Source organism: Ictidomys tridecemlineatus, chromosome 1 (assembly GCF_052094955.1).
Source record: "Ictidomys tridecemlineatus isolate mIctTri1 chromosome 1, mIctTri1.hap1, whole genome shotgun sequence".
Taxonomy (NCBI): Eukaryota; Metazoa; Chordata; class Mammalia; order Rodentia; family Sciuridae; genus Ictidomys; species Ictidomys tridecemlineatus.
In genome coordinates this window covers 193,511,067-193,583,155 of record NC_135477.1, presented here as the reverse complement: position 1 = coordinate 193,583,155, position 72,089 = coordinate 193,511,067, and the positions used below count along the sequence as shown (strand labels likewise).

The following is a 72,089-nucleotide window of genomic DNA, read 5'->3' as shown; positions in this document are numbered from 1 at the left end:
TAAGACAATGAGGAGAAAAAAATATGATGCAGAAATATACTTTTGAATTGTTAAGTTAAAATTTTCAACTTTCATATTTTGAATTGATTCTATTATTCTTTAAATTATCGGATGATCTGAGTGCTAATGTGAGAATGATTCATTACTTTGAGCACAGATCAATGGTAGATAGCCTAGCCTGTGCAATGCCCTGGGTTCCATTTGCAGTAGAAAAGAGGAGGAGGAGGGCAGGGAATGAGGGGGGAAAGGGGGAGAGGAAGAACTCAATTATTATTGGTTCAGATTTAATGTAATTGATACTGATGACAGAAGTTTACAGTCTAATATTTTTTTCTTCACTTTTAAAATTGCTGTCTGAATTTTTGACTCAGAAGTAAATAAAATAACTACATAATAATTATTTGGGTTCTAATTATTTTTAAAATATATTCTTTTTATGTTCTTTAGACACAAGAAGCAGCTCCGGAAATTACAGAGCAGTTCAGAAAGACTAATTTTACTTCAATAAGAAGTCATATGGAACTCAGAATTAGCCATCTGGAATCTGAACTGAAAATTCTAAGAAATGCAACTGAGAGAATATAGGCACTTCCATATAGAACAATCCAGATTCCACAAGTATGTCAAAACCTAGATTGAAAGAGAGCAACTTAGTCTCCTTAATTTGTGTCTACTGCATAACTTTGAGACAGGTTGATGAGATCGGTAGCATGCAAAAGCAAACTAGACCCTATAATTTGTGGAAGTAATGTTAGGAAATGAATGTACTCTTGAAATATTAGTCTAGGAAGTTTATCTTTCACTCACCTTTGCATTTTACATCTGAAGGTAAACTATTAAGCTTTCTTCCCTTAGTGTTCTCCTATATGTAATCTGGTCTATTAGACTTTTAGTTAAGTATTTTTGAAGTTTTGTGATTCACATAGTTATATTGTGACAAAACTGCTTCTACATGGAAACATGAACCAAGTTTCACAATTTTTGAAAGATTATAACTGAAACCTTAAGTGTCCAGTGTTGCTATAACTACACTCTGAGCACATTCTGACACCTGACAGATTAACTGATTTTTATTTTAATTTTTAAATATTATCCTTACATGGTATCTAGAGACAAAATGTTCTATATAGTTTTTCCCCTCTACATTGTCATACTTGTGATGATGGGAAGTATAACCTGCAAAGTGGTTAAAATATTCTGATGATAAGTGTTGGGGCCTGTGAATGACAGAATGAATGGGCAGTCTCCTGAAGCCCTGGTAACAAATTCATGGGCCAACTTTCTAGGCAGCAGCTTTAATCTATCTAGATCACCCACTCACCTGTCTTGTTCTGAACCAGTGGCTGTTGCTCTGAATTGTCTCATTGTCAAATGCTTAATTTATCTAGGTAATAGGTAGAATATACATATGATGGTAATAAATGCTTGACAATATCTTCAAGGAACATTCTTTAAGTCCTTGAACTGGTTCACTAAATATGAATCTTTCTAGCTTTACTAAAATTTTCCAGTTGCATGTGTTTAAGGAAACCATGATGATTTAATATACTTCAACATAGTAAAATGGCTTTGGTAGTCAAATAACTAAGGTATACATCATCTGCTATATTTATCTTTAAAATATCCATATTGCTAATGGCATCCTCAAGAATCTTCCAAGGAGAGTCTTTCAAGAAGGCAGCATTGTTACCTGCAAAGTCATACATCGCTGATTTCTGTCTCTCTTCCACCAACATTGCTTTAATTGGAAGTTTGAAGCCCCCTAGAAATATGTACACTTCTTTAGAGAAATTACAAACCCATAATTGCATACACTGTCTCTGTTCTGATTCTTTTAGTGTTGTGCCCACATATGGAGAATTTCTACCTACTCTCTTTTTAAAATATTTTTTTAGTTATATATTTTCTTTATTTTATGTGGTGCTGAGGATTGAACCCAGTGCCTCACATGTGTAGGCAATTACTCTACCACTGAGCAAGGATCCCTCCACTTACTCTTATGGAAAATTTAAATTATTCTTTTATTTGATGAAAATTTTGAAAGTGCATTTAGACATAAATAATATTGAGGTTAATTTTGAAATAATTAAACAAGCATGAAATATAATGTGCTCTAATTCAGTGACCAGTACTTCCACTTTATCTCCCCTTCTTCCTCCCTGTGTTCTCTTTCTTCTGCTCTACTGATCTTATACTTATTTGTAGTTTTTAAGTTTCTTTTTGAATTATGCATTATGAATATACATGAAGGTGTAATCCACTGTGATATCTTCATATGGATTCACAAAAAAATTTGATCAGATTCATTTCACTTTTCCACACTGAGTGCTGTCCCCAACTCCCTGGCGTGGGTTGGGTGAGGGTTAGGGTTAGGTTAGGGTTAGAGTTGCATTGTAGAACAGGAGCCCTTCAGTATAACCCAGTGATTTCCTTCATACTAAGACTTCATTTGAGCGAGTCAAATATTAGTCCAAAAATGATGAGCTATATTTTTAAGAGCTAATAAGAAAAACAATGTCGAGCTATTTTGAACCCATTTGAAGATATTTCTATAATATTTGACAATTTTTTTTATCAGGGGTATTATTACAATAATGAAATATCTGCTTGAAAATGAACAAATAAAAGATACCATCTTGCTTTCATTGCACCTTGGTTTAGAGCTTCCATGGTTTTATTTATTTATTTATTTTTGGTTGTTTGTTTCTTTGCACCAGGGATTGTACTCAGGGACACTTGACCACTGAGCCACATCCCCAAACCTATTCATGTTTTATTTAGAGACAGGGTCTCAGTGAGTTGCTTAGGCCTCACGGTTGCTGAAACTAGCTTTGAATTCAAGACTGTCCTGTCTCATCCTCTTAAGCCACTGTGATTACAGGCATGTGCCATCACACCCTGCTTCAATGGTGTTTTGATGAACTTCTTAACACATAGTAAAGCCATGCATATCTATATTAAATGTGGCCTCAACTTTATTCTTTTATTTGGCATTTTGACCTAAAAAATCACAGGAGAACAAATCTAAGCTTTATAAAACAATGCTGAAGTTAAATAGTTATGACAGAAAGAAATAATTTTAACATATAAATTACAATTTAATTTAATAGCTGATATATTTTTTTCAGTTTCTTAGCTTACATGAATATCTTTCTGAAAAAAAATGAGAGAATGGGGTTTGAAGTGCTTCAGAGTCATGAAATTGGATGACTGTTTACAAAAAGAGAATGAAAGTTAGTTGTTATGCAGGATGCAAGTATAAGTTGTTCTTATTAGTTCTTACCAGAAAAAAAATGAGATAATTTACCATTTACAAAACAATGATAAATTGTGTATGAATGTAGACACAATGCAAAGGGGATTTGGGAGGCAACTCTTTTTCCAATGTATTTCTGGGAGAAAGTGGTGTTTCTTTTTTACTTATGCCTAAGCTAGTTTATTTAAAACTTAATGTAATAGTTCTACATTTCCTTGTGGAACATTAGTTTGCCATATCATGCTAGCCTGAATAGAAGAGTGTTTTTTAAACTCTTTCATCACGTTTCAAAGATATGTCTCCGTAATCACTGCAGAATGCCTTCAAAGGTGAAGGGAGAAGGAGAGGGAAAAAACTACTAGAGAGGAAGAGTGATCAAATTATTTTATGTGCATCTGTGAATATGTCATAATCAATTCCTCTATTATATATAGTCAAATCCACCAGTAAAAATTTTTGTTTAAAATAATTTTCTTTAAAAATAGAACATGAAGACAGGAATGGGAATTCTGTCAGTCAAAATCATTTGTTTTCACATCAAATGTGTAAAGGCATTAGACACCACCTTATTGTTTTCACTACAACATACTTACTATGTTCAATAATATATTTTAGACCCTATTTGGGGAATTAGTAAGAGAAGAGTTTTATACAAAGAACACTCTACATGGTGATATTTATATAAGAGTTGGAAGTATTTACCACATAACTCATCAAGTGCACATCTATAATGAGCCAAATGTTTAAAAACTGCTGGTCATAACTTCTGAAATCAATTACAATTAAAGAGCTATGTATTTTTTCCAATTCTGAATATCAACAAATTAAAGACCTTAAGTGTGAAACTGCTTTTTTCCCACTTCTGCCCCACCATGAAACTGTCAGCCTATACACTGACATTCTTTTGTGGGAAAAAATGGCATCACCCATTTTCTGTGGTTTATGGCCAAAATCCCAGACTGACTAAGTAACAGTCACACATTTAAAATACCCTTTCATGACTCTGTCATTAGTTTACATTTGCCTCAATAAAAGTATGAAATTTCTTAGCCAAAAATTAAAATATCCAAACAACTGGATTTTTGTCAGGTTACTCAGGCTATCTCATCTCACTTGCTTTATGGCACTTTGCTCTAGATTCTAGTGACACTGGACCACTGTGATTCCACAAGTGTTCTTTCTCATCTCGGTGTCTGCAGTGTCTGCATGCACCTCTTCCCTTTCTCTCACAATTTCTCCTTTTACTTCAGGTGTTAACTCATGTATCACTTCCATTGAAGGACCTCAAACACTGACACAAATTTGGGACAGAAGTCCCTTCTAAGTGTTCCAGTGGTAACCTGTTTTATCCTTGTCCTAATGCCAATGACTCTGTATGGAAATTGCCCGATTGTCTGCTTTTGAAGCTATTGTATATGACTGTTGAGAGGTGTCCATTATCATCTCCATGTTGTCATCCCAGTTCTTGCCAGAATACCCTAGCATATGGTTGTCAAATTTATGCATAAGGGATGGAAAACCCAAAGCTCTGATACTCAGTCATAATGACAATTGTGTATGAAAATATGGGCGTACTGCATTCCATAGTGATTTTGTATTGTGGACATATCTTTTTTTCTTCTTATAAACAATGAAAAGTTCTAAACTTCTTCACTGACTTATACTTATAAAATGTTTGAGAAAAAATATAATTCTTTTTCTCTTGCTGCAGGATTTGAATCCTGACCATGGGAGCTTCTGCCTTAAGAATTACTAATAAGACAAGATTTACTTTTGGAAACATCATAAAGATATACAGAGATTTTAAGAAAAAAAAATATGAAAGCTAATATTGTGTTTTTCAGACTGTTAATATAATATTTACATATTTATGAAATGTATGATGTAAATACTTTATTGAAATGGATGTGTGTAACATATAATGAAATTATCAAAATATGAAAATTGTTTATATCTGTAAGAAAATGTGAAGTGCAAGTGCAAACCAGTTTTTATTAGATGTGTTTTCAGACTATCTAAATGTTAACATTTAAGCTCAATTCAGCAACCAAGTCAACACTAATTTGGAAGATCTAAATATCACATTAATGATGGATTATTTATATTATATCAGTGAATATGGGTCCAGAGAATTAGGCAACATTATTTTTACATGCTGGTTACTATATTCATAATGGATTAATGTATTGCAATTATTATACTGCCATCTTTAAATTTATATTTCAGGCACTGACTTATTAATTTTTCTAATAAGAATATTTGCTTAGTGTTTTATCTTCTTTTTTTTCCTTTTCTCTTTGTTTATACAATCTTGGGAAATAATAGTAAATTTACAGGTTCTAATATAAAGTACTTTTGTCTGCTGAAGCATTTTAAATTGAATTGCTTACATAATGCTATCATTTATGATATTTTTAGTATTTTGTACAAGTCAGAACATGCTAGATAACTACAATTCAACATTCATTTATTATGAGTATATTTTTCAAATATTAACAGGTAACAGCATAGTTGTTAATTGTATCAGTTTCATTATAAAGGTTATATTGTTATCTAGCATGTTCTGACTTGTAGGAAATACTAAACCTATCATGAAAGATGGCATAGTTAACAATTCATTTTAAAATGCTTCAGTGGGAAAAAGTACTTTGCATTAGAACCTGCAACTTCACTAATATTTTCCAAGATTGTATAAAGAAAAAAAGCAAAAAAAAAAAAAAACACCACACATTAAGCAAATGCTGTTTCTCAAATCAACACTTATACATTCTATCATAATGCCTTGGACCACTTAATCCTCAGATTATTTTCATGTTTTTCTAGTAGCCTAATATTGTTCTTTATAAAAAAATATTTCCTTCAGAGACATGAAATGAACTTAATTGTTTTATTTTATAGATGCCTTCTGAATTAAATATTCCTTAGTCTTTTCTTAACCTTCATGACCTTAAATTTTTCAGAGGGAAAGCTTGTAGAATGTGCTTAAAATCGATTGGAGCTAGATTACATATTTTTGGCAAGAGTACCACAGAAATCAATTCTATGATTTTTCACTTTGAATCACATCTTGTGACCTATAATATCCTCATTACTGCTGATGTTAATATTGGTCATTAATGTGGTATTTGCAGGATTTTACTTTGTAATTATTATTTGTGTGAAGATAGTTTGAGACTATACATATTAATATAAATATAAATGTGTATCATTCACCACTAAATTTGTTCATTTATTATATCTATACAGATTCATGGTTTATTTTATTGTGTTTGCTGTTACTTGTTAATATTTTAAAAATTTATTTTTCTTTCAGAAATGTTCTATTTTGATAATCTCAGATTTATAGAAGATTTAAGACAGCAGTGAAAGGAATTCATAAGAAACATTCCCTAAATGTTATTCTTTATTTCTAGATAAGTCTACGTACATAACAGTTTTTATCTCTGAAACATTTGCAAGATGCACACAATGTCTTTTTATTTGTAAATAAAAAAACTCACATTATCTAAAAATGAGAAATTATCTCTGTAACTATGGTGCAATGATCAAAATAAGTAAACTATATTGTGAATATCTACTCTACAAATCTTATTCAAAATTTGACAATTATTTTAACAATTGTCTTTGAACCAAAATAAATCCAATTTGGGGAAATTTTAATATCAATTATTCACTGTGTCCAGTGGTCTTGTTTCTTCTGGTTTTTTTTTTTTTTTTTTTTTTTAATCTGGGATGGTTCCTTTAGCATTTCTGGGCTATTCATGATATCTTTGATTTTGATTTTTGAATGATGTATTTCAGTAGTAGTTCTATAGATTTTTCTTCAGTTTATAATTAGATTTTAATTTTCATAACCAGTGGATAAATGCTCAAATATTTGACTCTCAAGTTAACCTGAATGCTGCTGGTAGATTGCACATAGGGATCCCTGTTCTATCAATATGTCAATATATTTGGTGATATTAAAATTAATACCAATGGAATTTGCAAATATTTCTTTAGAGGAGCACATCATGAAGACTTTAGGCTTTGTGGACCAGAAGTTCTCTGTGGTCACAGCCTAAAATCTGCAAATATAATAATCATTCTTCTACAGATTTCCTGTACAATTCAGTTTATGAAATAAGAATATTTTCTGAATTTGCCCTCAGGTTTTGTTATTGATTTCACCATTTCAATATTAATAAGCACTTTGCATATCTGCCCTTGAAACTTATCTTTTAAAAGTATTAATTGTTGATAGACCTTTATTTTATTTATTTATTTATATGTAGTGCTGAGTATCAAAAACAATGCCTCATCCATGCTAGAAAAATTCTCTTACACTGAAAAACAACCCCAGCCCTGTGTTATCATTAAGAATGAGAAAATTAATACTCAGTTTATTTAATAAATCAGGAAGAAATTTTCATGGTGACTGTAGATTAAATTTTTATGAATTTATTTTTTAGCATTTTTGGTGTTACATATGTAATTTTTAAAATGTTCAAAGTTTTACATATGATCATTATGTAAAGATTGAAAAATACAGTTAAAGAAGAACAAAGATTATTCTCCATTATTCCACTTAGATACAATGTCTTTCAAAAGGAGGGTCTGCAAACACTAAATTAAAATCCGTTTTTTTTTATTTTATTGATTGATTGATTGATTGATGATATTCCAATCTAATCCAGAATATGCTCTACCCTAAGCCATATCCCAAGTCTTCCATTCATTTGTGAATCTCGCTCTTGTGTTTTTCTCTTCCTGCATAACTCCAAGAATTACTTTTTCCAAAGTTACCATTGAATTTAACTTTTAACACATCTACACTTAATTTCATGCACTTAATTTTACAATTACTCATTCATCAATGGAACATTTCCACTTCTAATAACAAGAACTCCCAAGTGGATGAAGGGAGTTTAGACTCCACCAAAACAACTATACAAATGATTTCTCTTTCCCACAACCACACATAAATGTATATAAACAGCCTCAATACCCAGCCAAATAGTTGTAGTAAAACTAATAAGAACTGGAGATAGAGGGCAAAACCAAGAATAGCCTCACTAAATGGTAAAGGAAAACTTTTGCCTTTCTCACAGATCAGCTTTTCCCCCAAGTTGACACACCAGTATGATCAGGAGAAACTGCCCAATTCTCAGTTTTCCCCTTTTGGTGTCAGAGAAAGGAGAACATAGCTCCAATATTCTGGATTTTTAGGGAACTGTTTTCTGTCTACTGTGACACAGATCTGGTGGCATATTTTGATAATTAGTCACATTGAGAAAGGAAACACCGTTGAACATCAAAGAACCTACAGTGCAGAAACCAGGTGGAAAAAAAGTTTATGTACTTTTGATAGAATTCCACAGCTTTCTTCCTAGAAAGCTAAGTGTTTGGAGAGAGTGTATCCACAGCAAGGGTGACAAAGCCCTGAAATACTTAACTGGGCTTGCTGGTGAAGATCTTCCCCTGTGTGCAGCCACCAGGAGAGAGAAGTTTGAAACTAAAATTCTCAACCAAAGGCAAACTAGTTCAAGGAGCACATCAAGAAAAGCCATAACACAGAGCCATGCTATCCTGTAAAATCTATGGGGCCTAGAAAATTAAGTTTCTTAGTGTTTCTGTTAAGAAACAAGAATGTCAAAAACTACAGTTTTAAAAGTATTAAGAAATACTAAAAAATAAAAAATAAATGACAATAAATTAAATATTAGGAAAAAATCTATCAAATATATAATTGAAAATACAAATGATCATTAAATTTGTGGTTCTCAATCTCCCTGACCCCCAGCACTGGGGATGGAACCCAGGGGTACTCCACCACTGAGCTGTACACACCATCCTTTTTAAATGACCACTTTTAATTTTGAGACACTAAGTGCCCAGGCTGGCTTCCAATTTAGGATGCTCTGCTTCCTTCCACCTCTACCATGCTGGGATTAAGGGCATGAGGCACTGTACCAAGCTTCTCAACCTTAAATAAAGGGAAAAAATAAGGCAAGCGAAACTTTAATACTAGTATTGAAAAAGAATAATAACCACAGTCCAGTAAAGAGAATTTAACAAACAAAAAGTTCAGGAGATCGAAGTGTACATTTTTCCAAATGATTTTACTTGGGAGGCTAAATCAGAGCACAAATTCAGGGCCAGTTGCAACAATTTAGCAAGGCCCTAAGCAACAATGAGACTCTGTCAGATTAGTATATGAAAAAGTTTGGAATGGAGCTTGGTGAAAGACTACCACTGAGTTCAATCTCCTATACCAATGAATAAATTAATCAAAATCACAAAAGAATATGTCAGGTAATTAATAGCAATTCACTTGAGAATCAAGAAGGAGGATTATTTTTAAAATAAATTTCAAACAAATAAAAATAACTCAGTAAGTAACAAATATGAATGGATAAGTTATATCAGAAAGCGGACTATAAGCTACCATTAGGTGGGCATGCAGACAGTATAGGTTAATAACTGAGTTCTAGGTAAATTTAAGGATCAGATCATTAGATTCTAAGGTGCTTCAATATGTTCTGGACTGCAGAATTTTATCATGGAAATCTTGGTGTTTTATTAATATCAAAAAACATGAATATAAACTCAATGGCATAAAAGTTCTACAAATGAATGGAAGTGGAAAAATCTAATTAGAACATCTGTAAAGAGAATCTATAAAACAAGAAAAATACATTCTAGATATAGTAATCCATAAGTTAAAGAGATTATTCTCATGTCTGATCAACACTTTGAGGAGTACAGATAAAGATGCATCTTGGTGAGTACTTCTAATTAAAACAGCACTGAAAGTGATTTTGCAAATCAGGAGATAGTGCCATTTTTAGATGGCAAAACACTTAATTTTTTCAATTAAAATCTTGAACCTGAGGCATGCCAGCTAATGCTGTTTATATACTTAAATAGAAAATAGAAACATTTAAGCAAAGAAAGGAGATAAATGACATATACACAAGAAAGATTAAAAGTTCTTTATTATTAATCTTATAATTTTTCACTTAGAAAACCTGATATATTGTAAAAAAATCCTCAATATCTTAAAATCACAATGAGATATGAATAAGAGATAAATTTGGAAAATAATAATTTTATTTATGTTAGGAATTGGGACTCAATAAATTTCTGTTGCTATTGTCTGAAATCTGTAATAGACAATAAATGAATGGGAGTGGACTCATTCCAAATCTGTTTATTACTAGAATAGTGGCAGGGTGATTGCCTACTATGAGTGTGCATGAAAGTTCCTGAGGTTGATGCCTAGCAGCTATAAAATAAAACAAAAGAGTCAAAAAGGTGCCTTTATTTACACATATGAACATGCTGTGGATTGGTCTACAGGCATTAATTTGATGGTCTTCATGCAATATCCAATTTTCTGCTAATGTAGCAAATCACTTTAAAGGTACTTTATGTACCTCTCTTGCTCCTTTGTAAGCATATCTCAATATGCTTACACAATATTTTTCAAGTGACTATGTAAAATTTTCAAAAATTCAGATTTCTAAATGACATTACTTAAAAATTTTCTCCACTTTATTTCTGTTTTTGAATTCAATTAATCCATATGACCAGTTTGTATATTTGAATATCCTGGAATAAGCTAATTTGTGTTTACAAAGAAATATTGTCTTTGAAATATTTATTCTTCATGGAGCTTTTATGTGCACATATGAACAAAATTTTAAAGTTAGCTTTTATAATATATTACTAAGAAATATTCAAGGGCTGGGGATGTGGCTCAAGCAGTAGCCTGCGGCCCGGGTTCGATCCTCAGCACCACATACAAATAAAGATATTGTGTCCGCCGAAAATTAAAAAATAAATATTAAAATTCTCTCTCTCTCTCCATCTCTCTCTCTCTCACTCTCTCTTTAAAAAAATATTCAAGGGGTCTTTTATATCTTTTTCAATTTATTACTAACTATCTTGGTCTAATGTGGTTTCTGGGCCACATGCATATAATGTTTAAAAAAAAATAGTGACTGGCTATAATGGTGCAGGCCTGAAATCCTAGTAATAGGAAAATAAATCAGGAGGATTACAAAATCAAAGCCAGCCTCAGCAACTCATGAAGATAAGAACATCAGAAACTTAGACCCTGTTTCAAAATAAGAATAAATAAATAGGCTGCAGGGTACAGCTCAGAAGTAATGCAATCTTGGGTTCAGTCCCTAGTAGCACCCAGAAAAGAAATGCTATATATACACTACACTATCATCCTGTTATAAACAAATATAATATGACTCATCAGTATTTTATATATATATATAATTTATATATAAAGTATTTTAAATATTTCATATATAAATTATATATATATAAAATATTGATGAGCCATAGTGTATATATATATATATATATGTTTTTAATGCTAAATATATTATATATATATATATATATATATATATATATATATATATTATTCATTGCAAATAATGTAGAGGTAAGTATGGCCAAAACAATGCTGAAGAGACTATAAAAATGGGTACATTATCTTTAATGGATTCTAAAATAATGTATATTTTATGAGCTAGTTAATATAGGGGTGTCTTAAGCAAGCAGGAAATCACTCAATAAAAGAAAAAAAACACAAATGAATATTTCTGAGTATTTCCTGAGTATTAAAACATAAAAGAATGAATGTGACATGGTATTATTTTATTTATATATTTATCTACTTATTTATTTCTTACATACATGACAATAGTGGAATTCATGACATTCATATTTATCCATTCACAGAACAATTTTTCATAATTCTGTATATAAATCATGTTCATGCCAAATTATGCCATTATACATGAGCTCTCTTTTTTTGCATTACAATTTTTAATACATCTTTATAACACAAATTGTCATATCTCTGTTTATATATAAGATATGTTGACACCAAATTCACATCTTCATACATGTATTTTGTATAATGATGTCTGTCTCCTTCCACCATCCATGTTATTACCCTTCTTGGCAGCTGAAATAAGAACCTTCATACTAATATCTGACAATACAGAGGTTTCTTAGACCTGGAAAGGAAAAGAAGGCAAGGTGAGGCTTTCTTCTGACAGCCCAGTGAAGTGAAAGCAAAGCAGCATGGGGCAAGGGGAGCTCAGCTTCCCCTCTACAGTCAAGTCTTTAAAAGACAAAACAGCAAGGAAAGTAAAGGCTTGGCTTCCTCTTCATAGCAAAGCTAAGGGCAAGGACAGGAACAATGAGACAAATTTAGCTTCCCAATGACAGCCATCTCAAGACAATGCATGGAAAAATGCAGAAAGGCCAGGCTTGTTTTCCCCTCAGTAGCCAAGCCATAGCAATACAAGAGAAGAAAGGTAAGGTGAGGAAGAAAAGCAAACAAGGGTTGGCTTTCCTGATACAGAAGGCAAGGTCAGGCCAGGCAAAGCCTGGCTTTCCTCATGACCAAGCCATGAAAGTTTGGGCCAGACCAGGGAAGATTTGGCTTTTCTTAGATAGCTCAATCACAGCAAGGTATATCAAAGAAAAAAGAAATAATAATGCAAGGCAAGACTGGTTTTCCCCTTCATAGCTAAACCATGGTCGGCCAATGAAGAGAGCCACCAATTCAAATTCAAGTTAGGGCAAGCTTTGGCTTCTCCTGATGCACAAGCCATGACAAAGCTGGAAGGACAAGTCAAGGTCATGCTAGGCAAGGCCAAGTAAGTCTTCTCAGCAGCCATGCCACGAAGAGGCAAGGCAAGGCCAGATAAAGCAAGACCAGGCAAGAGTTAGTTTTTCTCCAATAATCAAATCTTGGCAAGAAAGTCAAGGGAAGACCAGACAATAGAAGTATCAGTTAAAAACAACAACAACAACAAAAAAAAAACCATCAGACTGTGTCTCACAACTGATTCCTCAGCTGGGTCTGTCAGTGAGATCACCTAATATGGCTCATCAATATGGTCTCAGCTACCTTCAGCATGTGGTATTTGGGTAGCCAGACTTTTTTATGATGGCTTGGGGTATCTCAGGATATAAGGCAGAGGCTTGTCTATTGTGTCATTTGATTTATTCTTGGAAGTCACAAAGCTTCTTTAACACTGATGCAATTGGTCATGGTCCTGCCCATATTCAATACAGAAAACACACTACCTAATTCTTAGTGGGCAGGTAAGAAGTGGTCAAACAGACTGCTCACTCTGCCTAAAGTTGTTAAAACATCAAAAAGCCCTGTGACTCCACTCTTCATTACATTTTGATGTCTTAAACTATCACTATAATGTGTAAGTCCCTGTGTATTCTAAAAGAACCAAGTTATGCATGATCCACTAATGGTCTTAAAATATCTTGGAATAAGATGCCAATTTTGAACTTTATGTATCTGCCAGAAATACTTAGTTGCAGGACTTAAACATTTATTAAAGGGCATTAGGTAGCTTACAGATTTTCTAAAGGGGTCTGAGAATCTGGGTTGGAAACTATACGATTGGGAGAAACCATGAAGTTATACTGCATATTGCTTAGGGAAGTTCCTGATGCCACTGATACTGAGCAGACATTTCCTCTCACTCAGCACAATGTTCCAGAACCTCTGGCTATTGCCATCTCTGAGATCTCATATTCCATGCCTTTATTCTGGCCAAGGTGGATCTGTGCAGAACCTACTTCTGAATGTTATTTGCGTCCCAAGAGGTGTCTTATGCATATGTACTCAAATGGCTGATGTTAGCCCTTTTTCTTTGTGTGAGATGCAGCCATGGGAAGAGAAACTGTGTCCCATCGTCCCAGATGTGGAACACGTATGAAAACCTAAATACAGTATATGACATATAATTATGTGATATGTAATGGTTATAAGACTATAAGTACATTAAAATAAATATAATGTTGATTAGCAGCAACATGATAATATATAAGCTCTCAATGATAAGTTCAAACCTATTTTAATGCACCTGTATCAATTTCATTGAAATAGTCATAGAATTGAGTTTCTGGAAATTTAATGGGTTAAGTCTGAAAATCTACTCCAGGTCTGGAAGGGATGCATAAGGTTTTACTAGACAGAACATAGCGGTAGGGCACTCATTTAAAAGTCATTACAGAGGGGTAGAAGGCCAAGAGAGGTCAAGAACAAGTATTCCAGCATATAGTAAAGGACTTTGCACTGAAATTATGCAAATATGTGTATAGTGATGTTCAAGATAGGAGGTTAGTATAGTTTTTCTCATTCACTAGTGTACTTTTCACCCTTTACAAATCATATTTTCTTTTTAACTATTTGAAGGTAGTGTGTGCCATGACCAATATACATGAATTACTGATTTTGTTACAAGAAACGATTCCAGGTACTCAAGAGACACTAGCATAAAGGTTTAGATAAACAGGCCTTAATTCTAAGTAAGACTTTATAGATTTTTAGTTTCAGTTTTTGTTGCAGGACCTGACCTTGGAACTACACGGAGGAATGCTTATCTTGCTCATTGTTCAGCAAGGAAATTCTAACATAGAATATTATGTTTGGGGACAAATTTCTGTCAGAACACTGTCAAGTGCAACTTCCTTGTTCCTTTGACAAGGAGTTATTGCCCTGTTGGTGAAAGGTCAGCCTACATGTCAGTTTCTAGACTCTTGATGTCTGGACATCCATAAGATGGTCTGTTGTGAATCACCTCTGGCATATCATGACTATTATATGTAAATTGGCAAATACTCACTCTTAAAGCTATTTTTGCTGTGAAATAAAGCATATGTTGTTCTATGAAACAATCTCTGGAGGGGTTTCTCCATGCCCTCAAGCTCCCACAGTAGATGTTGGAAGGGTAGGCCCTTCAGCATTCTGATGCTCAAACATTGTATAATCAGGTGATTTTGCCTGAGGGATCCCTGGCCATAAGGAAACGCAAAGCTCAAAACATAAGCGGTCAGGGCATTGGGTAATTTACCTGGTTAACATAAACATGCTCATCTGCTAATTACACAACAGCTTTTAAATGCCCAGGGTATAAAAGTAAACTATGAGGAATTAGAAACTTTTTGGCAAAAATTTTTAGCTACAAATCCATGGTTTCCTTTGGAAGGAATATTCAATACCGACGTCTGGCGACCAACTGGCTCTGAAAAATGCTCCTCAGCAGGAGTAGCAAACACATAAACAAGCCTCAAACTTCTTTTATGTTATCTTGCTAGCTATTAGTGGCTCACTCTGGGTGGAGAAGAGATTGCAGCAGTGGCCCACTGTTGTTTGGGAGAGACAGCTATCGCAAGAGAAGATTAGAAGGAAAATGGGGAAAGCTAACAAGAACAAAAGATAGTAAGCAAGAGGAGGGTAACACAGATGTAGAAGAAAAGGGGTATCTGATATGAGATGTTGAGATTTAAGTAGAAATGGAGAAAGAACAAGAGAAAGAATGTAGAAAGAGCAAGGAGTCTCCTCTTTGGCTATAAGCTCTTATGTTTTTCTTTTTCACAGATGTTGCAACAGTGCCATATAGAGGAGTTGACTCTTTCTGCATATATTAAATCAAGCTGTACCATGTCAGAGATGGCGATGTTAGGCTTAACATAAGGCATGAAAACCAGTTCTATTATTTGTCAATATTATATATTCCAGGCCTTGGTGCCTTTCTTCAAGGTACCAGACCTCATGATTATACATTATATGGATGACATTATTTTAGCCCACCCGTCTGCACAAGACCTAGACTCCATCTTCCAACAAGTCCAATTAACACTTAAAGAAATTGAATTAAATAGAGCTCCAGGAAATGTTCAAAAATTAGCCCATTTTCACTTTTTGTGAATCATTTATTAACTCTTGCAGAGATCTTAGTACAGGCTCTCAACATTTACATAAAATCTCTCATTACATTAAATGATTTACAAAAGATTTTAGGAAACAGAAATTGGCTTACATTTCAACAGGTTCTTTGAAGGGCTCTACCTCCTCTGTTCCAATGTTTGGAGAATGACCTATCTTCTTTGTCTTTAAGAAGATTAACTCCTGAAGCTTACAAAGCCTTATAAGAGGTTAATAATCAGCTTGCTGATTTGCATCTTAGCCAATGGGATCCTGACAAGGACACTATTACTATAGTTTATACACCTCACCTATTCCCACTGGTCTTCTTTTCCAGGAATAAAGTAGCCATTTAGAATCAGTGCATCTTTCTGCTGCTTTTTCTTTCAAAATTACCCCCAAATTAGTATGTTTTGTCTAATGGTATTACAACTACACACTAGGATTCTTCAATTATTTGGTCTAAAACCTGATAAATTTGTCTTGCCATTAATTAAACAGGAAGTAAACCTCCACTTGAAAAATAATATCCTGTTTCAACATTCAATTATGACTTTTTCATTGGTTAATCATTTACTTGTTGCAAACCTATCCAAGATTTATTTGATAAAACAGTTTATGTTTTAAAGATAATTTGTGATAAACAAATTCCTGGAGCTGACCTTATCAGTACTGATGCCAGTTATTCTGGTGGCCTATTAATTCTTATTTATAATCTTACCAGGGATGAATACAAAACCTGAACTTACAAGGAGCTACCTGCCTCACCCCAATTATTAGAGTTACAGGCAACCACTTGGGTCTTTGAAGCTAAGTCACTGATAGTGTTTATTGTGCCTAACTTATAGCCAGGTTTCCCTGTTTCTTTATTAAAGGGAAAGCAAAATCAGCTTTGGATATACTCCTTCTTTCTTCTCAAAGAGTGCTCCAAAAATATACTAACTCACTGTTCATCACTCATATCAGAGCTCTTATGTTGAACCCATAACACAAAGCAAAGCCCACTGATGCTAATTCTAAACCAAATTAAAACAAGCTTATATTGAGTTCACAAGAGAGCTGATCAGTGAATTGCCTCACCCAAGAGTAGGGCCAGAGGACAATGCCTGGTCTAAGAGCGGGGAAGTTTTTTATAACATAAAAAGTTACAAAGATAGATGTCTAGGCAGCTTACAGCTGACAGGATCCTGGGAAGCATATTGCAAAGGCAGATAGCAGGTTAATAATCCACATATCTTAACATCTCAAGGTAGGGAGTAAACTCAGATTCCACCATCAGAATTAATGAGGAGCAGCTGAGATTTTTAGGAAGCATTGTTATCTGGTGAGGGAGAGCCAGGTATAAGTAATTTCAAAGCTTGGGCAGGAGTTCCAAGCAAGTTTAAAACACCAAAGTGTGATCAGGCCAAATAGAAATATTAGTATTTTACATTAAAACAGAAATGAACTTTTCATGACCTTGTGACAGATGGCTCCCAGTCTTAAGATGGAATTAGGCTGGATTCATCACATACTGTTTTACCTGGATTTATCTCAAAGTTTAATAATTTAACAGATCAAGCCATGTGAAGTGAATATGGCACTGATTGGGAATCTGCAAAAGTTACAAGCTTAATTCCATCATTCATTCCACTCCCTTAAACAGTTTTTTTTCTACACTCAGTATCCTACAAACTAAACAGATAGTGAAAACTTGTAAAAGTTATGCTTCTTTTTTTGGGGGGTGGGGTGTCTTATAACCTCAAGGAGTCATTTCATGGGGTTTAAAGGCATTGTCTTTATGGAAGATTGTTGTCATACACATACCCTTGCTTGGTAAATTAAAATATATGTCACAATTGACACATCTTCTGGACTACTTACAGCTACTCCTATGGTTGGGGAAAAAACTAATCATCTCATTCAACATATGCTCAAATGCATTGTGACAAAATGTTTTCCACATAATGTAACAGCACACAATGGTTCAGATTATACTTTCAAAATGTTTGCTGTATTCTGTGCAAAATAGAACATTAAATATTTTCCAAGAATTCCTTTTAACCCCCCAATCACAAGCCATTTTTGAGACAGCCCATCAAAATTTTATGGCTCAAAACACAAAAATTAGAGCTAGAATCTCTTGCTAACTGATGCAATTCCTCATATGTTAACCAATATGGCTTTATTTACCTTATGTTTTTTGAAATTTGATGATGTTAACCATAACCCAATACAGAAATACTAGGAGCCATTAACAAGTCCCTCAAGTTACCATAAGTGGTCTGGAAATATCCTCAAAAACAACAATGGCAACCACGAGCTTCTTTATTAACCCTAGTGAAAGCTTTTGCTTTTTTTTTTTCCAGAATATCTAGACCAATATGGATCCCAGCAAGACTTGTGCAACACTTGATGTCTGATTCCCCAGATGCAGAAACTGACTCTCAAGATGAGAAAGCATCATCAATGACAATAAACCACAATATCCAAAAACCTGTGGTGATGTCAAAGTGTTGGTCAAACAATCTGAACAGATGAGATAAGTTCACATCAAAATGTCTCCCAGCCTTCTATATTCTTAATTTATTCTTTAACTACTTTAATCATCAATAGTACACAGACTTGTTGTTTTGTTTGTTTGTTTAAATTGATTTAAAATAAAAGATGACAGCAGAATGCATAAAAATTTTATTACACATATATACCACAATTTTTCATATCTCTGTTCTTATATAAAGTATGATGAAAACCAATTTGTGTCTCCATACATGTATTTTGGATAATGATGTCTATCACATTCCATCATCCTTGCTAATTCCCTGTCTCCTCCCCTTCCCTCCCACCCCTCTGTCATATTTAGAATTCATTTGTTCCTTCCATGCACCCCCTCCCTATCCCATTATGAGTCGGTCTCCTTATATCAGAGAAAACATTAACCATTTGGTTTTATGGGGGATTGGCTAACTTCACTTAGCATTATCTTCTCCAATGCCATCCATATACCTGCCAATGCCATGATTTTATTGACTTTTATTGCTAAGTAAAATTCCATTGTGTATATATGCCATTTTTTTTATCCATTCATCCACTGAAGGGCATCTTGGCTCCACACTTTAGCTATTGTGAATTGTGCTGCTATAAACATCGATGTAGCTGTGTCCCTGAAGTATGCTCTTTTTGAGTCCTTTGGGTATAGACCAAGGATAGGGAGAGGTGGATTACATGGTGGTTTCATTCCCAACTTCTCAAGAAATCTCCATACTATTTGCCATATGGGCTGCAACAATTTGTAGTCCTACCAGGAAAGGATGAGTACCTTCCCCTCCCACATCCTCTTCAACACTTATTGTTGTTTGTCTTCATAATACTTGCCATCTGACTAACGTGAGATAATATCTTAGAGTAGATTTGATTTGCATTGCTCAAATTGCTAGAGATGATGAGCATTTTTTTTTATATATTTGTTGATTGATTGTGTATCCTCTTCTTATATGTACCTGTTCCAGTTTTTAGTCCATGTGTTGATTGGGTTATTATTATTTTTTTTTGGTGCTTAGCATTTTGATTTCTTTATATGCCCAAGAGATTAGTGCTCTATCTGATGTGTGAGGAGTAAAAAGGTGTAGGCTTTCTGTTCACTTCACAGATTATTTCTTTTGCTGAGAAGAAAGTTTTTAGTTTGATTCCATCTCATTTATTGATTCTTGGTTTAACTTCTTGAGCTATAAGAAAGTTGTGTCCTAATCCCACATGAAGAAGATCAGAACCTACTTTTTCTCTTATTAGACACAGAGTCTCTGGTTTAATTCCTGGGTCCTTGTTCAATTTTGAGTTAAGTTTGGCGCATGATTGTTTTATTTACTTTTTGCTCAAAACAACATAATAAAACAAGTAAGCACTGTTTTTGAGATTAAAAAAAATCAATGAAAAATTACATGCTGCCATCTTGGTTCTCCTGAAACAAAATAAACTTGAAGAAGAACAAATCAACACTGGCCTGGTGGTCCCAGGCTCACAGCAATCCCATTCCACCCTACCCTGGTGGGGCAGACACCCACCAGAGCCTAGCCTCAGGTGCAGGACAACCCCTTCTGACCAGCAGAGTACTGTGGGAGCCAAATTTCAGCCCAGACTACCACCGTCACCTGACTGCCAAGAGAGGTCAAGCCCAGTGGCCCAGATTCACCTGTCATGTTTCTCATGATAAAAACACCAAGGGTAACTCCAGGTCAACTGGGCTGCATGAAATAACCACACAAGAGACAGAAACACCTTTTTTTTGGGGGGGGGTCCTGTGATGCCTCCTCTGACCTTAATTGTCTTCAGAGAGAAAGAGTACGTGCATACTGAACCTTTTTGTTGAGGAGAAGCCATTCAAATGAGGCAAGGGATTTGGTTTCAGGGATTGAGTTTATTTTTCTGAAGCCTGCTGTCAGTAGGTTGGCTAACATATAAGAAGGCCACACCCAAAACCAGAGCAAGAGAAATGGACACACAAAGGCATTTCCATGGAACATTCTATCCCAAACTGAGCTAAGGGGTAATATCACAAAAGAACAAGTGAGCATAGCTCAATCTATGGGGTGACATGCCTACTTCTGAAGATGCATCCTTAACCTCCAGGACTGGGGCAATGTCCAGGTCACTTCATAATGTAGTGATGGTGAGAGCCTCTCTGCTCCAGGGAGGAGAATGTGAAACATTCAGACTGGCTGCCCACATTTACCCATGCCAACTTATGCAGGACCCAGATTCAGTATGCAGAAGCATTCATTGAGGGATACCAGTAGAGTCTGAAAGCCCAACATCGAGTCAAGGTACAGATAATCTGCACAGGTACAACAAGAATATAGGTAAAAATGTAATATCTCATATCCACACTGCAATAAAGGAAGACACAAACACAACTTGAAAAACTAATGGAGGAAAGTGCCCCAAACAAACAAGGACACTATAATAACAGAACCCATGGAAAGTGAAGTTGATGAAATGTCAGAGAAGGAGTTCAAAATGTTATAATTAAAATGATCTGTGAATTTGTAAATTACCTAAAGGAGCAAATACAGGCAGAAATTGATCACTTCAACAATAAGAGAAAAAAATATAGGTAGCACAAAATTACTTTAAGAGAGAGATACTCTAGAAAAAAAAAACAGAAATCCTTGAAATGAAGGATACAATAAATCAAATAAAAATTTCATCAGAGAGCATAACGAATAGACTATATCACTTAGAAGAAAGAATGTCAGATAATGAAGACAAAGTATACAATCTAGAGAATAAATTTGATCATACAGTGAAGATAGTTAGACATCATGAAGAGAACATCCAAGAATAATGGGACAGCATCAAAAGACCAAATTTAAGAGTTATTGGTATACAGGAAGGCACAGAGTTTCAAATCAAAGAAATGCACAATCTTTTCAATGAGATAATATCAGATAATTTTTCAAACATGAAGAATGAATTGGAAAACCAAATACGAGAGGATTCAGGACACCAAATATACAAAATTACAACCGATCTACACCAAGGCACATTATAATAAAAATGCCCAGCATACCAAATAAAAATATAATTTTTAAAGTCACAAAAGAGAGAAATCAGATCACATATAGAGAGAAACCAATTCATATCTCATCAGATTTTTCAACCCAAGACCTCAAAACCAGGAGACTGTGAATCAATATATACCAAGCTCTGAAAGAAAATGAATGCCAATGAAGAATCTTACATCCAGCAAAACTAAGCTTTAGATTTGATGATGAGATAAAAACCTTCCATGATAAACAAAAGTTAAAAGAATTTACAGTTAGAAAGCCTGAACTACGGAACATCCTCAGCAAAATATTCCAAGATAAGAAAATAAAAACAATGATGAAAATCAGAGGATAAAACAAGCCACATTAAATATCATAAATTTAAAAAAATGGCTGGAAACACAAATCATGTCTCAATAATAATCCTGAATGTTAATGGCCTAAACTCACCAATCAAAAGACATAGACTGGCAGATTGGATTAAAAGAAGACTAACAATCTGCTGCCTCCAAGAGACTCATCTCAGAGAAAAAGATATCCACAGACTGAAGGTGAAGAGTGGGGGAAAATTGTACCACTCACATGGACTGTGGAAGCAAGCAGAAGTTTCCATCTTTATATCAAATAAAGTAGACTTCAAACTAAAGTCAATCAAAAAGGATAAAGAAGGGCACTACCTTCTACTCAAGGGAACCATACACCAACAAGACTTAACAATTTTAAATATATATATATATATATATATATATATATATATATATATATATATATATATATATATATACCTAAAACAATGAAGCCTCTACATTCATCAAACAAACTCTTCTCAAGTTCAAGAATCAAGTAGATCACAACACAATAATTTTGGGTGACTTTGACACACCTCTTTCTTCACTAGACAGACCTTCCAAACAGAAGCTGAGCAAAGAAATGATAGAATTTAATAATATAATAAATAATTTGACTTAATTGACACATAAAGAATAATTTGTCTTTCAATGAAAGAATATACTTTCTTCTAAGCAGCACATAAATCCTTCTCTAAAATAGACCATATACTATGCCACAAAAAACCTTTAGCAAATATAAAAAGTAGAAATACTACCCTGCATTTTATCAAATCATAATGGAATGGAATTAGAAATCAATGATAAAATAAAAAATCCATTCCAACACCTGGAGACAAAATAATATTCTATTGAATAGACAATGGGTTGCCAAAGACATCAAAGAGAAAATTAAAAAAAAATTAGAGGTAATTGAGAACACAGACAAAATATATCTAAATTTCTGTGACACTATGAAAGCAATTCTATGAGGAAAGCTCATTGCATGGAGTTTATTCCTTAAAAGAAAAAAGTCAACAATTAAATGAGTTAACATTATATTTCAAAGCCCTAGAAAAACAAGATCAAATCAACACCAGAAGCAGCAGAAGGCAGAAAATAATTAAAATCAAAGCAGAAATCAATAAAATTGAAAAAAAGAAATAATTGAAAAAATTGACAAAACAAAAAGTTGGTTCTTTGAAAAAACTAAATAAAATTGGCAGACCCTTAGTCATGCTAATGAAGAGAAGAAGAGAGAATACCCAAATCACTAACATATGTGATGAAAATAGAAATATCACAACAGACACTACAGAAATACAGAAGATAATTAGAAACTATTTTAAAAACTTGTACTCCAATAAAATAGAAAATATTGAAGGCATCAAAAAATTTCTAGAGTCATATAGTTTTCCCAAACTGAATCAGGATGATATAAATAATTTAAACATATCAGTTTTGAGTGAAAAAATAGCAGATGTCATCAAAAGTCTACCAACAAGAAAAGCCCAGGACTGAATGGATACACAGCCAAGTTCTAAAAGACCTTTAAAGAAGAACTAGTACCAATACTCTTCAATTTATTTCGGGAAATAGAAAAAAAGGCAGAACTTTCAAACTCATTTTATGAGGCCAATATCATCCTTATTTCAAAACTAGGCCAAGATACATTAAAAAAAGAAAAAAAAACTTCAGATCATTATCTCTAATGAACATAGATGCAAAAATTCTCAATAAAATTCTGGCAAATGAAATAAAAAACATATCAAAAAGATTGTGCACCATGATCAAGTGGGATTTATCCCAGATATGCAATGTTGGTTCAACATATACAATCAATAAATGTAATTCATTATATCAATAGACTTAAAGATAAAAATCATATGAACATCTCAATAGATGCAGAAAGAGCATTTGACAAAATACAGTACCCCTTTACATTTAAAACACTAGAGCAACTTGGGGTAACAGAAATATATCTCAAAATCATAAAGACTATCTATGCTAAGCCTCAGGCCAATGTCATTCTAAATGGAAAAATATTGAAGGCATTCCCTCTAAAAACCGGAACAAGACAGAGGTGCCCTTTTTCAGCACTTCTATTTAACACAGTTCTTAAAACACTGGTCAGAGCAATCAGACAAATGAAAGAAATGAAGTAATACAAATAGGAAAAAAAGAAATTCAATTGACACTATTTGCTGATGATATGATTATATACTTAGAAGACCCTAAATGTTGCACCAGAAAATTTCTAGAACTAGCAAATAAATTCAGCAAAGTAGTATGTGTATGTATGTATATATATCAACACCCCTATATCAAAAGCATTTCTCTATGCCAGTGATAAATCCTCAGAAATCTGAAATAAGAAAAACTACCCCATTTACAATAGGCTCATAAAACATAAAATAGTTGAGAATAAACTTAAAAGAATGTGAGAGATCTATGTAATGAAAATTACAGAACCCTACAGAAGGAAGTCAAAGAAGACCTTAGAAAATTGAAAGTTCTATCTTTCTCTTGGATGGGCAGAATTAATATTATCAAAATGACCATACTTCCAAAAGCAATATACATATTTAAATGCAATTCCAGTCAAAATTCCAATGGTATTCCTCATAGAAATATAAAAATCAATCATTAAATACATCTGGAAAAATAAGAGACCTAAAATAACTAAATCAATCCTTAGCAGAAAAAGTGAAGCAGGTGGCATCACTATACCAGACCTTCAACTACACTACAGAGCAATAGTAACAAAAACAACATGGTATTGGCACCAAAACAGACTGGTAGACCAATGGTACAGAATAGAGGACACAGAGTCTAACCCACAAAATTACAACTATCTTATATTAGACAAAGGTGCCAAAAATATGCATTAGGTTAAAGATAGCCTTTTTAACAAATGATGCTGGGAAAACTGGAAATCTATATGCAATAAAATAAAATTAAACCCCTATCTCTCTCCACTCACAAAACTCAACTCAAAATTGATCAAGAACTTGGGAATAAAACCAGAGATCCTGCAACTAATAGAAGAAAAAGTAGGCCCTAATCTTCATATGTGGAATCAGGTCTCAACTTCCTTAATAAGACTCCTGTGGCACAAGAATTAAAATCAAGAATCAATAGATGGAATGATCTTAAATTAAAAAATTTCTTCTCAACAAAAGAAACAGTCTGTGAGGTGAATAGAGAGTCCACATCTTGGGAGCAAGTCTTAACCCTTCTCATATCAGATAGAGCACTCACCTCTAGGGTAAATAAAGAACTCAAAAAGCTAAACACCAAAAACTCAAATAACACAATCAATAAATGGGTGAAGGACCAGGAAAGACACTTCTCAGAAGATTATGTACAATCAATCAATCAATCAATACATAAAAAAATCTTCATCATCACTAGCAATTAGAGAAATGCAAATCAAAACCACTCTAATATTTCATCTCACCCCAGTAAGAATGGAAGCTATTATAAAGACAAACAACACTAAGTGTTGGCATGAATGTGGGGGAAAAGGTACACTTATTTACTGCTAATGAGACTTAAAATTGGTGTAGCCAATCTGGAAGTTAGTATGGAAAGCAGTATGGAGATTTCTTGAAAAATTAGGAAGGGATCTACCATTTGACCCAGCTATATTCTCCTGGATATATACCCAAAGGACTTAAACACAGCATACTACAGGGACACAGCCACATCAATGTTTATAGCAGCACAATTCACAATAGCTAAATTGTGGAACCAACCTAGATGCCCTTCAATAGATGAATGGATTAAAAAATGGCATATATTCACAATGAAATTTTACTCAGCAACAAAAGAGAATAAAATCAGCATTTGCAGGTAAATGGATGGAGTGAAAGAAGATAATGCTAAGTGAAGTTAGTCAATCCAAAATAACCAAATGCCAAAGGTTTTCTTTGATATAAGAAGGCTGATTCATAGTGGTGTAGGGAGAGGGAGCATGAGAGGAATAGTTGGACTCTAGATAAGGTAGAGGTTTTGGAGGATAATGGAGGGGGCATGGGACTATAAATGATGGTGGAATGTGATGATCATTAATATCCAAAGCACATGTGTGAAGACAAAAATTGGTGTGAATATACTTTGTATACAACCAGAGATATGGAAAATTGTGCTATATATGTGTAGTAAGAATTATAATGCTTTCTGCTGTCATATATGAATAAAAAAAAATTAAAGCTCTACATCAAACTTAAAGACTGCTTTGTGATGTGTGTTTTATGCACATTTATTGGACTCAATTTTCCTGAAATGATTCTCTCTAAAATTATACTATTGTGTCAAATTATATTCATGGAACTTGAGACAATCAATTCCATCAAAATCTCTTCAATCTGACAGCTCAAATTGTAAAAACTAATTCTATTCAAATTAAGATGCCTATGGTTTCCACTTTCTTTTAAGGGTAGGATACACACTTGCTTGACCAATGACAAAAGTTAGTTTCATGGTTTAATCCCTACAGTCTGTTAACATATGACATATTAGGTATACTTCTCTTGTTAACCTTGTTTGCTATCAAAAGTCTTATTAACTGTATGCCTGAAGCTGAACAAAAAATTGTCTTAACAACTCAGATTGTTCAAGATTTAGAGTTGGGAACTGTTTCAGGCCCTGATCTTGGACCTACCTGGGGGTCTTGCTCATTGATCAGCAGGGAAATCCTAACATAGAATGCCATGTTTGGGGACACAATGCTGTCACAATATTGGCAAGTCCAATTTTGTTGCCTCTTTGACAAGGAGTATTTCCTCTGTAGGTGCAAGTTCAGCCTACATGTCAATTTCTAGACTCTTGGTCTGGATTCCCATAAGATGATATGTTATGTATCATCTCTGGTCTATCATGACTGTTATATGTAAATTGGCACATATCCACTATAAAAGTTATTTTTTGCTGTATAATAAAGCAGATGTTGTTCTCTGAAACCATCTTTGAAATGGTTTCTCCATGCCCTTAAGCTTCCAGTCAATGCTGGACAATGGCAGGTCCCTCAGCAACTTTTTTTTTTGAATTTTTTGTAATTTTTTATTTTTGTTTTTACTATGTCAGACTCTCTGTATAGGTCTATTTTCAAAGACTGCCTAATCTTTAGGGAGACTACCAAGAGTTTAGCAAGATAGCTTCAAGTAGAAGTAGCTCTTTCTATTTTGATGACAGATCAAGAAACAAGTTTTATCCTAGCCATTTACTAGTATGTGATTTTGAAAATAATGTTTAACTCTCTTTGTTATGTGTGGCCTCATCCAACAAGGAGGTCCACAGAACAGGGTCGAGGAGAGTGTGGCTTCAGAGTCAATAATCAAGATCTCCAGAGACCAAACAGAAAACAGGTCTCATTGTATTGCACAGTTACCATGTATTTATACTCAGGCAGTAGCTAAGCAGATTACAGGCAGCCACCAATGCAATGTCTGCTAACTTTCCTTGCAGCAACCAATCAATAAGTGGGCCATGGAGCAAGCACAGGAACTGCAACGTATGGCCCGGGGCTGTGCCTCTCACAAGCCAAGCCTAGCACGAAGGGAGTGGCCTGTAACTCACATGCCTAGCACAAGGGGTGTGGCTTGCCACTCAGACTCTGTTAACACATGCCATGTATGTAGTAATCCATGCACTTTTCCCCACATCTTCCCACTCTTCCTCTGCTGCAAAGATTTCAGTTAGCATTGCTGTTTTTCGTTGTGTTGTCTTCACATGGTTACATAACAATCTCACAACAAGAGAAAATATCATCACTATTGTGAACAGTAGGGCCAGGGTAATAGCTTTATAAAAATTAGTTAATTCGGCTATCAGGTTTTTCCAATGTTCAGTCAATTCATGGAAGCAAAAAAAGGTTTTCAAGATAGACACCTTTGTCCATTGATTTTGACAATTGTCTTGGTAAGGTTATGCATAGTCATAAAATAGCATCCCAAACATCATTAATATACTAAAAAAAATTGGAGAAGTGTAAGGTTACATTTTCAGATACAGCATATAGGGTGACACAAATACTCTAAAATTTAGAGTCACAAGTGAGCCTTTGCAACATAAACAGAATATCTAGTTTTTCCTGGTAGAGGTCTAGTTCTTGCTGAATGACTAAGATATCGGCTTGAGACAATATATTTAGTCATTTTGAATGGCATAGGCTTCTGCCATGGTAGTAGACAAATTGTTTATAGTCTGAGCAGTCTAGATGTTCTGAGTTTGTGAAGCGGCGGCAGTGGTTGTGGCGGCAGTAGTGGCAATCAGGGCAATAATCCCAGTGATGATAAGTCTAATTGCCTACCTTGTCCAGTGTAGTATCTCATTTAGAAGATTCTTCATCTCCATGTCCCATGGACTCCTCCACTCTCCAGACAGGTTCACTGGAAGCCAGACTGCTGGGGACACTCTGAGAATAAATAGACATTTAGCTTTCATAGCATGGGTTAGACAATTTGTTAGCCAGCAGGATATATTTACTGCATAAGGGATGTATGTCTTAGTGATATTTATGCCATAAGTATCATTGATTATTAGCCTGGCAAAGAGTGGTGTAACACAAACTAGTGCATAGTGGGTACAAGCATAGTTTGGCACAAAGACAAATCCATGTATATATAATATATATTATATTAAGGGTGCTTGGGATGCTAATTATTTTATGACTATGCATAACCTTACCAAGGCAATTGTCAAAATCCATGGTCAGGGTATGGACTCAATATAGACCCATTTATCCAGCCAGCTGCTGTCCATTTGATGGGTTTAGCAGCTAGCAATATTGGTGTGATATTCATCATGCCATACTGATTTTCTGCATACCCATTGGTAATGGCTTGTTCTGCATAGCAGTTATTGAAGTAGCCCATATGGTTTTGGGGCACGTTAGTTACATTCCAGGGGACTGCACTTGCCCAGGCACATAGATGTTGTTCTTCCCCAGAGAAGGTATGGCAGTAACACATTAATTCTATGGGGTGTTATCATTATCAGAGGGGAACGTTCCAAAAAGCATTGTTGGGTATGTTGGTAGCAAGGATTTTTTGCAGTCTCTGGTTATAGGTAGAATTAACTATAACTCTAAGGTCAGTGAGAGATAATCCAGCATATGACTTATTATAGTTATCTACAAGAGTTTCATTTCCAAGAGCAAAACAGAGAGGACTGCCTGGATTGTTGTAGGAATAGATGAAGCGAGGCCCTGAAGATATCAGGAAGCAGTTTTATTTGGCTGCAGCCAGGTTCAGAGGGCAGAGCTTTTCTGTAATCAATCAATTCCCTAAACCCTGAGTTCAGGTAGTTTCAAAGTTTTATACCCAGCATGTAAAGGGAGAGGCTTAGAAGTTCGCAGTCTACAGAACTTCAGATCAAAGCAGCTTTTTCTCTCAGTGTTTTGGGCAAGTTAACCCTTCAAGAACAACACCTTAAAAGTGGAGAGATTCTTCTTCTCCCCTTTCTTTCCTCCCCCTGCCAGCTGTTACTATAGAGCTCAATTAGTAATTTCTCTTATCTTAAAAATGTAGACATCTCTGTGAAGCCCAGCTCAAGGCCAGAGGCTTTGTTTGAACATTTCTACAAACTACTATATTGGATATGTTTGTAAAAAACTTGTAAATGGGTGTCCAGAACTTGAAGTGCTGTTATCTTCTTGGCCAGTGGCCAAGTAAACAGGTGACACAAAAATAGTTTATCTACATTGAACTCTTTTGCTGGAGATCCTAAAATCAGCCATGGTAAAGATTCTGGAGAAGACCAGTTAAGGCTTTTCTGTGGAGAAAGGGGGTGCAACTTCATAATCAAGGTCATACACTTTTGCTTGTGGGGATGCACCAACTTGTTGGCAATGTGCCTTCTTTGTTTGGCCTTTATATTGAAAAGATATATGAAAATGCCCTGGGGGTTTGTTAGAGGCTATTGCCACCTCTGAATAATGGATGACCAATATTCCCAGTGACTTGCATCTTCTTTCAATTGATGGATTCCTAAATTTTGCTTTTTGGGCCTGACCTCTGCCCTCAGTCTGACACTGCAGAAAGGCCCAGTGCTGACTACACATGAGGCACCTTGGAACATGCAAAGATTAGACTTAATCTTGTACTCAGGGAACTTCTAAGTCCTTAAAAGGAAAGTCTGTAAAATGGTATCCTTCTGTTAAATGGAGCAGGTAACAGTGATCTTGGAATTGAAGTGCTCAAACCTAGTAGACACTAAGCCATATTCTTACCAACTGATCAACAAAGGATGGCAAGTGCAACCTGTGATGTTGGGAAGAAAGATGTACCTGAGCTTTGCTCATCCTTCACTCACATTCATTTCTTTTTAGTGTTCTTTGTGTGGCACAACTTCATCTTTCCTTAGGTGTAGGCCCTCTTGTCAAGTCTGTCTTTGAGTTTCATAATTTCCTCTTTCTTTAGAGTCAAGAGGTTGTTCTGGCATTACCTGTAGCATCTGTGCTAATTGCAGGTTCCCTCACCTGGATCAGCTCATGTCTCCTCTTGCCTACAGATTACATCAAGGTGGAATTAATGGACTCATGAGATCCCAACCACAGCTCATTTCCTGTAGATTCCCCACCTCCTCTACTGCTCAAGCTTCCAGAAATGCCAAGTAGGAGTTCCCCAAAACTGAAGAGTGGAAGCAATGTAAGCATCCATTGATGGAGGAATGGATAAACATGTTGTCCATCCACACAATGGAATATAATTCATCCCACATTATGTTAAGTGTAGTCACACAATCACAAAAGGACACTTACTATGCAATACTGCTTAGAAGATGTATATAGAGACATCAAACCCACAGAAACAGAAAGCAGGGGACTGGATGATGGGCAATGGGGTGGCAATATTTCATGGGTACAGAGTTTCTGTTATGAAGATGAAGTCTAGCAATAGATGGTGGTGATAGTGAATGTACTGAACACTTCTGAATTCTATTTGCACTTAAAAATTATTAATGTGAGCTGGGATTATGGCTTAGTAATGCTGCCAATGTTTATAGCAGCTCAATTTACAATGACTAAGCTGTGGAAGCATCATAGATGCCCTTCAATAGATGAAATGATAATGAAACTGTGGTATGTATACACAATGGAATATTACTCATCTTTAAAAGAGAATAAAATTATGGCATTTGTAGGTAAATGGATGGAGCTGGAGAATATTATGCTAAGTGAAGTAAGCCAATTCCAAACAACAACAAAAACCAAAGGCTAAGTGTTCTCTCTGATAACTGAATGCTGATCCATAATGGGGGGGGGATAATGGAGGAACTATGATGAGGAAAAGGAGAGGGAGGGATGAAAGGGAGCATGTGGAGAGTAAAGATGGTGGAATAAGATGCAAATCATTAACCTAGGTACATATATTAATGCACATATAGTGCATTGTTACATCGGGTACAACCAGAGAAATAAAAACTTGTGCTGAAATTGTATAGAAGGAACCAATATGCTTTCTTCTCTCTAGCCCAAGACTACAGGCACCTGGGTCTATCCCTAGCCATAATTGACAGCTGATTTAAAGGAATTCCTGACTGCATCCCTTACAACCCCACTGTCAAGATGGTCTAGAAGAAAACATGCAGGTGATTCCTATCACTACAGCCTCTAAGAACAGAGGTGTCTCTTTGCAGAATGCAGAATGGCTTCACCCCTCCTACAGAACTAGCCTCTAAAGCCTCCTGGGTCATTGGGGCCTTGGGCAATGGGCTGTGTGAGAGAAAGCTGATTCTGATACCAGTTGGCAAAGGAGGTGAGAAAAGTGAGTTGTGGGCACCTAGATAGCCTTCATCCTCCATCAAATAGTAAGTACTACCTCAGTGAGGGAGATCCTGGGAACAAGGGAGATATGCCTTTCTGGCAACAATTGCTAACACTCAACCCCAAAAGTAATAGCCCAAATGTGATCTACTGGGTAGCCCTAAAGGGACTGCCTTATGTAGGTCCAAGGTCAAGAGAGCCTGCTAGAAAGGCTGAATCTCCTGCCTGGAGAAACTCCTTCCCAATTTCAGGTATACAATTGTATAGAATTTCAGTGAACGGGAGGCCATAGAGGTGGAAGGAAGTGAAATCCTCCAAAACCCGGGTATTGAGGTGCTTCAGAAAACAACCAAGGAATGTGGAGTGAGGTGAGGGCCAGGATCAATTCTCAAAGATCCAGATTTGGAGGCTATTCAACCTCTCTGCATGTTAGATACTGGAGGTACTGACATAAAGTTGATTAGAATAGCCAAATAAGAAGGGAATCACCCAAGAATTCAAGTTTTCTCCCCTTCAGACTTTTCTCCCCACTAGGAAATGGCCTACAAAGTGTTCAGCTGACATGCAGGAACTTAGGAACACTTGTGATTGCAGGCAAAGAGTTGCTCATGGCTAACTTCACTTGAAGTTGTTTCTTTGTTTCAGAATCTGCTCTTTAGAAAAGGCCTTAAACCAGTCAAAGATACACAGCTGCTCTTGTAAGTGACCTAGAGTAAACTTTGCTCATATAACTCATTATATTGCTAAACTCTCTGCCCTAAATTAAGTGCATATGCATTTATTTGGTTTGCTTTGGTTTGGTACTGGGAATAGACACTAGGAATGCTTTACCACTGATCTACATTTTATAGTAAAGATATCTCAGAAGAAAAGAAAAATAACATGATGCCATGTGTATCATTGTGAGCCCTCCGGAAATCAATCTTGAACATTCTTGCTACTTTGTAGTATTGAAATAGAATGTCCAATCAGGAATGTCTATTACCTCATATGAAGACAAAGACTAGTATGTAAAAGGAAACTAACTAGAATATATAAGAGATCACTTTCTACACTAAATGTTCAGCCTTCAGATAAGAATCTACTGAGGCTAGATGCACACAAATAAACACTGCTTCCTGTTGAATACGCTGGTGTCTCCTGTCTGTGTGAGAATCCCACACAACATTTTATTTTGTTTTGTTTGAGTCAGGGTCTCACTTATCTTATCCTTCTCTTTGATATATATTTATAATAAACAGCTTTCTTAGAAGTGTTTATATCCTGTGAGAAGTGAAAAGAACATCTGAAAAAAGATTTCAAAGACTCTTAAATAAATAGTTGTCTACAAAAAATGAAATGAAAACCAACTCAATTTATTTTTAGAAACATTTCATATCATATATTATTTTAAAACAACTTATCAAAAACTGATTTATTCCCATGTTTGCAACTCTTCTCAAGTTATTTTTCAAATGTCTAACACAAGAGTTTTTCTATGGAATAATTCAGATGACTTCTGTAGAAATTGTCAACAAGGCTAAACATGTAGCTCAGTGGTAGAGAGCTTGTCCAGCATGTACATGGCCCTGAAGTTTAACCCCCAACACTGAAAGGAAATGAAAGGGAAAAAGAAGAAAGGAAGGAAGGATAAAGAGAGGGGACAGGAGGGGAGGAAAAAGAATGAGTAATTAAAACAAAAGGGGAAGTGGTATAAATATAAATATATGGTGTACTAAGTCTTTAAAAAATTTACAGAGCTGTAGAATTTTAGTTACATCAAACTGGGTGATATTATGACTATATAGAATGACACATAATAAGTTCTGCCTTAGCCTGGCCTAAACCAAATAAATGGGTGGGTGTCCTGGAGAGGACTTCTCTCTGGCTTGATTTGGACACTCTTGAACCTTCACTGGTTCAGAATTTATAGCATAGTGGAGGGACCAAGACTTCCCTGACAGGCAGTGTAAGTGTACTAGGCCCCTGAGATCCCATGACCAGGGATGCCCATGCCCATGTCCACAGTCCCTCCCCACCACTCACTGGTACAAAATGGTCTGCTCCATTGCCTGGTGCAGGTTTTCTCCTGACCAAAGGCCTGAGTGTTCGCAGCCTATTTTGGCGTGGCTGGGGATTGTATGGTTGTGGAGGGAATAGCCAAATTAGCCTTAGCACAATGGAGAGGCAACAGCTATCTCTCAGCCATAATTGGGGGTGGTCCTGGAAGAAGTAAGTAGGGTTGTGGTCTACCTTGACTGAAGACATGGAAACACACTCTAGTCCTTATGGCTGTCCATGGGAGTTGGTGATATGTACAGCTATTGGATTTTTTGTTGTTCTCTTGTTTTTTGTGGAGAAGTTATCAGTCTATGAGAAACAGGCATTACATGAGAAGATAAAAAAAAACTTGCTCTAAAACTTTTTGGACTAATTCAAGAAAAATGTCAATTACTTGAAAATGTTAGCCTTGTTTAAAAAGCATAGGAAGGCTTAGAGTCACCTTTAAAGGATATCATTTTGGTGAAGGAGTCAGTAAAACAAAAAAACTTGGAGGCAATATATAAAATCCTGGAGAGGTCCATATCTAAACTTGAGGATGAAATACTCTTTCTGGAAAATGAGCTAAAAGAAGAGAAAACTAAATATTCTCAACAGGGTAAATTGATGATGGATATATCAAAAAGGATTAAGTTCCTAGAAGATGAATCAAAATCCCTTAAATCACAAATACCTGAAGCTAAAACAAACTTGAGAATATTTCAAATGAATAAAGAAAGAATTACAGTAGCAATAAAAGAGGCTTTGAATGACTTCAGGAAAGTCATAAAGAGCTTTTACAAGAAGTTGAAGTATGGAAAGAAAAAGTGAATGGCCTTACTAAACAGAAAATTATATTTGAACACTCTAAAGTACATGCAGAACAAATTCTAGGAGACAAATAAAATCACATTAATTCTCTGACTGAACACTTACTGCAGATAAAAGATTTGGCTCCCATGCTTGAAAAAGTCCTAACAGATGATGGTTACTTGGAATTGGATTTGAAGAGTTAATCAGAAATTAGTGCTCACTTAGAAGATCAGCCAAAAAAGTCTTGGAAGACACTGGTTTATGATGCGAAGTTAAAGGCCTCTTTTAAAATCTTAGAAAGAGAAAGAAATCAAATTTTTACTTTATTATCTGAAGTAATTGAAACAAAGGAAGACCAAATAGAACATATTAGAAATAATAAGACAGAACAAGCATATTTGCAAACAGAAAATACACAGTTTGAAAGTGAGAATCAGAATCTCCAGCAGAAACTTAAAGTCGTGATGGAATTATATCAAGAAAATGTAATGAAACTCCAAAGAAAATAGGAGAGAAAAATTACCAGGTAGAGCAATAAGAGAAACTTTTCAAAGAGGAAGAAAAGATCAGCCATACAACTAAACTGCTGGAGACCAATAGAAAGCGATCAAAAGATCTTGAAGAAGAATTGGAAAGAACCATTTGTTTTTATCAGGGGCACATTATTTACTATGAGATAAAAGCTCATGGTAATGGGTTGGCAGCTAGGAGTGCTGAAAGATACCTCAATAATTTAAGAAAAAAAATGCTCACAATATACAAAAATTAACTGAAATAGAGTTATAATTTAAGCTTGTAGAAAAAGATCCTTCTGTGCTTGATGCTTCAAATACAGCCTTTGGCAAAAAGAATTCTCCAAATGATCCCTCACCATTGGGTCAACCTTCATGTGAAATAAGACCTTCTCATTTGGAAAAGAAGGCTACACTTATACCCTCAACTTTTGTGCCAGTAGGAGGAGAAAAAGGCTCAAGGGGCCCAGAGAATCCTCTGGACCATCCAACTAACAATGAAAGAAGAGAATCAAACTGTGATAAGTCAACTTATCCTCAGAGAGCACCTTCTGACATACAGCCCCTGGAACATCCATGGGAACAGGCCCACAGGATAATGATCCCTTCACAAGGCCAACAATATTCTGATCCACATCTTCCTCTACAAAGGCAAGATGGATGTTATTCTAAATATGGTAGACCATCTGGATCAGCAGAACTCAGAAGTTCCACTATGCTACCTTTGGATAAAATGGATGGGCCTACATATTCAGAAATGGAATCTAGTAGAAATGATACTAAAGTTGATCTAGGTGATTCCAATGTACCTGATTCATCTCCCCCTGCTGAAAACCAAGCAACTGGCTCTGGCTTTTCTTTCTCATCTTACCCTCCAATCAGAGGTCCATTGTTTTCTGTGGATCCAAGGAGTCGGTTCATGAGAAGAGGACCTTTTCTTCCTCCACCTCCTCCAGGAAACACTCATGGAGCATCACGAAAATATATACAGTACATACTTATATGTACTTTACCTAAATAATTGGGCTGTTATTATAAAAATCAAAATTTCCATGACTAAGAAGAATCCTCTTTTGATATTTGAACTGTCATAATTAAAGAAATAGTCTTTTTGATATGACTGATGTGGAGAAATATAGTACAAGGGAATGAAACTTATAGGTATATGATTAAGTGTTTTATTTATAATTTTTTTAGTTGTTGATAGACCTTTACTTTATTCACTTATTTATATGTAGTACAGAGAATCAAACCCAGTGCTTCACACATGCTAGGCAGGAGTTCTGCCACTGAGCCGCAATCCCAGCTCATGATTATATTTTAATAACCACTAACAATGATCTAAAAGAAAAGGAGAATATCTCCATTATTAAACAAATACAAGCCAAAAATATATAACCAATAACAATTAGACCTTAATTATTTTCTAATGTTGTATTCATTACAGGGATTCTTTGATTCTCTAGAGGTTTTACCAAAGGCCTGAAATATTTCCTTGCACTTGGTGAGCATCTACTCTTCTACAATAGAGGAAATGGGCATGGTAGAATTTTGTTGAAATGAATTAAATTTATACACTCAGGGATATCAATATTCCTCAAATATGCTATGGATTAGAAAGTATTCATATTGAGTAAAAGGACTGTATGTTAAAAAAAATGAGGGCTGGGTTTGTAACTCAGTTATAGAGCACTCACTAGAACATGTGAGGTCTTCGGTTCAAGCCTCAGCACCACATATTAAAAAATAAAGGTATTATGTCTATCTACAACTAAAAAATATTTTTAAAAATAGTTAACATAGCAAATTTCATGTCATGTATATTTTAAACAGAATCAAACATGTAAAATGGAAAATAAACAACTCAGGGGTACCAGTGACGGAGCTGTGGGTCTAAAGGAAAACAGACAGGTGGTTTTCAGTAAGGATGGCAGGTGGCCTAATTTCAATAGGTGTTTTAGATGGTTCCACATCCCGGGATATTTAGCCTGGTGAGATGTCCATTTGAGGATTCATTTGGGAGGGCTTGGTTGGTGATGGCATGCTGTTCATAAATCCTTGCCTGAAATTTTTGGTTGAATGAGTCATTATGGCATTAGCTATATTAATATTGAATTAGAGGACAACATGCAGCTTTTTTTTTTCAACATAAAACTTTATGAAGGTCAAAAATATGACAAATGTGGCCTCCTATTGTTAGAGTTTTAAAGTGACAGATTCCTGGAAATAAGAAATGACAATTCCTTTGGAACATGTAAACCTCTATTCAAAATATAAATATATTTTATGTATCCATAGAAAAATTCTCTGGTATAAATTACATGATGCACTTTTTCCTGAGTCCCCTTTCTTCCATTATCCCATGCCTCTAAGGAGAGCATCTTCTGAGGCTGCAGGGCATGCTCCCTGAGAGTAGTGTGCTTTGCCCTGAGAAACCTTGAAAGTGGCTCTCTGGTGAGGTCCGGAGGAAAGCAGGAATGGAAAACTCTGGGCAGGGTAATGGCATAGCATGACAAGGAATATTCCAGAAGATACTGCCTTCTGTCTGGAGGACCTAGTAGAGAAACAGGTGTTGAAAGGAATTGTGGCATCAAGGAACTTGGGAGAGGACCATGCAAAGCATGCTGTGAAACCTGGCTTCTCCCAGGAACTTTTCAGTAAGCATGTTTCTAACTGTTCCTGGATAGGTGTGTGGCTGTCTGCATGGGGGACAAAGTGCCAAGTGACCCTTCCTTCATCAAGGATAAAATCAGTGCCTTAAGCAACTTAGTGAGACCCTGTCTTTTTGTGACTGGCTTCTTTGAGTTGGCATAATATTTTCAAGGTTCATTCATGTCATAGCATGTCATCAGTATTCCATTCCTTTCTATTGCAGAACAACATTCCATTAGATGGATATGCCTTATTTATTAAACTATTTTGTTTGTTGACTTAGTCACTTGTACTTTTTGGCTATTTGAATAATGCTGCTGTGAACACTCATATAACTTTGTTTCTCTTGGATGTACACATAGGAGTGGTATTGCTGGGTCATTTAGTAAGTCTGTGTTTAATATGGAAGGAGTTTCCAGACTGTGCTAGAAAGCAGGCACATCTTTTACATTTCTTCACCAGGTCACAGTGTATCTTTATCCCTGAGAACATATGCTATTGTCCATGTCATTGATTGTAGCCATCCTTCTACTCATAAAGTGTTCTCTTGTTATGACTTTGATTTGCAATTCCTTAATGATAAATGATAAATGATGACTACTTATCAAACATAATGATCTTTAGAGAAGTGTATATTCAAGTCTTTGGATACTTTTTTATTGGATTTTCTTTGTTGTTTAGTTGTAACAGTTCTTTCTCTATTTGGGGTAACAATCAGTTCTGAGTTATAATCTATGATTTGCAAATATTTTCTTCCATTCTGTGAGTTGTCAATTCATTTTTAGTGCATTCTTTGATGCTCAAAAACTATAATTTTCAATAAAGTTTAATTTATTTATTACTTTTTTCGTTGCATAGCTAGTGCCTTAAATTAGTAACCACTTCTAAATGTAAGGCCAAAATAACAGATTCCTATTTTTGAGTTCTATGATATATTTTGAGGGTGTGTGTGTGTGTGTGTGTGTGTGTGTGTGTGTGTGTGTATGAAGTGATGTAGGGAGTCTGACTCCATTCTTTTCTGTTCTCACATGCCCATTCATTCTTGGTGATGCCTCAGTGTCGGGAACTACAAGGAAATTCTCCTTCAAAGATTAGCCTGACAGCCCCCTGGGAGACATCCTGCCTGGGAGGCATCCTGCAGCTACCTATCTCCCTGGAACATCCTGCAGTTATCAGGATCATCAGACATCTTGCATCTGGCAGTTTTATCACCCACATCCAGCAATTGCTGATTAGAGAGCTTCCCCATCCCCAGCATATAAATACACCTGTGTGAACAATAAAAGTTTGCAGCTTGATCAGAACTTTTGTCTTGCTGTCACCTTTCCTGTCTCTTGTTCCTTCATTCCTCCCCATCCAGGTTCGCTGCCCATGGTTGATGTGTCCTGCTGGACGGGACACCTCCGCACATAATAATATTGACCATACACATAAGGGTTTTCTGCAAAAATTCATACATGATTTGCTCTTCAGGATAAGGAGCTACGAAAGCCCCTCAGTGACAGGTTTGCTCTCTCTATCCTTCCTGGCTCACTCTACAGTGCCCACCTGAAGCTATAGTTACAGCCTGTGCTTCCAGAGGCTGGGCTGTCTCTGGACCTCATGTTCTGAGGACTCCACTTTCAGTGAGCCCTCATACACATTCCTCTGTGTCCACATGAATAAATGGTGCTGGGAAAACTGGATGTGCATATGTAGAAGAATGAAACTAGACCCCTGTCTATAACCCTGCACAAAAGTCAAATCTAAATGAACCAAAAACTTGGGAATTAGAATAGAAACCTTGCAACTTCTAGAAGAAAACAGAGGGTTAAAACTCCATCATGAAGATGCAGGCACCAACTTCCTCTATTTTCATTGGTTGAATTGGTACCACTCCTTTGGGAGGTGAGAGGCACATTCCATTTTCACCCAATGGAGGAGGAAGTTCAGCTTTCTCAATGCAAGCTCATCACTGATAGATTTGGGTGGAGTTCAAACTGTCCACTGCACTTCCACTAGAAACACCCTCAACTGAGGGGCAGAGGTGCCTCATTATAGCTTCACAAGTCCCCAGTGGTGCTGTGCTCTGGGATGGTGTTGTCATTTCTGAGCAGGGATATATTGCTCCTGCCCCACTAGCTGTGTCTAGCAGCAACTCACTGGGAAGGAAAAAGAGCCTTGTTACCCCCAGACAGGGGGAAAGTCCAGACATCCAGATGGTCTCCATTGACACTGGGATTTCAGTTTTTGGCTGGCTTAATCCCAGTTCATTTGCTTTATCACTTATATTAAATTTGTTTTTTTTCCTCCCTTTCAATTCTTATCAGCTACCACCAGATTTCTCAGTGACATCATTTGCCCTGGGGTCAGAAACATCGGACTTTCCCTCTTATCAGGTGATGACAGCCTGCCAGAGGCTTCACTCTTTTTATCAGGGTAAGGGAAAGAAATTGTTTGAGGCCATACTGGAGAGATCTGTGGGTGTGCCTGGTGAAACTGCAGGTTTTTAAAAATGGAGTTGCTTAGGCTCAGGCCTAAGGCCATCCTATCATACACACACACACACACACACACACACACACACACACACACACACCAACCCAAAAATCAGGGGATTTGTTACTAATCTACTTATGATAAAAACAAGTAAAACAGAGCAGAAAAGCAGAGAAGAAGAGGAGGCAGCAGCCAGTCCTGGGACCCTCCTTCAAATTCCATTGTGGACTGAAGAGCAGGGCAGGGCTACATTCCCAGTCCTTGCCCCTTGGCCAAAGATCTATGTGCACAGGCAGCACATCTCCCACAGATGCAGGCAGTGAGGAGGGTTCGGGCAGGTGGAAAGGGTTCAGCCTTAGCAGCTGAGTCCACTTAGGAGCTCAGGTGGAAGAGATGCCTCCTGGCCCCTGGAGAAGCCACCTTCACTGCCACTTCATGAGCCCTTCCTTAGTAGGAGGCACAAGAAAAACAAATAATTCCTTCTATCTAATGGCACCTCAGTGGGCTGGCCACTACACACACCTGGAACACCCTGGGGCCACAAGTCCTCCGGTCATGTCCTCATGCTCCCTTGTGAGCTTTGTTTTGTAATGCAAAAATACTTAATCAGAGAGCTGTCCTCTGAACAGGTTTTAAAGGGCAAAAGACCACATTCTTAACTACATGAACTTAGGGTGCAGATCTTTAGGTCTCACTCACCTGGCATACATGTGCCCATGTAGCTTTGACCAACACCTATTTTTCACCCTCACCCCTGTTGACCACCCTTTATTCTCAGCCTCTGTAAGTTTACATTTTTAGATTGTCCATGTAAGAGAGGTTGTGCCAGATTTCTCTGTGCCTGGCTTATGTAATTCAGCACAGTGTTCTCTAGGATCACTCAAGTAACTGAAAGTGCTGGCATCTCTTTCCTTTTTGGGTTGAATAATATTCCACAGGCCACCCTCCAATTTGCTTATCCATCCATCCATTCACCCACAGAAAATTAAGATGGATTGTATCCCTTCCTATTGTGAAGGGTGTTGCAGCAAACCCATGAGTACAGACATCTCTTCCACATGCTGATTTCATTTCCTTTAAATGTACACAAGAGAGGTCTTTCTGGGCCATATGGTTGTTCTATTTTTATTCTTCCAAAGAACCTTCACACTGCTCTCCATGGAGTCTGCACATATTTTCACATTTTCAAATCCTCTGTACATAATGCATCATGGGTATGGAGGAGGAGAAAGGTAGTGAGTCAGCCACACAATTCCAACCAAAGGAGTTTTTAGGGGAATGGCCATGTGACCTCAGAGCCCACAGAAAATAAGCTCAGTGGCCTTGAAGAGTGGCACTGTCATGCACAAATCTAATGGAAGGTGAAGTTCATAGCAGGAATAGGTTTTGTGCTGGGTCTGCTCCTCCACCTGAAGGTCTGTAAGAGGCTTCACCAAGTTTCTGTTCTCCCCAGTGCTATCAGTCTAAATCCCTGAAATGGTTTCCTGGAGACATATAGAAAACCTGCCATCAGTTGAACACAGCACCTCCTCCTCTCACCTGCTGCTTCCCAGGCTGGCAGTGACAGCCTCCCCCATGTCCATGAGTACTGCAGTGGACGTGCTGGTCACCTTGCCACTATGTGCACTGCCATTTCTGCAGATAAGTGCCTAAGAAGGACTGAGTCTAGAAGACCCAGGCCCCCTCCACTTCCACTCAGGATAAGATTAGAACATATCTAGGCCTGGATAACTCCCTGAGGAAAGTTCTGTTCTTCTGGCTCTAAACTCAGAGGGACGTGAGGCTGGATCTGCTTCCATGATGGAAGAGCCTCTCTGACCATGAGACACATGGCAGAAGGCAAAAATGAAAGTGAAGGGAAATTGTACCCTGATGAGTCCCTAGATGTTACTGGATCTGCAGTCCACTCTTCCCCTGAATACTTCAGCTATACAAAATATTATTCCTTCTTGTTTGTCCAAACCTGTTTTAATTGCATTTTCTGTGATTTGCAAATGGAAGATAACAAAATGACACATTTCATAAACTCAGAACAATCTTTACTGTAATTTTTTTGTTTTGTTTTTCTACTATGTAGACTAGCATCTCTCTCCCACAAGAAGAAAGGGAGGAAGAAGAAGGGAGAGTGAGTATTTGATGGAAGGTTCTAGCTGAGCAGTCAGCCTGAGAAGTGAAGAGCAGAATGATCTTACCATCACCACAAACAATGACCGCCTGCACTCTAGTAGGCTTATCTGTCCCTCACATGGCACTCTAATTAAATAACCACCTTTAAAAAACCCAGAACATCTGGTGATCCTCAGATAAAATCAAATGTGTCATGCCTCTTCTTAGTATTTAGTTATATATCAACACAAAGAAAGTAAATTTCTGTGACTTTTGACATGCAGAAATAAATTTGTCTATTTAAAGAAAGTTTAGATACTAGCCCCAGAAAGTCAAGCTCCATTGTGATGGTCCATTCTAAAATGAAGAAAAGGAGACACACCCTGGATGACAAAAATCCTGCTAATAGAAACCTTCCCTCTCAGTACCTCACAGTCCCATCTTTCTGTCCTTATAAAAACCCTTTGTGTCCCTGAGATCCCCAAGAGGGCACAGTAAACCTGATTTCTTTCCCACTAATTCACATCTTTTGACTACTGGTTTTCCAGTGATGAGGTGCCTCGACTTGGGTCTGGTAACACCTGGAGCCTGCAAGTCTTCTCTATCACTGATGATGTCTCCAAATTTTTTTTTAAACTGCCTGTTACATCATGTCTAAAGGCTCCTGTTTCAACAAATTATTATATTTTCAGAGTAACCCATTTTATACAGATAGTGGTTTGTGAAGAAACACTGATAATGGAGGGCTTACACCTGTAGCAACTCTGCAGGGTGCTAGTAATCAAAAGGTACAGTAGGGCATGGTATTTACTTCCATAAGTTTTCAACAAGCTTACAAATTACTCACGTTTTGTAAAGAGTGTAAAGAATCATGAGCCCACATAACTCTTGATGCACCACCTCCAGGGTGCAGAAGCAGACCATCTTTATCTTCTTGAAACAAAGATCATTATACCAACTAATCTGGAACCTCACACTTCAAAATGAACTCCCAACATTCTTTCAACTCTTAGGAGGAAACTATTTGCCAGCTGTTGTACAAAGGTCAGGTGCCTCCAGGACACAAGCTTTGTTTTCAACATGTGATCTAAATTAATGATCTTGGCCAATTCACATAGTGGTGCTTTAACTATCTCCTAAGCTCTTATGTTTTTTATCTAGAAGGCACTGCATGTGCCTAAACTATTATTGAAGTACTCCCTGATTGAGCTCTATTAAATTTAGTCATCATTTAGAAAGTTAATCAGTGGAGAAATTTACAGAAGAGCCCTGTCTAGTTATAAATCTGTTTCTCTGAAGCACAATAAAATTATTCCTAGGCATAAGGTACAGGAAAGAAGACCCTTTTTGCTTACTTTTCCATATGCTCATTGTCTAAGGATTTTGCTTCTCTTATCTGTTCTTGTGTACATTTATGCATTTTCTCCTTTAATCTTTTCTTCTGAAGTAAAGAAATACAAAGGGAAATAAAGCAGGCAAAACAAATGGCAGTTTGTATTAATACATTTATATATATGTATCAATTGAAATGAGAATACAGGCTTACTTCTCACTGAGTTTTTTGAGCTTCTTTCACTGATTGTTCTAACACCCTTCAGCAACATCTGTCAACTTTTGAATGAAACAATTTGTTGTTTTATATAATTATTAGCAGAGCTTCTTCCCCTACTTTATCCACCCACATTTCTGTGTTTAGAAAATCTGTGATGAATGCTCAACAACATTTTAAATCATCAACATCTAACACTGGCAAAGAGGACATAATGTTAAACCATCATATTGTCTTGACTGATGGGTTTTAATAAGAATGTCTTATTATGTCTATTCAAACAAACTGAATTTATTAGATTGTTGGGCCTGGTACTGCAGATTGCCTCAGGGAAAACACAAATAACAGAGGAAAACTAGCTTTCTATCTGTACTCTATGACTTACTGACACTGGGATTTGGTTAAAGGGCCTACATTTTGTGAACCTACATTCATGATTTTAAATAGAATTATCACTGCCTTTATCTCTTGAATGTATTATGGCTCTTTAAATGAGCATGACACACATGTAATTTATATTTTGGTTTCCATATTTCACTTATCATTGAATTGCTTCAAGAGTTAAATGAGTTTCCCATCTAGAAATATTCTTTACAGAAAAGAAAACAATAAAGCATGTGAAGAGAACTTACAATGGGAGAAAAATTGTTGCACCTGCACGTCAGGTTTAGTGTTCATCTCCAGGATATATAAATAAATCATAAAACTTAACACAGTACAAACAAGTATTTCAATCACCAAATGGGCAAAGGAAATGAACAGGCACATCATAAAAGAAATGAAAATGGCCAAAAAATATATGAAATAAATGTTCAACATCACTACAAATTAGAGAAATGCAACTTAAAACTACACTGTCATTCCAACTCACTCCAGTTGGAATGGCAATTATCAAGAGTACAAGTAATAGAACATGTTGAAAAGGATGTGAGAAAAGTTGATTCAATTAGACAAAGGGGAATAATAGGAAGGTGGAGAAATGGAAATAGAAAAGACAGAATGAATCAAACATAACTTTCCTGTGTTCATCTATGAATATACACACAGTGAAACTGCATATCATATACAACCATAAGAATAGAATCCTTATTAGAATAAGTTATATGCTATATTCTATGTATATATAGTATTTCAGAATTCACTCTTCTGTCATTTACATATCTAAAAATAGTGAAGAAAATTAATTTAAAAATTCTATACTATGAACCTGTATAGGATGTTCAATGAAATTCTAGTAATCTAAATTTAGAAGAGTAATATTGTAACTTTGGCGATACATGATGAGTAAATTTGAGCAATTTGATTTTATGCATCAATTCCTGCTCTAAGATTCTCAAAGAGGCAGCTACTAAGAAGATTTGGAGTCTTTTGTAGTACTTTAGGACCATTTCTGGGAAGCAGTATCATGTTTACAGAGATGCAGGGGGTACAGAATTATTCTTTCAAGGGACAGGTGGACCCATGCTACAGCTACACTGTGACTACAATCTTGTGGGTTCCATGTGTTTCTAGCTGGACCACAACTTTACTGAGTTTCATATCCTAGTTTATTAAGAGTGAGTGATGCCCCTGTGTACCTCACAGTGCTGCCATGAGAAATACAGGGAATAGCGCACATTAAGTGCTCAGTACATGCTCTGGGTTGAATTGCCATGTCCTTCCCAGCATATCAGCTTATTACATCATCTGAAAATGAGATTTTTGTTCATTAAAATTTATATAAGGCCATAGTCAATTAGAATGGGCTATAATCTGATGACTCATCACCTTAGAAGAGGAAAATTTGGACAAGTATACTTGTACAGAGAGAACACCATGTGATAATGGTGACCGAAAAAGGAGGAATGAGTGCACATGTGAAGGTATGACAAGTATTCCCCACAACCACTGAAAGCTAGAGGAATCAAGAAAAAATTTCCCCTAGACCTTTCAGAGCATATACCTCATAATAATTCAGTTTGGACTCCTAGACTCCACAACTGTTTTACAGTAACTTGATTTTTTTTCCAGTGGATTACTTTTGAATTTTATTTTTTTAAATTACATTAGTTTTTTAATCTTTTTTTACTTTTATTTATTTTTTTATTATTAGTTGTTCAAAACCTTACAAAGTTCTTGACATATCATATTTCATACATTTGATTCAAGCAGATTATGAACTCCCATTTTTACCCCCTATACATATTGCAGATTCTTTAAGACACCCAGTAAGTATTATTTTTCAGAGTAGGGCCCATATGTTTGGCTCCCCCTTAACACTCAGTAGAGGGGTTAGTCCCAGACTGATAGCTTCCTGCCATCAAAGGGAAAAAGAGGAGTTCCACGTGGTTATCAACATCCTGTGTCCACAAAGATCTGGATAAAATATCATGAAAACTCAGTATGGAATTCAAAGAGTTAATGATATTCTGAAATTCACATGGAAATCAACAATCCAAAAGATGAGATTCTAAAAACTAATATGTAGACTATTGTTGAAGTACAGAGGAAAGTACAGTCTTCAAGACTGTACAGAAGTACAGTCTTCCGGGAAAAGGTCTGCAAATGAGAAATGCCCATGAGAATGGAGGATCCTAAGTGCCCCATTTTATCATGAACATATGCAGGTGTAATCTAAGTAGACGCTACAGGTAGGGCACTGGGAAAAGAGGCAGGTAAAGAAGGTGAAGACTGCACCCAAAGAGGACCTTATGTCACCTTCATTGCCCCTGAAATTTCTAGACAAGGACCATCAGTTCAAAGTGTTTAGACCAGGAACATTAGCGAACCCTGGGGGCTTATAAAAATACAGAAGCTCAGGCCCACCCCTGGCGCCTGAGTCAGACACTCTGAGTTGAGGCCCAGAAGTCTGAGTTTGAGTGAGCTCTCCAATTGACTGTCATACACCCTATTTGAGATACACTGTTCTAGTCTTGAACAGATGGCCTGGGATAGAAGCATCAATTTTATTCTCCATGAAGACACCTGGGAATTGCAGAACCATACCAATAACTTTTCTCTTCCAAGCTCCTGACCCTTCACCCTAGTCTCTCTTAAAATCAAATATCCAAAATAATATGTGGATACACACACACACACACACACACACACACACACACAAAATGGAAAATTACTAAGCCTTAAAGAAAAGTCAAATTAAGGAATTTGCCAGTAAATTGATGGAACTAGGGAATGTCAAGGTAAGAAAAATTTGTCAGTCCCAAGAAACAAAGGCCAAATATTTTCTTTTATATGTGGAATGGGGAGGGAATGGGGAGGAAAAAAAAAAGAATGGGGAGAGAAAAACAGAAGTTTATTGGAGTGTATAAAGGGGAATGAAGATAAGGGAACAGCATGAGAATAGGAAAGATATTAGAATGAATTGGACGTAACTTTCTTCTGTTTATATATGAATACATGACCTGTGAAATTCCATACCATGTACAACCACATAAATGAGACCTAATTAGAATAAGGTATATTTCATGTATGTATAATATCTCCAAATGTACTCTGCTGTCACATATATCTAAGAAGAAGAAATAAAAAGGAGTAAAAGGACCTGGAGGAGGGAAAGAAAGAGGAAAGGGAAACACTGTGGAATGATATTGCTTATTTTTATAATAAATTTATATGTGAATGTATAACAATAAATCTCATTGCTCTGTAAAACTATAATGCATTAACAAAAATTTGGAAAAGATTAAAAAGTGGATAGTGGCATATGAACCTGATTGGCAAATCATAACTTTGAATTCCCAATACCAAAAAAATTTTAAATACATATATATGTATGTATACATATGCACACACAGACACATATACAAAAGTTACTGTAAAAAATATTTAATTACAAAAATCCCATGAGGTAATCAATAGGTTCAGAAAAGCCTGTCCACAACACTCAGCACTCATTCATATTTAAAACACCAGAGGAACTAGTGACAGAAGGACATTTCTTTAAAATTGTAAAAGCTGTATGTGAGAAACCAAATGCCAACATCAAACTGAATTTAAAAAGTTGAATTTTTTTCTAAAAATAAAAACAAAACAAGTAAGTAAACTTTCACCACTCCTTGAATCCCTGGCCAGAGCAAACAGGCAAGAGAAGAAATCTAATGGCATACACATAGGAAAGAAGTCCTATTGCCTCTGTGTACTGATGACATGAACATTTTACTTAGATGATTTAAAATGCTCCATCAGAAAATTTTTAATGTTGATAACAAATCTACCAAAGGAGATGATACAAGAACATAATACATAAATCAATTGCATTCCTACATTGCAAAAACAAACCTGCTTCAAAACAATTGGGGAGAATATTTTATTCACAAACCCTAAAAAATAAATACTTGGTAAAATATCTAACCTAGGAGATAAAAATCTTCAACAATGAAAATTATAAAATGGTAAATAGAAACATGTTGAAGACAACCTTTAGAAGTGGAAATACTTCTAATGTTCTTGAATAAACAAAATTAATATTATCTAAATGATCATACTACTTTAACCAGTGAACAGACTCAGTACAATCCCAATCAAAATATTAATGAGATCCTTCACAACACACAGACAAAGCACATTTCTCAAATTCTTTTTGACCCAGAAGTGAAATAGAATAGTCAAATGTATTCTGAACCAGAAGAGTGATGCTGAGAGCTTCACAGTATGAGATATCCAATTATGTCACAGAGCTTTATAAAAAAAAAAACAAAAAAACAGATTTATGCTGGCACCAAAACACACCTGAAGACCAATGGAATAGAAAATACAGACAGATCCACAAAGATACAATGCCTGATTTGCAACAAAGGGGCCAAAATATATGTTGGAAAAAAACAGAAACTTTTTTTTACAAGTGCTGCTATAAAAACTGGATATTCATATGTAGAAAAACATAAAACTTAATCTGTCTCACCCTGCAAAAAAGCCAAATCCAAGGGGATCAAAGACCTAGGAATTAAACCAGAAACTCTACAGTTGCTGAAAGAAAATGTAGGCCCAACACTCCAAATTATTGACAAAATTATCAACTTCCTTAGCAAGACTTCTAAAGCACAAGAAATAAAACTAAGAGTAAATAAGTGAAATAAAATCAAATTTCAAAATTTCTGTGCAACAAAGGAAACAAGAATCTAAATAGAGAGCCTACCAATATGAGAAAATACTTTTCATCTGGATCTCAGAAAATTAATGTACAGAATTTAAAAAAAGATTTAAAAAATGAAACCCCTAATTACTAATTGGGCACAAAATCTAAACAAGACATTACTTAAAAGAAAAAATACAAGTGGCATATATATATTCAATATCTCTAGGAATCAGGGAAATGCAAATCAAAACTATAAGGAAGACAAAGTCTGTTAATAATGTGCCTTCACTCTTTCCCTATACTTCAATAAAACTATTAGATTCTAAAAGAACTACATGGAGATTTCATCTCACTGCACTCAAAATATCAATTATCAAGAGTAATGTGGGGAATCCACATATCAGAGAGAACATTTAGGTGGAAAGGAATAATAAAGCTTATTGGATTAGACATAGTAGGATAAAGGGAATGGAGGAAATTGGAATAGGAAAAACAGTAGAATGAAATAAACATAACTTCCCTATGTTCTTATATGAATACACAACCTGTGTAACTCTATGGTATATATAGCACAAGAATGGAAAGTTATAGTCTTTGTATGTATAATATGTCAAAATACACTTTGCTGAAAAGATTTTTTTAAAAAGAATAATATGTGGTGAAATTTACACTATTGCAGTGTTGATAGGACTGCAAATTAGTACAGCCATCCTGTAAAACTGTATGAATATCCCTTTCAAAATTTGGAATACAACCACCATCTGACCTGGTTGTCCCATTCCTTGGTAAATATCCAAATGTCTGAAATCAGTATACTATAGAAACACAGGTACACCAGTGCTTATAGCAACACAGTTCGTAATAACCTAACTACAGCACCAGCTAACATACTCATCAACAGATTAATGAATAAAGAATACCTGGTGTATATACACAATAAAGTTTTACTTAGTCATTAAGAATTAAATGGTGGCACTAGGTGGAAAATTGATGAAATGAGAACACAATTCTAAGTGAAATAAGCCACATTCAGAAAGCCAAGGGTCGAATGTTTCTTCTCATATGTGAATACTTGACCACATAATGAAAATGGGGAGAATCCAACACAAATAGCAGAGATATCTGTGGAAGTGGTTATAGGGAAGGCAGGGAGGACAGAGAGATGAAAAGTAGAATGAAACAAACCAAACTCTCTCTGTAAATCTATGAATAAAGCAGGGTGAATTTAAATGTTGTGTAAGTCTATAATGCACTAATTTAAAAATTTATAAATGAATAGAAGATACACCAAGAAGCCAGACTCATTGTTTTCCCTTTCACTCTTCCTCTATTTTTTCTTTTACTTATATTTCTTTTCTTCCTCCTCATAAACAATGCACCCTATGTTGTCTATAGATCAGCCCTATTTTGAAATTGCAAATCTTTGTCTTCCTGATATCTTCTTCTTCTTTCCTCTTATTTACCACTATTTTTAACTTCTCTTACTACTGGTTAGTTTGTAAAATGTCAGACCCCACCACTAATTCTCTAGAAGCAACTCATAGGTAATACCAATTGTTTGAGTTTACAATGGACAAAATTCATGATTAACTACTATCTTTACTGATAGAAATTGTTTAGCCTACAATTTCTGTTTATGGTGTCAATCAACATTGTAGATGTCATAATAGGAACTAAGTACTTAATTTAATCCTATGTGTTATATGCATAGGTTTTTGCAATTATTTGACTCCCCCTAATCTCCGAGGCACTGGAAACCTACAGGATAAAAGCTGGTAGAGTAAAAACCCCACTGCTTCAGGTCCATTTGTAGATATGGGTAGACACTTAAACAATAAAAAAAAAAAAACAGAGAGATAAAAACATCCAAAACAGAATAATTTAGCAATAGACTCCACTGATACTACAGTACAGGAAATATCAAGGAATGAATTTAGAAAATTCACAGACAAGATGATCTAAGAGGTAAAAAAATTATATATATATATATATATATATATATATATATATATATATGCCAAATGCCTAATCTACAAAAAACAAAACAAAATGGAATTTTAAAAGCAGCTAGAAAAAAATGAATGGTCATATTTAGAAGTAAACAAAAATGATTTCAGCTGATTTTTCAAGCCAGACCCTTAAAAACTAGGAGAACTTGAAATAATATATACAAAACTCTGAAAGATAATGGATGCTATCAAAATTAATTTTTAAAAATAATTAAGAATATATTTTAGAAATGTTATCTCAGTATTCAACCAAGTGAATCAATTTTCTTAAACAAATCTGTTGATTACTTTGTATTTGCCTCACAACTAAAGAAGTTTTAGAAATACAAGGTAAACTAAGACAATGTCCAAACTTTCAGGAATATGCAGATGTGGGAACAGGTACTTTTTGCCAAATCTGCAAATAATGTGTGACTAAATGGTGTAGTTAGTTTTAACCCAAATTTTCCAAGAGCTGCACAAGGCCAGTTGCCAGTTGGGAACTGGTAATTGCTGCTAGTATAGGTTCACATATTCAAAAGAAAGTACTTAGCACTTACCCTGATCCTGACTTCTGTATTGTTACCATTGAATCCTACTCTAAAACCTTTTGCTGAGCAATAATATGTCTCCTAGAGAAATTTTGTAGTAAGTTTGTATAGAACATATTTTTAACATGTTAAGATATATGTATAAACACATTTAAACTTTATAAATATAGTGTTCTGAATTAATCAATTTTTATTTAGCTGAGTAATCTTTTTTATACTTGAAAAAATATTTAACACTAGCATCAGTATATAAGAACATCCCCTAGCTAATTGTTGGTAATAGCTTCAATCATATAACAAAATCATATCTCTCCAGAATAGACTTGAGGGTGGGGTATGTGACTTAGGTTGTAGAGCATTTACTAAGCATGAAAAGCATGTTCAATTTCCACCACCACGTGTATCAAAGAATAATAAAATCTAAAACTAAATGTTTTATATAGATATTGTAAATACCAGATAAATTTAAAAATAAGACATATAAACATACATTATAGCAGCAATGCATCTATTAAACAAAATATGAAGAAGACAACACTAAAAGTAATAGAGGCAAGTTACTATATTTAAATAAAAATAAAAAATGTTAACCTGCCTTTGAAATTTGTAATTGCAAAAATGTTTATATTCCTAAATTTTAAAATATATTTCTGATTTTACTGTACTTTTTTAGACAACTTTAAACAGGTTTTTTTCCTATGTGAGAAATATGTATTTTTACACTTAAAAATCACATATCATCTAGAGATTTAAAGGAACACAATTTGCTTATCAACATAGTCCTAAACATAGTCCTATAGATTATGAATTAATTAATGAAAAAACAGACATTATGGTTCATGTTATCAATATTTATTTTGCAATTTTACTCCCTGCATCATTCTAATTTTTTTAAGAAATTAGAAAAACAACTCCTAACTTCATGGGATTTAATAAATTAAAATTACATGTTAGCATCAAATGAATCTTCAAATAAAATTCTTGTTAACATTAAAAGTTATTATATTATTCCCTTGTTAGAAATTTTTAGATAAAATTAGTAATTTTTCTCTCTGCTTAATGTAAAATATTTTGCAACTTTCTTGTTCCACGTTTTCAACAATATTGTTTGTGTACCTTCTATCTTTGCATACTATTAATATAATCTTTATGCAAATTCATTTCTTTTTACATCTAAAATAAATAAATAATGAGACTTGAATAAAATTTTAAAACTTCTTAACTAATAAACAAAATGTCTTCTAATTATTTTTTGAATTTTTCATTTTTTTAAATTTGTGCTTTCAATGTAAGATTATTGCATAAAGAAAATAAAGTTAACTCAAAACCCACTGAAAAAAGGGATATTATTATTATCATCATGATTATAATCATCATTATTATTCTTACCAGAGAGAAGAGCTCACTGGCCAAAAAATGTTAATACTTCAGAAGAGTCATAGAATGAGGAAGAGTAAGGGTATATATCTGCAAAAGAACATTTTAAAAAATCTCAAATATTTGTGATATAAAATAACAGTACACAGTTATTTTTTCTCACAAATATGCTTATTTTTTAATCGATTCAGAGATATGAATCCCCATACCTCTTCCCTGTAATTCTTTATTGCCAGTTTTCAATTTGTGCTCTTTCTGAGTTTGTAAACATGTAGTAAAACCACTGGTCACAGCTCACAAGTCAGAATGTCATCAACCTCTGCCAAACTGGAAATTCATGCAGTATTTCTGTGTTCCAGCATTGGGATAGAATTCTTTTCCCAGGAAAAGTAGTTATCATTGTTGAGGCTTCTAACTGATTTGATGTGACCATATACATTAATGGGGCTTATATCCTTCATTAAAATAATCTGATTATTGATATTAAGCATATCTTAAAAATGTCTTCACTTCAACATTTAAAACACTAAGTACCACACTTATGCAAGTTGACTCAAATAATTTATTTCTCACAATTTGTAGCATATTAACCATAGTTATCTCAATTCATGAGTAGAGAAAAATCATGAAATAAACTTATAAATCCTAGTTCAGTGGGCACTTGTCAGTGGTTTGAACTCTTCTCAAGTTTCTCAACTCCCTCCCACCCCCACACCTGCCTGTTGATGTGAGAAAAGATAGAAGGGGCTGGAGTTATTTCCCTACCACTACATTGTCACAAACTCTAACAAAATTGTTTTCTCTGTGGGCAGGCAGAGAAAAACAAATGCCCTGAAAATCTCTCACAATGGTTTCTTTATCGTGAACATATTCCACACAAGTGAATTTCTCTGCCTCTTTTGGAAACATGAAATTTTTTCAGAGTTTTACCATTAATTTTGGAAGAGCTCCTGGAGCTACAACTCTGGATGAACAGTGAGACTGAATTCTCAGGAGTCTGTTGCTCTCAAGCTATCTCACACAAACCAATGATGAGTCTCAACCATTCCTCCATTTCTGCTCCAGCATCTTCTGTTCCTTGCAAGCTATATTTCTTTGTATTTGTCAACCTTTTCAGTTTTAAGAGCATCTCTTGGTCATAGAATCTCATTTCTGTGATGTATTTAAAAAGGCTTTTTTGATTTTCAGTTTTTAACTCTTATCTCTTAGTTGAAGCATGGGAATGATGACTTATAAGTTCTTCACACACACTGGAAGAAAAATAAGTTCCAAATAAGTATGTAAGTTAGAACTTCAGAAACTACAAATTGTTCAGAGACTTTAATATATTTTCAAAAATCATCTAATCAAAATCCACAACTGGAATTAATTTCTATCCTTCATTGTTATGTTAGGAAAGTATTTTAGAGTATGACTCTGACACTTATGAGCAGATTATAAGATAAAAGTTAATGTTTAAAGCTCCGAAACAATACCTCTGTTTTCCATAGCCTAAAATCTATTATCACCACAGCATGTGATATATAGTATATTTTTTTTCTATGATGCTGATTTGTATATGATAAATTATCAATTCAGTTAATATTAACCTACTTATTATTAGGAAAACTAGATTCAGTGTCTTACATCTTGAATTCAGTCAAGATATTTTGCAAATGTGTAACCATGAAATGTATGTATTATGTATTAATGGAAAAACATTCAATGTAAAAGAAAGTAATTTTTCCCATTAATTCATAAAAAGATCACTTCATGATATGACAGTATGCTAGAAAAATAAAGATCAATATCTAAATTATATAATATCTTTTAGCTAGGAAGACAAAATTAAGTTAGGTGTTATAAATCATGAAGTTTCTATTAAATGGGAAGCGTAGGTATGAAACAGCAAAGCTGGCAAAGGGAGTATCAGAAAAATAAAAAGAATTGGAAGTTAATAGGAGCATTGAAGAAAAACTTCACTTGTGATCTGATTTTCTGAAATGAACCAGAAAGTTCTTCTTGTTCTGCCAAGATTCTCAGCCTTTATCTTCCCCAAATTTCCGGATTTATATGGATTTCAGATTTGGTTTATAATCTAACATCGTAGAATATAAAAACCTTCAATGTGCTCATCAGATTCCCTTATTTCAGGGCTCAGAAAAAATATTATTTGACTAATCTTTTTGAGAAGATTGGATTATAAATTTGGAGATTGCCTGACTTTAATTGGATATATTCAGCTATTCAGCATTGAAAAATAATTTTAATGTTACATATTTTATAAAATATTTCAACTTGAAAAACCCAACAGGTTTAGGATATTTAAACAATACCACAAATATCACGATGTTATTATTTATAGTTACTCAATGGGTTACAAGATAAAAGCAGCTGAAGTGTATTGAAGCTTTCCCATAAAATGAATTTTATGCTCACATTTAAGAAATTATACTTCAATGAGAGACACATTATAATATGAATAACAGTATTAATTTTTCTATTAAAATAAAAGTTTTTTTCATGAGTGGTGTCTGCAACTTTTCAGAGTAGAAAGCCCCAGAACTCACTTTCTTACAAACACTGACATAGCAAGATTATGGTCTAAATGATCCTGTAGGAACATACCAGAATCCAGTTATGAAATTGGGTTATTCCATAGAATATACAGTTTTATTTAAAGAAGGGAAAAAAGCCATTTTCTTTAACCTGTTGTAAACCCCATGCCCAACCTAGCAGGATAAACATAATTCATGACTACTTTCTTAGGAAGAAGAGTGGATATGCTTCCAATATTCAAGGTGTTGTTTAGGGAGAGAAAGTGCCTGAGGAAATGATTTGTCTTACATATCTCAATGCTCATATGAGGAAATCTCTTACTTTCAATACCTGAGTTGGGCTCAGAACCAGAGAGAGCTCAAAAGGACTGTCTAAGACTCTATAATATTGCAATAAGACACCAGGGTGAAGAATAGAGTACAAGACCTTCCTAAAAAAACCAGCAAACCTGTCTAATTCAGAAACCATAATTCAAGTCCACAAAGAAGCACTCTCTAAAAGATTTGTGGGGCTTCCAACATTTCTAACTAATTTGGAAATCTTGTCCCCCATACAAAACTGATTCACAAAGTCTGGAAGAGGTAGCTGTTTTTTCAAATGCAAAAACAAACAAACAAAAAAATTGTAACAGAACTAACAAGACACATGAAGAAACACAGAAACACAAATAAATCAATAAAAAAGACCAATCCTAAGACTTTGAAGGTAATATGAATAATTTCATGAAATGAAAATAGGCCTCTTAAAAGTACATACATGTGTTATGAGAGAATACAGGCATAAAACTACACAAAAGAGTTGAGATTGTGGCTCAGTGGTAGAGCAGTTGCCTAGCATTCACAAAGACCTGGGTTTAATCCTCAGCACCACAAAAAAATGAAAAAATAAAATAAAGTTACTGTGTCCAACTACACTAAAAAATAAATATTAAAAATAAAAAGAAAACTAGGGCTGGGGATGTTGCTCAAGCAGTAGCGCACTCGCCTGGAGTGTGTGCAGCCCAGGTAAGATCCTCAGCACCACATACAAACAAAGATGTTGTGTCCGCCAAAAACTAAAAATAAATATTAAAAAATTCTCTCTCTCTCTCTCTCTCTCTCTCTCTCTCTCTCTCTCTCTCAAAAGAAAAAGAAAAAGAAAAAAAACTACAAAAAATCAGGAAAATACATGTAAAATATAAAAATGCCAACACAACAGTATAAAAACTAAATAAAGCAATATATGAAAAAAATTCACTATATGTGTTCAGTAACAGATTTGATCAAGCACAAGAGTGAGTCACTGAACTAAAATACAGGCTTTTTGAAATTACTGATAGAAATAAAAAGAAAAGCAAAAAAAAAAAATAAAATTTTATAAGTGAAAAAACTTTACATATGAGATAATTTCAGAAAAATTAATATGTGTTTTGCATGTATCTCTAAAGAAAAGAAAGAAAAAGGGGAGGAGAACTCATTTGAAAAAATAATAGAATTTTTTTTTCAATTCTGAGAAAGAAAATGGATACTCAAATTCAAGAAGCTCAAAGAACAATAATTAAGATAAATCTACAAAGGACCCACAGTGAGGGAAGCATACCCACTTTTCCTCCTAATTGTAACTACCAAATTGTAACTACCAAAATTTAAAAATCAAGATTTTTGATGGGCTGTGGCTGTGGCTCAGCAGTAGCACACTTGGCTGGCATGTCTGAGGAACTGGGTTCAATTCTCAGCACCTCCTATAAATAAATAAATAAAAGTCTGTTCAATTCTCAGCACGACATATAAATAAATAAGTAAAGTCTATTCACAAACAAAAATGACTAACTAAATAAATAAATTAAATGAAAATAAAGAATTCTGAACACAAGAACTGAAGAGTGATTTATCTTTTATAATGGAGCTTCCAGAAAATCATCAGAAGATTTTTTGGAAGAAAAATTTAGGTAAGAGTTTATGTATTAATTTTTCAAATAAAAAAGATGCACATACAAATTAAAAACAATTTGACAACAAAGAAAAAGAGCACCAGCAATAATGTCCTTTATAAACTTAAGAAAAAATAACATCTTTCTTGAAAAAAAAAATTCTGAGTGAGTAAATCACCACTAGACATACTTTATGGAAATTGTTACAGGGAGTCTTTCAAGTAGAAACTCAAGAATACTAGGCAATAACAAAAATAAGCAAATGACCATAAAAACATTCTGAGAAAGGAATATATACAAATACAGACTTTTTTTAATCAGAAAACTTTGTTTTATTTCTCATCACTGACAGTATAAAATATTCTAATTTGAATGAAATTATAAAACTATTTCTCCTTTTTTAAATTTGTTTTTTTTTTACCTACACATGACTCTAGGATGTATTTTAACATATTATAAATATATGGAGTGCAAATCATTCCAATTTTTATTCTATTCTTGTGTGGGTACACTGGTCTTGTGTTCATATGAGCATAGGAGAATCATGTACAATTCATCCTACTTCATTTTCTATACCCTCCCTTCATTCCCTTTTGTCCAAGTAAGTGAAATCTTATACTTACCCTCCCTTTTTATGGATTAGAATCCACATCTCAGAACATTTGGCCTTTGATGTTTTTGAGACTAATTTATATTACTTAGGATGATAGTTTCAGTCCCATCAATTAACAAAAAAAATGCCATATGTTCATTCTCCTTAAGGCTGAGTAATATTCCATTGTGTTTATATACACCATACTTTCTTCATCAATTCATCTCTTGGAGGGAACCCCAGGTTGTTCCAACAATATGAATTGTTAATATTATTCTATTTCACACTTAAAATGGCTAATATGTTATTTTAAAGAAATTACTATTTGATTTTTCTTAAGTATCACTTAAATTAATTCAATCTGAACTGAAAATTAGAGATTTAAAATGCCAGCATATTTTAATGCAAAACAACTATGTACATAGCTAACTTAAGAATGTTCAAATGGCATTACAAAATGGGGTACTTAATAGTGCGTGGGACTGTAAAATAAAAAATGAAATAAACCTGTCACTCTTGTAAATTGTTTATTTTAAATTATAATTTGAAGAATATAATCTGTGAGTTTAAAAAAATGGCTAAGATGGTAAAATCCATTATGTTTTTATCACACACAGTAAAGATGTAGAAATTAATGTTACCCTTAACCAATATGCTTGAAGAACTTTTATGTAACAGGATAATGGGAAAAGAGAGACCTGTGAGAACAGAAGCAGATTGGAGTGATATAGCTGCAAGCTGACAAAAATTGAGGAGGATTAAGTGTTATCACAAAAGCTAGGAAGATGAATGGATGGACTTTATTCAGAGTCACAGAAGGAGCACAGCATTTTTAGGTTTCAGGGAATAGGTTAGCTGTGACAGTGATGATAGGATCAGCAGTAGGAGGTAAATGACATATTTTTTTGTTAGTATAATTGGGAATGGCAAAACCCTTTCAAAATGCTTAAGCATTCAAGTGGTATGTGCAGAAAGTTTCATTCAATAAAACATTTTAAGAACTACCATGTTTATCAGTCTTTGATGAAACAATGTCAAATTTCTGAAAGTAAATTTAGTAACAAAAGAATAAATTTATTTGCCCCTTTTCCTTTATATGTGAAATATACAAGCAAATTGTCAAATCACATTAGATTCTTTAATGCAAATTATCTCTAATTCTTTTTTGTGTAGTTTGAGAATTGAAAGGGAAAGGATTGTGCCTGGCCCATAGTTTTAGCTAATTGAAGAAAATAAGTCAATTTTACAAGAAAGACATTATCAATAAACAATTCACAATGCAAAATTCTACATTTCAGACAAAAACTATTTCAATTGTATCTTCTGAGGACTTGCCAAGTTTATTTATGCCTATATTTAAATTCATTTGATAGCTTTGTTCTTTGGTTGGAAAAAAAAGTGTCTTTTTTTTTTATTCTGACATCCCATGTCAATGATCTACTTGGAAGGTTTTTATGACCTCAAAAGGTGTAGGGATATTTCCTCACCATCAATCAAGCAATTATGCAGGAAAAACAGAACAAAACCCCACCAGCTACGTAGCTAGGTGTTCTCTAATCCAATTCAGTTCTGACACTCAATCTACCTGAAGATAGAGTTAGAATCTACCAGTTGAGTGCAAAGTCTCCAAGACTTCCTGCACTATCTAATGCTAGTCACAAATCCCAGGTTGTTTCACATGTGCTCCTCACAGGTAAAGTATAAATCAAAATTTCTATAGTCATTTACTTGGATTCAGTTGATATGACAGAGCAGCTCAAAGAACTCAAAGAAACAATAATGTGTACTGGTTTATTATAAAAGATATTATAAGTATAGATGAAGAGACACATGGGGCAAGGCACCTAGGAGGTAACAGAGAGCTTCTGTATCCTCCACAAGTGCAAAACCCCCCAAAAACATCCATGCACTGGGCTTTCCAAAAGCTCTCTGAACTCTGTCCTTTTGAGTTTTTATTGGAACTTCACTGTATATACACAAATGAAGTGTAAACAATTGTGCAGAAAGGTGAGCCACAAGAATAAGAATTATTGCTAATAAAAGGGTTAGGGAGGGCAGAAGAATACAACTGACACTAGGATTGCTGTATGTATACACATGGGTGTATAACCAATGTGATCCTGCAATCTGTACATGTGGTAAAATGAGAATTCATACCCTATTTGAATCAAATGTATGATATGTCAAGATCATTGTATTGTCTTGAGCAACTAATACAAAAAATAAAGAACTAATATAAGAAAAAAAAGAGGAAACCCAGAAAGTCCAGTACACATTCTTCTTATCCTTCCTATGTAACATTCTTCCCTGTAAGTTATGAGACTGAATGACTTCTAGAATGAGGAGGGTCTTATGACATTCTACCAAGCAAATGTAAGCCAGAGAATTTGTTTATGACCAGCTCTAAGATAAAAAGGTTAAAAATCTAGAGTTTTTATGACCCACATTTGGGAAGAGAAATTCTAGTTCTGTTGCCTGCCTTGAATAGGGTATGAGCCATTTATCATGGATGACTCACCCCTGGTTAAAAAAATGAAATCATATTATAGCTCTTTAAATATGTAGATTATAACCAAACTTATATATGTGTCATATGAATATAATGATTAATGTAGGATATTAAGTTGATGAATTTAAATTTATTCACATTATTAATGTTGCTAAATAATCACCTATGTATTTTATATTATAACAGAATTACTATTCTGTAGAAAAAGTTGTTACCTTGCTTGTACACATAAAGTGTAAGACTTTTTAAATAGGTGATTATAATTAAAAACACTCAGTTCTTTTTTCTTTCTATACTTGTATATTAAACTAAATTTTATTCAGTAATTTATAATGACTCAAAATGACAGTGGGTATGAAATTTGTGGGGCATATGTTATTACTTATTCCATATGTCACTTTCTTAATTCTATGTGATAATACATCACTTTGGACATTAAACTCTTTCTTTTTGTCATGATTTTTTTCTTTTGAAAATCCAACCCAAGTGGTGAGTCATCCAACACCATGGAAAGTGTCACACACAGGCAATACAAAAAATCCATAAATTGAGAAGTTAAGAAAATCAATGTAAATATATTGGTTTTGACTTTTACTTGATTATGAAAATCTTTGCTTTCTCTGAGACACATATCAGTTTGTTATTTATTTAGAACATATTGTCAAAATAAAAATAGTATGGTATCAGAGAGAGGAGAGGGCTGTACTATGGAATGGTGCAATCCTGCGTTTCAATCTTGCTTTTCTAGTTTCATGTTGATAGATTTGGGCCTGACTAGTAGTCAATACTTGACTTTCTTATATTGAAATACTATAAAATATATTGATTTAGAAAATATTTCATAGTAATGAAAAAATTATAAGTAGTCTAGAATGGCACCTGCTCCGTAAATATTAGATTAAATATTATGAATTTTTAATTTAAAAAAATAATGTTATCATTGACTTTCCTCTCCATAAAACAAAAATAAAGAGAAAGAAAAGGGACCTAATATATTTTGGCACTATTTTCTTCAACTATTGCATTGAAATTACCATTTTGCTCCATAGTTCAAATCTCTCAGGGTAACTTAGATATTTGTATAAAACACAACAGTGTCCCAATTACATCCCCTCCCCAACAAGTACAACATAATTTAATGAGTTCATGGCACCAACACACAGGCAAGAAATTCCATGTCTTTCTCACACCAAGATTTCATAGTACTTTAGTTTCTGCCACCACAAAACCAAATACACTAGTGTTTTCCTAGGGAATGTCACTCCTCTTCCCTGTTACTAGCCTAAGTCTTTTTCCAATGGCTATTGGTGGGTTGGGGAAAGCAGAGGGTTGCACTTCTCTTTTGCTCTACCTCAACCACCATTCTTTCTCTATAATTTTATTTTATATTAAAAGATTTTCTTTTCACTAATCCGTATCTCCAATTCTAGGCATCTGATATTTGGAATTTCAATTCGTAATTTTTTGCCTGCCTCAGTTCGACTCCTAAATTGCTCTTTTAATGACTAAATGAAAAGTGTAGCCTTACTTGGCAGTGCAAGTTCTACATAATTTGTCTACTTGACATAATAATGCTGAAAGGACTAGAGTACTGGATTTGAGAAAATCTTATAAAATGTGGAAATAGGATGTAATTGCTTCTGGAGCCATTATATGTGATCAAATTTTGTTTTTCCCACACTAATAAATAGGAAGTAATGACAATGGAATAAATGAACTCTGACAATAATCTGCTGAAAAGCAGAGAAACATGCTATCATTCTTAGGGTTTGAAAAACATAGTTTTTAAGAATGTGGTTGGTATAGCTGACATTCTTCTAATAGTCTTTACTAATCTGTCTGATGTTAAACTGTGCTCTCCTCCTCCTCTTCCTCCCCTTCCTCCCCTTCCTCTTCCTCCTCCTCCTCCTCTACCTCCTTGTCCTCCTCTTCCTCCTACTTCTCCTTTCTAGTTTCATACAGATTAAAGCAAAAGAAAAGATACTGGATATATATAATGTTGACCTATATTTTTATCTAAGTCCAAGCTAATAAAGGAGGTAATACTAGCACGGCTTATTGAAGTAATGAATCTAGATTATAATATTTTCCTGATAGTAGCATATAGATAACTAGAAAAATAATGATAACATTAATTTAACCCATCATTGCTATAATTTTTCTTGAAAACAATTTTTTTACTAGTTCTCATTAGTTATACATGACAGTAGAAAAATCTTTGATCCAATTTACACAAATTGAGCAGAATTTTTTGCATCTCTGATCGTACATGAAGTAGTCACACCATTCATGCAATTATACATGTACCTAGGGTAATGATGTCCACCTCATTCCACCATCTTTTCTACCCTCTTTTTCCCTTGCCTTTGCCCCATCCAAAGTTCCTCCACTCATCCCATGCAACCCCCACACTCATCAGAGAAAACATTAAGCTTTTTTTTTTTTAAGTTTGGCTTATTTTACTTAGCAAGATGATGTTCTCCAACTCTATCCATTTACCTGACAATACTATAATTTTATTCTCTTTTAATGCTGAGTAATATTCCACTGTATATATGTACCTCAGTTTCTTTATCTATTCATCTATTCATCTATTGAAGGACATATAGATTGGTTCTATAGTTTAGCAATTGTGAATTGTACTGCTATAAACATTTATATGGCTGTGTCACTGTAGAATGCTATTTTTTAGTCCTTTAGGTACAGAATGAGGAGTAGGATTGGGTTAAATGGTTGTTCCATTTCAAGTGTCCTAAGGAATCTCCACACTACTTTCCATATTGGCTGCACCAATTTGCAGTCCCAACAGCAATTTTGAGTGTGCCTTTTCCCCCACATCCTCACCAACACTTAATGTTGCTTGTATTCTTGATAACTGCCATTCTGACTAGAGTCAAATGAAATCTTAGAGTGGCTTTAATTTTCATTTCTCTAATTACTAGAGATGTTGAACATTTTTTTTCATATATTTGTTGATTGATTATACATTTTCTTCTGAGAAGTGTCTGTTAAGCTCATTAGCCCATTTATTGATTGGGTTGTTTTTTGTTTTTGTTTTTTTTGTTTTGTTTTGTTTTGTTTTGTTTTTGTCTCAAGTTTCATGAGTTTTTTATATATCCTGGAAATTAGTGTTCTACCTGATGTGCATGAGACAAAACTTTGCTCCCAAAATATACATCTCTCTTCACCTCATTGATTATTCATTTTGCTGAGAAGAAAGCTTTTTAGTTTGAATCTGTCTCATTTATTGGTTCTTGATTGTATTTCTTGTGCTTTACGAATCTTATTAAGGAAGTCAGGGCCTAATCAAACACAATGAAGATTTGGGCCTACTTTTATTTGATTAGGTGCAGAGCCTTTGTTCTAATTCTGAGGTTTTTGATCTACTTTGAGTTGAGTTTTGTACATGGTGAGAGATAGGTATTTAGTTTCATTTTGGTGCATATGGATTTCTAGTTTTTCCAGAATAATTTGTTGAAGAGGACATATTTTCTCCAATGTATGTTTTTGGCATCTTTGTCTAGGATGAGATACTTGTATTTATGTGGGTTTGTTTTTGCATCTTCTATTCTGCACCACTAGTCTACATGCCTATTTTAGTGCCAGTACCATGCCATTTTTGTAGTATGGTTTAAGGTCTGGTATTGTGATGCCTTCTGCCTCACTCTTATTTGATTAAAAGATTGTTTGGTTACTTTGAGTCTCTAATCTTACCAGATAAATGTCATTATTTTTTTTGTTTTATTTCTATAAGGAATGATGTTGAGATTTCAGTTGGAATTGCATTGAATCTTTATAGTGCTTTGGAAAGTATGGCCATTTTGACAATATTAATTCAGTCTATATAACAGTATGGGATATTTTTCCATTTAAAAATTCTTTTTCAATTTCTTTCTTTCGTGTCCTGTAGTTTACATTATAGAAGTCTTTCACCTCATTTGTTTATTCCCAGGTATTTAATTTTTTTTATTGTTTGAGGCTATTATGAATGGGGTAGGTTTCCTAATTTCTCTTTTGGAGGATCAATCACTGTTATATAGAAATGCATTTGATTATAGGCATTGATTTTGTATTCTGATACTTTGTTGAATTTATTAATTAATTCTAGACGTTTTCTGATTAAATTTTTTTGGAATCTCTGAGTATAGAATCATGTCATCAACAAATAACTATAGTTTGAGTTCTTCTTTTCCTATTCATATCCCTTGAATTTGCTTCCTCTAATTGCTCTGGATATAGTTTTGAGGACTACATTGAATAGAAGTGGTGAAAGAGGGCATCCCTGTCTTTTTCCAGTTTTAGAGAAAATGCTTCTAATTTTTCTCCATTTAGAATGATGTTGGTCTTGGGTTTAGCATAGATAGCTTTTACAATGTTGAGTGATGTTCTTACTATCACTAGTTTTTCTAGTGTTTTGAACATGAAAGGGTCTATTTTGTCAAATACTTTCTCTGCATCAATTCATATAATCATTTGATTCTTAAATTTAAGTCTATTAATATGATAAATTATATTCATTGATTTCCAAGTTGAACCAACCTTACATCCCTGGAATGAACCACACTTGATCACGGTGCACTACTTTTTGAAATACGTTTTTCTATGTGATTTTCCAAAATTTTGTTGAGAATTTTTACATCAATGTTTATCAGGGATATTGTTCTGAAACTTTCTCTTTGATGTGTCTCTGTCTAGTTTTGGTATCAGGATAATACTAGCCTCATAGAATGTGCTTTGGAAGGATTCCTTCCTTTTCTATTTCATGGACTATTTTGAGAAGTATTAGTATTAATTTCTCTTTGTTTATCTTCTAGAACTTGGCTGAAAATCTGTCTGGTCCCATGCTTTTCTTGGTTAGGCTTTTAATGGTGTCTTATTTCCTTTGCTTGAAATTTATCTGTTTAAATTGTGTATGTCCTCCTGGTTCAGTTTGGGTAGATCATATGCCTCTAGACATTTATTGGTGTCTTCAAGGTTTTCTACTGTACTGTAGTATGTTTCAAAATAGTTTTTAATTGTCTTTATATTTCACTAGTCTATTTCATGATATTTTCTTTTTCATCACAAATTTAAGTGTTTTGAGTTTTTTCTTATTTTCATTAGGGTAGCTAAGAGTTTGTCAATTTTATTTATATTTTCAATGAACCAGCTTTTTATCAATTTTTTGAATTGTTTCTTTTGTTTCAGTTTCATTGATTTCAGCCCAGATTTTAATTATTTCCTGCCTCCTACTACTTTTGGTGTTGGTTTGTTCTTCTTTTTCTAGAGCATTGAGATGTAATGTCAGGTGGTTTATTTGTTGACTTTTTCTTCTTTTAAAGAATGTGCTTAATTACTCATTACCATATTGATATAATTTTATGGTTGTATTCATATGTAGAAGAATGAAACTAGATTCCCATATCTTAACCTGTATAAGAGTCAACCCACAATACATCAAAAACTAAGCAATTGTTTGAAGAAGAAATAGGGGAAAACTTCAACACATGGGCACAGACAATAAATTCCTGAACAAAATATCTGTAGTAATTATAAGAATCAATAAATGGGATGGTATAAAATTAAACAGCATCTACATAGCACAGGGAAGAATTAACTCAATGAAGAGAAAGCCTAAAGAATAGGAGAAAATCTTTGCTAGCAACTACTCTAATGGAGAATAATTATCAAGGATACATGAAGAATTCCAATAACTCAATATTCTCCCACACCAAAATAAAATAATTCAATCAATGAATTGGAATATCAACTAAACAGACACTTCTCAAAAGAAAAATTTCAAATGCCCAACATTTATATGAAATAATAAATTACCATCTTTATCAGGTAAATTCAAATCAAACTATAATGAGATTCTATTTCATACCAGTCCTAATTCTTTTTTTTATTGTTGGTCGTTCAAAACATTACACAGTTCTTAATACATCATCTTTCACAGTTTGATTCAAGCGGGTTATGAACTCCCAACTTTACCCCGTATACAGATTGCTGTATCACATCAGTTACCCTTCCATTGATTGACATTTGCTTTTCTAGTGTCTGATGTATTCTGCTGTCAGTCCTATTCTCTACTATCCCCCCTCCCCTCCCCTCCCCTCCCCTCCCCTTTTCTCTCTCTACCCCTTCTACTGTAAATCATTTCTTCCATTTGTATTATCTTGTCTTACCCCTCCTTTCCTCTTATATATCATTCTCACTCCCTTTCCCTCCCACCTCTCATCCCTGTTTAATGTAAATCTTCTTCTCAAGCTCTTCGTCCCTACCCTGTCCTTGTTTACTCCCCTTATATCAAAGGGGTCATTTGGTATTTGTTTTTTAACGATTGACTAGCTTCACTTAGCATAATCTGCTCTAATGCCATCCATTTCCCTCCAAATTCTATGATTTTGTCGTTTCTTAATGCAGAGTAATACTCCATTGTGTATAAATGCCACATTTTTTTTATCCATTCATCTATTGAAGGGCATCTAGGTTGGTTCCACAATCTTGCTATCGTGAATTGTGCTGCTATGAACATCGATGCAGCAGTGTCCCTGTAGCATGCTCTTTTTAAGTCTTTAGGGAATAGACCGAGAAGGGGAATAGCTGGGTCAAATGGTGGTTCCATTCCCAGCTTTCCAAGAAATCTCCATACTGCTTTCCAAATTGGCTGCACCAATTTGCAGTCCCACCAGCAATAAACAAGAGTGCCCTTTTCCCCGCATCGTCTCCAGCACTTATTGTTCTTTGACTTCCTAATGGCTGCCAATCTTACTGGAGTGAGATGGTATCTTAGGGTAGTTTTGATTTGCATTTCTCTGACTGCTAGCGATGGTGAGCATTTCTTCATGTACTTATTGATTGATTGTATGTCCTCCTCTGAGAAGTGTCTATTCAGGTCCTTGGCCCATTTATTGATTGGGTTATTTGTTATCTTATTGTCTAATTTTTTGAGTTCTTTGTATATTCTGGTTATTAGGGCTCTATCTGAAGTGTGTGGATTAAAGATTTGTTCCCAGGATGTAGGCTCCCTATTTATCTCTCTTATTGTTTTTTTGCTGAGAAAAAACTTTTTAGTTTGAGTAAGTCCCATTTGTTGATTCTAGTTGTTAACTCTTGCGCTATGGGTGTCCTATTGAGGAATTTGGGGCCCGATCCCACAGTATGTAGATCGTAGCCAACTTTTTCTTCTATCAGATGCCGTGTCTCTGATTTAATATCAAGCTCCTTGATCCATTTTGAGTTAATTTTGTGCATGGCGAGAGATAGGGATTCAGATTCATTTTGATGCAAATGGATTTCCAGTTTTCCCAGCACCATTTGTTGAAGATGCTATCCTTCCTCCATTGCATGCTTTTAGCCCCTTTATCAAATATAAGGTAGTTGTAGTTTTGTGGATTGGTTACTGTGTCCTCTATTCTGTACCATTGGTTCACCCGCCTGTTTTGGTACCAGTACCATGCTGTTTTTGTTACTATTGCTCTGTAGTATAGTTTGAAGTCTGGTATCGCTATACCACCTGATTCACACTTCCTGCTTAGCATTGTTTTTGCTATTCTGGGTCTTTTATTATTCCATATGAATTTCATGATTCTTTTATCTATTTCTACAAGAAATGCTGTTGGGATTTTTTTTTGAATTTTTTTGATATTTATTTTTTAGTTTTCGGCAGACACAACATCTTTGTATGTGGTGCTGAGGATCAAACCTGGGACACACGCATGCCAGGCGAGTGCGCTACTGCTTGAACCACATCCCCAGCCCCCCTATAGAATCTTTTTTTTTTTTTATTGGTTGTTCAAATCATTACAAGGCTCTTGACATATCATATTTCAAACATTAGTTTCAAGTGAGTTATGAACTCCCATTTTTACCCCAAATACAGATTGCAGAATCACATCGGTTACACATACACATTTTTACATAATGCCATACTAGTAACTGTTGTATTCTGCTATCTTTCCTATCCTCTACTATCCCCCCTCCCCCCCATTTCTCTTTTTATCCCGTCTACTGTAATTCGTTTCTCTCCTTGTTTTTTTTCCCCCTTTCCCCTCACAACCTCTTATATGTAGTTTTTTATAACAATGAGAGTCTCTTTCCATTTCCATGCAATTCCCCTTTTCTCTCCCTTTCCCTCCCACCTCATGTCTCTGTTTAATGTTAATATTTTCTTCCTGCTCTTCCTCCCTACTCTATTCTTAGTTGCTCTCATTATATCAAAGAAGACATCTGGTATTTGTTTTTTAGGGATTGGCTAGCTTCACTAAGCATAATCTGTTCTAGTGCCATCCATTTCCCTGCGAATTCCATGATTTTGTCATTTTTTAAAGCAGAATAATACTCCATGGTGTATAAATGCCACATTTTTTTAATCCATTCATCCATTGAAGGGCATCTGGGTTGGTTCCACAGTCTAGCTATTGTGAATTGTGCTGCTGTGAACATCGATGTGGCAGTATCCCTGTAGTACGCTCTTTTAAGGTCTTCAGGGAATAGTCCGAGAAGGGCAATAGCTGGATCAAATGTTGGTTCCATTCCCAGCTTTCCCAGGAATCTCCATACTGCTTTCCAAGTTGGTTGAACCAATTTGCAGTCCCACCAGCAATGTACAAGAGTACCCTTTTCCCCACATCCTCACCAGCACTTGTTGTTGTTTGACTTCCTAATGGCTGCCAATCTTACTGGAGTGAGATGGTATCTTAGGGTGGTTTTGATTTGCATTTCTCTGACTGCTAGAGAAGGTGAGCATTTTTTCATGTACTTGTTGATTGATTGTATGTCCTCCTCTGAGAAGTGTCTGTTCAGGTCATTGGCCCATTTGTTGATTGGGTTATTTATTGTCTTATTGTCTAATTTTTTGAGTTCTTTGTATACTCTGGATATTAGGGCTCTATCTGAAGTGTGAGGGGTAAATATTTGTTCCCATGATGTAGGCTCCCTATTTACTTCTCTTATTGTTTCTCTTGCTGTGAAAAAACTTTTTAGTTTAAGTAAGTCCAATTTGTTGATTCTTGCCATTAACTCTTGTGCTATGGGTGTCCTGTTAAGGAATTTGGAGCCCGACCCCACAATATGTAGATCAGAACCAACTTTTTCTTCTATCATATGCAGAGTCTCTGATTTGATATCCAGGTCCTTGATCCATTTTGAGTTAACTTTTGTGCATGGTGAGAGGAGGGGATTCAGTTTCATTTTGTTGCATATGGATTTCCAGTTTTCCCAACACCATTTGTTGAAGATGCTATCCTTCCTCCATTGCATGCTTTTAGCCCCTTTATCAAATATAAGATAGTTGTAACTTTGTGGATTAGTCTCTGTGTCCTCTATTCTATACCATTGGTCCACCCGCCTATTCTGGTACCAGTACCATGCTGTTTTTGTTACTATTGCTCTGTAATATAGTTTGAAGTCTGGTATTGCTATACCACCTGATTCACACTTCCTGCTTAGAATTGCTTTTGCTATTCTGGGTCTTTTATTTTTCCATATGAATTTCATGATTGCTTTGTCTATTTCTACAAGCAATACCATTGGGATTTTGATTGGCATTGCATTAAACCTATAGAGAACTTTTGGTAATATTGCCATTTTGATATTGTTAGTTCTGCCTATCCATGAACAGGGTATATTTTTCCATCTCCTAAGATCTTCTTCTACTTCTCTTTTTAGAGTTCTGTAGTTTTCATTGTATAAATCTTTCACCTCTTTTGTTAGGTTGATTCCCAAGTATTTTATTTTTTTTGAGGATATTGTGAATGGAGTGTTTTCCCTTATTTGCATTTCAGAAGTTTTGTCGCTGATATACAGAAATGCCTTTGATTTGTGTGTGTTGATTTTATATCCTGCCACTTTGCTGAATTCATTTATTAGTTCTAGTAGTTTTTTTGTAGACCCTTTTGGGTCTTCTAGATATATAATCATGTCATCCGCAAATAGTGATAAGTTAAGCTCTTCTTTTCCAATTTTTATGCCTTTAATTTCTTTCGTTTGTCTAATTGCTCTGGCCAGTGTTTCGAGAACTATATTGAATAGAAGTGGTGATAGAGGACATCCCTGCCTTGTTCCAGATTTTAGAGGGAATGCCTTCAATTTTTCTCCATTCAGAATGATGCTAGCCTGGAGCTTAGCATAGATAGCTTTTACAATGTCAAGGTAAGTTCCTGTTATCCCTAGTTTTTCTAATGTTTTGAACATAAATGGATGCTGTATTTTGTCGAATGCTTTTTCTGCGTCTATCGAGATGATCATATGGTTCTTATTTTTAAGTCTATTGATATGGTGAATAATATTTATTGATTTCCATATATTGAACCATCCTTGCATCCCAGGGATGAATCCTACTTGATCATGGTGCACAATTTTTTTGATGTGCCTTTGTATCCGATTCGCCAGAATTTTATTGAGGATTTTTGCATCTAGGTTCATCAGAGATATTGGTCTGTAGTTTTCTTTCTTTGAAGTGTCTTTGTCTGGCTTCGGAATCAATGTGATGTTGGCCTCATAGAATGAATTTGGAAGAGCTCCCTCTTTTTCTATTTCCTGGAATAACTTGAAAAGTATTGGTATTAATTCTTCTTTAAAGGTTTTGTAAAACTCCGCTGTATACCCATCCGGTCCTGGGCTTTTCTTGGTTGGTAATCTTTTGATTGCTTCTTCAATTTCATCCATTGATATTGGTCTGTTCAAATTGTGTGTGTCCTCCTGACTCAGTCTGGGCAAATCGTATGTCTTAAGGAATTTATCGATGTCTTCACTATCCTCTATTTTATTGGAATATAGGTTTTCAAAATAATTTCTAATTGTCTTCTGTATTTCTGTAGCATCTGTTGTGATATTGCCTTTTTCATCCCTTATGTTAGTAATTTGATTTCTCTCTCTTCTTCTCTTCGTTAGCATGGCTAAGGGTCTGTCAATCTTGTTTATTTTTTCAAAGAACCAACTTTTAGTTTTGTTAATTTTTTCAAAAGTTTCTTTTGTTTCAATTTCGTTGCTTTCCGCTCTGATTTTAATTATTTCTTGCTTTCTGCTACATTTGCTGTTGTTTTGCTCTTCCTTTTCTAGGGCTTTGAGATGAAGTGTGAGCTCATTTATTTGTTGGTTTTTCCTTTTTTTGAGGAATGACCTCCAGGCGATGAATTTCCCTCTTAAAACTGCTTTCATTGTGTCCCATAGATTCCGATAGGTTGTGTCTGTATTTTCATTTATCTCTAAGAATTTTTTGATTTCCTCCTTTATGTCTTCTGTAACCCTTTGATCGTTCAGTAACATATTGTTCATTTTCCATGTGATATTGAATTTTCCCTTCCTTCTTTTATCATTGATTTCCAGTTTCATTCCATTATGATCAGATAAAATGCATGGTATTATCTCCACTCCTTTATATTTACTGAGGGTTGCCCTATGGCATAATATATGGTCTATTTTTGAGAAGGATCCATGTGCTGCTGAGAAAAAAGTATATCCTCTTGATGATGGTTGATATATTCTATATATGTCAGTTAAGTCTAGGTTATTGATTGTGGTATTGAGTTCTATAGTTTCTTTATTCAACTTTTGTTTGGAGGATCTGTCCAATGGTGAGAGAGGTGTGTTGAAGTCGCCCATAATTATTGTATTGTGGTCTATTTGATTCTTGAACTTGAGGAGAATTTGTTTTATGAACTTCACAGCACCATAAATATTGATAATTGTTATATCTTGTTGTTTAATGGTTCCTTTTAACAGAATATAATGTCCTTCCTTATCCCTTTGGATTAATTTAGTCTTGAAGTCGATTTTATTCGATATGAAGATGGCCACCCCTGCTTGCTTGCGAG

General features: G+C 34.9%; 1 protein-coding gene and 1 pseudogene across 1 annotated transcript in view; both read left to right on the top strand.

The window, feature by feature from the left end:
- The window catches only part of LOC144364870 (ankyrin repeat domain-containing protein 26-like), a 20,277-nt gene extending 13,367 nt beyond the window's left edge, over positions 1-6,910 (top strand). The window contains exons 5-6 of the mRNA XM_078014898.1: positions 448-618; positions 4,968-6,910. Coding sequence (XP_077871024.1) covers positions 448-585 — 138 coding nt within the window. The 3' untranslated portion in view covers positions 586-618; positions 4,968-6,910. The remainder of the gene's footprint in view (positions 1-447; positions 619-4,967) is intronic.
- Positions 6,911-33,869: 26,959 nt separating this feature from the next.
- On the top strand, positions 33,870-35,989 carry LOC144367354 (melanoma inhibitory activity protein 2-like; annotated as a pseudogene).
- The last annotated feature ends 36,100 nt before the right edge of the window (positions 35,990-72,089 follow it).